Below are 72,089 nucleotides of genomic sequence, written 5' to 3' on the forward strand. Positions count from 1 at the left end.
CTTGTCTTCACAAAGTCTCTAGAATACGAATACTTAGATTTTGAAATTGCGGTTGCTTTATATCATTGAACAACGTTTATAGATTCAAGAATTTTGATAGTCAAGTTATTTTTAAAATTTTCACTAAGAGTTTTGAGATAGTTTATTTTATAGATAAACCATTTTGCAATGTTTCCTTCAAAAAAAATTTGGTAACTCAAACTCTTATTTAATATTTTCATTCTATCCCATTTGATGTAAGTGGTATCTTCATAAATGAATTTGAGAGTGTCTCACATATATTTAGTAGTGATTTGATTTGATTCATGAAAGTACACTCAACTACCTAAAGCACTTGTAATTAGGTACTTTTTTTCAAATTTTTTTGCAATTTTTCTTTTTTTTTATATGGTCTAAAAATATTTAGGTTTATTCACTAATTCATATTTTATAGAATGAATGAGAATAAATAGACCATTATTAATTGAATCCTACACATTGAAATTAAATGTTTTAAGAAAAAAATACATTCTCATTTTATAAAGATTGTACATTCCACCATTGAAAGGTGGATGTTTGATTATGGAAAGTCCTTTTTCAAAATATATGTTTGAAGACATCCTTCCTTTTAAGACGATTAGTCTTTAAATAAGTGTTAGACTCTGAAACTTGTTACTCATGTGATTTCAAACACAAGAGAGGGGGGTAAATTGTGATAAAAATATTTTTTTTATAAATTAAAGCCCTTTTAAGATTGATTTTAATAAAAGAGTGGAACAATAGAATGGAGAGGAAAATGAAGGAGCACACAAGATTTATACTAGTTCGGCCCAAAACCACGAGGTCCACTCCAATCCTCAAGAATCACACCTAGATATCTCCACCACCACAAAACTTTTAACACAATTTCATCCCTTAATCTTCTTACATAAAGCTTTTATCTCATGTTTATCTGGCAACATTTAAAATTTATCAGAGTTCAAGATTGCAATCCTTTATTCTTTTATAATTACATATCATAATATAATAGAAGAAGTTACATAAGAATAAATCTACTCAAGTAATTACATTCTCAACACTAAAATTATACTTTAAGTGTATATAAAAAATTTGAAGCAAGAAAAGAGTATACGAGAAGGTAATATTCATAATTCATGTGTATTTTTAAATGAATACAAGTCCTTCTTTTATAGTAAAACATTTAGCAAAAAAAAAGAAACTTTGGAAGGCCTAGATCCGCTCCATAATCGATTATGACCAAGTAAACTAGGAAAGATTTGATTGATCAAAAGCATAATTGATTACTTATGTCACCATAATCGATTACCAAGCGAGTTTGCCCCATAATCGATTGTGTGTGTGTGTGTGTGCGTGTGTGTGTGTGTGTGTGTGAGAGAGAGAGAGATTGGGAGAAAATCACAAATGCAACGGAATAATCCAACAACACAAACTCTCCCAAATATGAAATGCAACTTAGATACATTCAACAAAATAACACACCAAACAACACAATTTTAGCATGGAAAAACCTCCAATAACTAGGAGTAAAAAACCACGGGACCTGTAGGGCACTTAAAATCTCCAATATAATCAACAATGGATACAATTAAGGTTCTCTCTAACACTAGTTATAGGCATACATAAACATCATCAAGATCTACAATCAATCTTGGTATAGAACAAGAACAAATAGAGACAAAACAACCCAAAAACACCAAGAAATTCTGACCTCAAAGATCGACTTGGCAGACTGGCTTACAAAGCTTAGAATTCAATCTCCACCGTTCATATTTGATCATATGAGTCATGAACGTTGTGCCAAAATTTCACGACGATCGACCGTTGGATTTTGCTCAAGCTCCAATTTTTTGGAACTGATTTGTGCAAAAAAGGGGCTGCAGGAATAGTGTATTCTCTCTAGCTTTTCTTGTTGTTTCTCTCACGTAACAAATGAATGACCTAATTCTCTTTGTTGAGTAACAACAAAGTCTTACACACACATGAGTCACTAACCCACATCCATTTGGGCCACTCCAAATAGGAGAGAAAATCCCAACAAGAGAGAGAGAGAGAGAGAGAGAGAGAGAGAGAGAGAGAGAGAGAGAGAGAGAGAGAGAGTGTGTGTGTGTGTGTGTGTGTGTGTATGTTTGTGTGACCTTAGTAAATTGAGATCACTGCACTTAATACTAAAATTTTGTTACTAGGGAAAAATAAGACAACAAGGCATATGATCACAAGGCGGACCTTTAGCAAATGAAACTGTTTTTTATGATGTTCTTGAAATTTTGATTTTTTTAGTCGATCATCTGAACTTATATTTTACTTTGATCCCTTTGTTATCATTAAAAGCACCTATACCTATTAACGTAACCACAAGTAATCCTTTGTAGAATCACTTTAAGATCTCATTTGATGATTGTCCAAAGTTAAATACAAAAGTTGAGAGTATGTCAAAAGTTCATTATGTCATTGTCATTGGTTGTTTAATCTGTATTATGGTTTGCACTATACCAGATTTGGTACAAGATTTAAGTCAAGTTGCATGTTTGTTTCGAAACATAATAAGCGTCACTAGGAAGCAGCCAAATGGATCTTCAGGTCATTGAAAGGTACATTAATTTCGGAACACTTCATGCAAGTCTCTCGGTATGTAAATGAACAAACCGGAACTCATTCCCAACTCTTGCGGTTTACAAGAAAAAAAACCGGAAGTCTTTTTATAACTGTTCCGGAAAGGTGAAAACCAAACCGGAACACTTTTAGAAAGTGTTCCGGTACGCTTTTGTCAAACTGGAAGAGTTTCCCAATGTATTCCGGAATGCATTTTCGGAACTCTTTTCATATGTCTTCCAGAATGGTTTTTCCATTTTTTGATTTTTGTTTTTGTTTTTTTCAGGTATGGAAATTCCGCTCCAGATTTGTCAAAAAAACGAGACAGTTGTAGATACCACCTTTGCTTTCACAACTTCTCAAAGATTTGTCACACGGGAAGAGATTATCTGATGGGTTAAAGAGACTGAAATCAACAATAAAGTGAAATTTATCATCACTCATTCGAGCTTCGTTTCAAAAAAGTTTTTATGAGGTTGAGCACGCACACATTAGTCCATTTTATGGTCATTTGCGTGGTTCGGTATCGAGATCTGCTTTGAGACGCATTGCTGAAGAGTTATTGAGGCTTGATTATGTGTTAAATAGTAGGGAAAATATGGTTGTACTATGAGAACAAGTTACGGGTTACCTTGTGCTTGTGAGATGGGAAAATATGTTGTTAATGGACTCCCATTACCAATAGAACTGTTCATCTTCATTGGAGGATACTATCTATGGAAGGTGAGTTGCCTTTAGATGAGGAAGCCGGTTCAGAGGTGGATATGAGTAATGCAATTGATGAATTGTGGAGAAGGTTTAAATCACTAAATGTTGTTGGGAAAAGAGCATTGAAAAGTAGGGTTTGTGAACTTGCATATCCCATAATAACTTCATTGTGTCCACCACCTGAGAAAATAAAAACCAAAGGAGGAGTGAAGAGGAAAGGGAAGAAACCGGTTGGGTATGATGTTTATTGGGATCCTTCAGGTTATGAGTATGCTGACCGGGCGTCTCAATCTTCACAAATACAATCGCAAGCATCACAAACTTCCAGGAAGCAATCAATGTCAAAGAAGCAATCACAGTCAAAGAAGCAGGATTTCACTCTTCAGTTTCCATATCATATTAGGCCATATATTAACGAGGTTGTTAATATTGAATTAGATGGTAATTGAGGATTTAGAGCCATTGCATCATTGCATGGGTATAGTGAGGATGGTTGGACAATGGTTCATCGTGAGTTGGACATGGAAATGATAGATAAGTAGGATTTATATGAGAGATTGTTCAGAGCTCGATTATCTGAAGTGAGAAATGGATTGATGAAAGATAATGTTGGTTTTCAACCACCGGATAAATGGTTGTCACTACCAAACATGGGCTATTTGATAGCGAATCGGTATAATGTCATTCTTGTGCATCTAGGCAACCCGTGCTTGACTTTTTTTCCCATGACAATAACATATTCTCCAAGCGCCCCTACATACTGCATTGGCCTTGTCAACAGTAATCATTGGATTCATGTAACCTTTATTTAAATTATGTGTGTTAATTTATATATATATATATATATATATTATATATGACATAATTAAAATTACTATGTAATCAGGTTAATATGAAAGAAGGCTTCCCATTGCCACCCATCACATTAGATTGGAAAATGTTTCGTTATCAAGCTGCGACATCTTGGATGTTAGGATTTGCAGGACGTCTTCAACATTGAGTTTTTATTAAATGTAATATTAACCCTTATTTATAGGACATTTTGGCAATCTTATCCACGCATATGTGTTGGTGCAATCTTATCCATGCAAATGTGTCGGTGCAATCTTATCCATTCAAAAGTGTCGGCAAGATCGTATCCATTCAAATAAAATATAATACAAAATAAACCACAAAATAAATCATAATTTAGAAAATATCTAAGTGTATCAAAATAAAGGACAATCCATAAAGTGTATCAAATAAAAAACAAAAAACAACAACAATAATCAATGCTCGCGTGCTATACGTAAAACCTCGAATAAATCAGCATACACTGGATCATCCTCCTCTGCCTCCGCCTGTAGGAGATAACGGTGAAACCAATGTGGAAGCACAAGCCCAATCTGGATCATCGGGTCCTGCATCAAATACATGAACTAGAACCTCTCTACGCGAACAAGGTGGAGGCGACGCCAACTGAGGATGCGACACACGGTAATACCACTTCAAATATCCATCAACTATCTCAGAGGGGAATCTGATTGTTGCGGTGTCTCTAACCACATCCGCCATGCTCCAGTCATAACCAATCCACTTCACCATAATGTCATCATTGCTCATCGTATCAGCAGGAGGTGGCGGCGGAATATACTGACTAAGACCAAACTAGCGTAGACACCTGTCAGATAAGTATGGAACATGTAAGTCAGCCCAAACAAGAAAACCTCTGTACAGAGATAGCTCGTCAAAAGGACGGTGACGTCTGTGATCCTTGAATGAGCACCATACGACGTCTATAGGTGTCAGTTGGTCCAAAATCGGTCTAAGCTCATCCACCTTCATGGCTCCTTGCTTGTACGACCATCTCATCGCACGAGGAAGCCCATGATTTTCAGATGGACGCCAGTTCTCTCCTTTCCTTCCAAGTGTGGGAAAGTACTCATGAATCCAACACTGTTAACAAATAAATTATATCATATAAAGAATATAAATAAAAATATATGAATTAACATACAATTAATTAAAGGATAAAAATTAATTTACATGAATACCTGTAGAAGAGTAAGATATCCACCTAGCTGCTTGCAACTAAAGATAGATGCATCTCCAAGATGTCGATAGAGAGTGACTAATGCAGCAGATGCCCAACTGTAAGCACTAAGTCCATGTAAGTCTCTAAAAAGAAACAAATATCGGGCCTCGAAAAGAGTAAAAGTCTTGTCAGAAAAAATCGTACAACCCACCAACATCATAAGATATGCCCTGGTCACAAATGCCCAGCTACTAGCAACTTGATGCTCCACAAATTTATCATATAACCACTGCAATGAATAATAAGATCCCCTGCAGTCACGCACATGTTGAGTCATCTCACCCCTCTCCACTCCCAAGTACTGGATGCCAAGCTCAACTGCCATCTCCTCAGTGACATACTACTCTAGATACCAGAACAAACCCCCAATTGGCAAGTGCAGCAGACTGGCAATGTAACACCCTATTCCCCATCGCTATTTTAAATAATAAAATAAATCAGATTAAGTATTTGGATACTGTTATGGACATGATTATCAAAGGATAGAAAATGTTTTTAGCTTTCTACCGGTTCGAACGACGCCTCAAACGGACATCCGAGTCAAAAGTTATGGCTTTTTGAAGTTTTTAAGAAAAATTTCATTCCGACTAAGTAGAACCCGGTTCCCCCAAACTGCGAATCGGTTCCCATCCCCAAAATTCCAATTTTTCAAATACAGAGAGTTTGGGAACTCGGTTCCCCCAAACTAGGAACTGGTTCCCGCTGTAGCAGTTTCAAAAAAACTCATATTTTGCTGCTACGAAAATCCACATTTCAAAACTCCAAAACCCCAACATCCCCACACGAAAAATCATCAATTTTTATTGCTTTTTGAAACAATTATCAACATCAAACACCAAGTACATTCAAATAAACAACATAAACACATCGATTGCACACAAAATCAATCGAATATGAACAATCCTACAGTTTTGTCTACCCCCAAACCTAACGTGAGATCATCAAATTACCTACAGTTATATCCCTTATTAGATAATCGGAACCCCGCCCTTACCTTAGGTTTTTGGTTCTCCAGTTCAAGCAATCTTCTTCCTTCCCTTGATCTTCCTTCTTCTCTCTTTGCCTTTGCCTCTTTCCATGGTTTCTCTTTTTTTCACGATCGATAAAAAATAAACCTATTTTCCTCTATTCTTCTTTTATCAAATATACCCTAAACTCCATATTCCAACAACGCCCTTCTCTAAATTAAAATAAACTTAAATAATTATTTTATCTCCAATAAGATAATACTTATCCCATTATTTTACTAATAATAATTATTGTAAAATAACAACATCTAGCATTCTCACTACACCTCCCTTTTTCTACATTTTTAGTAATGCACCTCTAAGGACTTATTCTTCACAACCCTTAACTCTTATGAATCATAAGGTACTACCTTACACTAAGGCACCTAACATCACCAACATACATGACAAATAATCATTAAAATAATTTAAGTAAAATTGGGGTGTTACAGGCAACATCATCCAATGTAATCGTCATCTCACCAAATGGCATGTGAAATGACGATGTCTCTATATGCCACCGCTCCATAAATGCTGAAACAAGATTTATGTCTATCTTGGTCAGACTGGTTCTTCGGAGACAAGTCAGACCTGACCTAGACACCACATCTTCCATCTCTGGTGGGAGCAAATGAGGAATCCTCTCCTTCAGCTTCGTCCCGTGTCCTGCGACTTTAAGCTCCTTTTTGAGACCTCTTTCCTGAAAATAAATAAAAATTAACATTATAACATATAAGAATTAATTAATTTTAAAATAATAAAATTAGAATAAAATAGATAAATTAATTTTACTTACCTCTCTGAACCATAGACGTCGAGCAACATGGTGCTCGTATCGAACAAGTAATGATCTATCCGAAGGTCCTCCAGGATACCCAACTAGCTCAAGTGGTGGCTCTGGAACTGGTACAGACATACCAGCTTCATCTACAGTGCGACATCGTCCAGTAGGCCTCCCGTTTGATCCTAGAGTACGCATGTTGCTGATCTTAAAAAAAAATACAAAACAACATTAAAAAAAAAATCAGAAAAAAAAACATAACCGAAACAGTTGGAAAATGGGTTCCGGTGTGTAAATTATTAGAACCGGAACAATTTCAAAAAGGGTTTCGGTACGTAAGCCTTCAAACCAGAACAATTTCAAAAAGGGTTCTGGTACGCAAGCCTTCAAACCGGAACAATTGCCAAAAGTGTTCCGGTATGCAGGCCTCTAAACCGGAAGAGTTTTTGAAAGTGTTCCGGTGTGCATTGTCTCTGAACCGAAATAGTTTTCCAATGCATTTTGATGTGCATTTTGTGAACCGGATGACTTACCTAAAGCGTTCCGGTTTGTCGGAAATGTGAACCGGATCAGTTGTAAAATGTGTTCCGATTTGTGTAGTTTTGCATTTCTGAGAGCTTTTCGTTAACAGAGGGTGAAAAGGTGAAAATGAAAATAATTCAATCACCATAACATGGACTACACTCAATCTAATGGGAAGCCAGAAATTTAGACTTGTAGTAAGATTGCTGTTTGTTTCTTACATAGTTGATTAATTGTTTGGAAATTATGATTTTATATTGCTCTTCTCTTTTTGTTATTATTTCCTATATTATAGATAACTTAATATAACTTGTTTGATAAACTATTAAAATATAACTTTTAAAATTATTTTGGATTTACTTTTAGTGAATAAAATATAATATAAAAGAAATGTTTGCCAAATATCAACCATATATAGAGACATGTGGTATTCCAGAGGACAAATATGAAAACTCTATCATTGTTGGAGTCTAATTCTTTTCCTTTAATTTATGTATTTTTTTCTCAAACTTTTTGGTTACGAGGGTTTGTACTATGAATAACTACGTTTTTTTTTATATTAGATCTTTGTAGATAAATTTATCTTTAATTACTCGGTTTATATAATTTTTTAGTAGGGATTCATGCAATTGTCATATATCATGATGCAATAAAGTTACATGAGTAAATATTGTTTGACCTATAATAATTTTAGACATAAGTACTATTTGAGCTGTGATATATGGATTAATGTTTGTCAGAATCTTCTTAAATTAAAAAAACCACCTAAGATATGAGGGGTTTTGATTGAAGAAGAGGATTATGTGCCAAGAGATTTGGCATAATTATTTTATTAATTCATCGTGATAATGAGAATGCAACTGTAGTGCACAGATGAAATTACATAGCAAGGGTATATAAAGAAATCAAGATCTAATTGTTTTTTATCAATAGTTTTGTAAAGTTATATTATACATTTTTTTTAGTTTATGGTGTTTATGCCTTCATAACCTTCATAGGTTTTTAAGAGATTTAAGTAGGGGGTGGCAAAACAGGCCCGACCCATTGGGCATGCCCATTTTGTCCGCACTTTTGTGTGGGGAGGACCAAGGTTTTATGCCCTCACCCTCTAGTGTGACCGCCGCGCCCCGCCCTGTTTTTTATGCAGGCTTTTGCGGGCACGGACATTAACATAAATTTTGCAATTTTAGACTTAAAAAGTGCAGTGCCCGCGGGCTTAGCCCGCCCCGCCATCACTTTTCTGCGGGGCGGGTAAAAGTTTTAGGACCGCACCATCAGTCATGACCACCCCGCCCCATTTTCTTGCAGGCTTTTGTGGGGCGGGCTTAAATGGGACGGACATGCCCGTTCGCCACCCCTAGATTTAAGTAATTTTATCTAAAGAGAGAGGTTTAAAACTATTTTCATGTGTGTGAATTGTCTTAGTATCTTAGGAGTTACTCTTATACATTTGCAATACACTAATCACTCAGACACATGATCATGCGAGCTTTCACACTTTCTCTCTTTTAGAACCTTTAAGCTTCAAGATCCCTTGCTAAATTTAGCATTGATTCAACATTTCATCTGAGTCTTGACTTCTTTTTTCTGATGAGGCTTTATAAAGTTTCTTTGATAGAAACCGTCATCAAAGATTGCTTGACAAAAGATCCTCAAGGACTCCACCAAATGTCGTTTGACATTAGGTGTTTTCATCATCAAAACCATTAAGGATCACTTGCTACTAAAATCATCTGCAGATGACTGTACATGAAAGCACATAATTGAATAGGTTGTATCCTCATGGATAATTTTGAAAGTGTTTCATACATCTTTTTGCAGAATTACAATGTAAAACATGAAAAAAAAACTCATATATTCCTAAGGCAATAAAGATGATAGCTTTTGCTTTTCAATTGTACTATACTGATTTTCTCTATCTTCTTTCGTTTAGATTTCTTTAAATTTGTTTTCCACAACACGATCAACTAAATGTGTGAAAACAAATAAACCTTTTTTTACAACACTTAAGATATTGCAAATCGCAATCCATCCCCTTTTAAAAAATATCATCTTCTCTTTTCAATAAGCATACTCCATCATCATTGAAGAATAAGGGTCTGTTTAGTAAGTGGTTTGAAGTCATTCCTACCTCTTGTTAGCTGGAAATTTCAACGACTTGGAAATGCTGAGTTAAAATGAAGATTGTTGAAAGAAAGTTATTTCAAAAAGAAATTCAAATTGATCTCATGAAGGTTTTGACTAACAAGCTCATGAGTGATTGTATTTCGCTAAGTATTGGCGAAAGGTCTTATTTTTGTGAAACAGATGAAAGTTAAGATGTTTTGGAAGCTTCAAAAAGAAATGCTTCGACAATCACGTTGGTTGATTTTGGCGCTTCGAAGGGAAGGAGTTTTTCAAATTTAAAGTTTGGTCTTATCCAAAAGGACGCGTGAAAGTCCGAGGAATCGAAGGACATGCGAAATAGCGAACGTGACATTCTGTTAGGAAAAGACCGTTATGGTCGAATTAGTATAAATTAGAATCTTAGCGATAGGATTTAATGTGTTAAATTATATACAATACTCAATATCATTCAAAGTACCAACGTTTACCGAGAAACAAGTTTTCTAAGAATGTATGTATGATTCACCAAATTTTATTCAATTGTCATTTTATCTTTACCAAAGTTCTTTTAAATTTCAATAAAATTAGTATTATTTTTTAAATTTTCAATAATTATTTTATTTTAAATATTTCAATTTATTAGGTTTTAATTTTTTATATTATATAAAGTTAAAAAATTAGTTTTATGATAATATCATATTTAAAAAAAAATTATTTTTAATATCTTTTAATTTACTATCATATTAATTTTTATTTATTTTTTATTATATTATATTTTTTATTTTAAAATATATTTTATTGGGGAAAATTAATAGATTATTTTCTTATCCTATCTTGCCGGATTCTAACTCAGCTCATATTCAGGATAAAAATTTGAACTAGTGAGACATGATAGGATAAATTTCAAGATTAACTTATCATATCATGTTGTGTCATCAAACACTGAATTGAGATATGATAAGATACAAATATCCTATCCTGTCTCTTATCCTGCGCACCAAACGGTGCCTAGGTGTCATGTTTTCCACCACGAGTTAGTGGCCATTGTAAAAAAACAGAATAATGCGCCATATTTCACCATAGTTATTTTTTCCAAACATAGTGAAAAGTAGAATGGTCATGTGTTCGTTACCCAGCTATAACATTTTGGCATTTTGAAATGGTACATCACTATATTTCACCACAGTTGTGAACTTTAACCGGTGTGATATATACACTTGAGTTTATTATATCTTTTATGGAATACTTGTTTCACAAACTCTCACTGAACATATAACCATTCAAATTGATTTAGAAAATAATAATCTAATAAATTAAGTTATATTTATATAACAACTTACACTAATCAATGATTTTCAAGCTTCCTGCAACTCATTATCCATCTCATGCTTTTTAACAATTAGAATTTGGTTCGGTGTTTCTAGTTCTTTGATCATCACTTCCTCATGTACTAGTTTATTCTGCAAAGCATTTGTTGTTGATATTGGTATGAAGACCTGCAAAACAAAAAACTGATTAGATAGTCTGAGACGCTGAACGCATTGTCCTCAAAGATTTTCTGCATATTACTAATCCCTCATGATTTAACAGACTCTTCTCAAAAATCAAGGATACAGAACTCGCAAGAAATTTTTTATCTCTAATGTGATATTGTTACCAAAAAATATATCTTTTTGTATTGTTTTTTTAGCTCTGTATAAGATCTCAAATATATAATAATTTTAAAGAAACAAAACATTTTTTAACGTTGAATACGTTATGAATAACTGATATAAAATTATTGCATTATATCTTCCCAACAATTACTAACCAATAATTTATTTTCTATTCCAATGACTTTTTGATACTGTATCACAAAATTTGAATAAAACAAATTAGCATTAAAAGCTAATAAGACTAATTTATATCACTTGATTTTCCTCAAAATTATTCAACAAAAACTATCCAAAATTATTCAATATCAAATTTGAAACTTGTGTACGGTTAGAAGATTTAATCTCTCATTTAATATTATCATTAATTTAAAATATCACTTAAATGACAATAACAATTAAATAATGTTTATTTAATTATTAATAAAAAAATATTTTAACTATTATTTGTAAAAGAAGTTTAATTAAAAATAAATTCTAATTGATTTAGTAAACTATTTTAAAAATTAATTACTTCTTTTTATTTTATTTTTAATAATTACAACAACATTAAATTTATTGAGAAATTGTGATTCCTCCTCCTCCTCCTCCTCCTCCTCCTCCTCCTCCTCATCATCATCATCATCATCATCATTGTTATCATCATCATCAACATCATGATGATGATAATGATAATGATGATGGATCCGAATTTCTCAACAAATTTGATGCTTTATAGAATGAACTAGTAGTGAAGGAAGTGTTAATTGAAGAACTAGAAATATTAAACCAAATTTTAACTGTTACAGAGTGAGATATGGTTAATGAGTCACAAAAAGCTTGAAAAACATTGATTAGTGTAAGTTGTTAATCAAATATACAAATATAACTTGATTTTCCAGATTATTATTTTCTAAATAAATTTGAAAGGTTATATGTTTAGTGAGAGGTTGGTAAAACACACAACTCACATACGATATAATAAACTCAATTGTATCTTCAATCACTCTATTGTACTCTAGAAATGTTAGATTGAATGAAATGAAAATTGCAGATGAAGTCAATCAGAGAATTTTATAACCTGAGAGGGTTGGCCTAGTGGGAGGGTGCTTGGGTCTCAAGGGTTTGCTCCCCTTGAGGTCCTAAGTTCGAAGGAGCCTAGGACCAACTTTCGGAGGCTACGTGGGACAGTAATGCTCTCGGGTGGATTAGTCGGTACGGAAGGAAGAAGACCACTCTATAAAAAAAATCAGAGAATTTTATTTTACATCATATAGAGAACAAAAAAAAACATATATAACATTCTAAACAATAATAACAACATATAACATTCAAAACATTACTAAGTCACAACAACAACAACATATAAAATTCAAAACTTTGCTAAGTCATATATAAAAACGAGAATATATAACATTCTCACAAACACAAAAATACAAAAACAAAGAGTTTGAACAACAACAATAACATAACTCATTACATGAATGATTGAAAAGTTTCATGTATAAGAAATGTGAAGAAGAAGTCAAAGAAATGAATTTCGTGTTTTCTTCTTGCAAGTTTTGTGTCATTTTTCCTTGATATATACAAGTAGGAGAAGATATGATGGAGGTTTGTGAAGAAATTATGTGTGTATGTTTATGGAGATTGGGATAAGGCGTGAGAGGTTAGGGTTTCACTCGTGGAGCTAGGGAGGTGTTGTGTTCAGAAGTGAAAAATGCTTCGCTTATATATGTGATTTGTTTTAATATGAAAAAATAAAGGAAATTTTTTTACCACAATTGAAAGCTAACAATCATGGTGAAATGTCTCTCAATAACACACTTTTACATTTCACCATAATTGTTAGCTTTCAACTGTGATGAAAAGTTGTTTAATTTTAATTTTGAAGTAAAAAGAAAAGGAACACGACTCATTTATATTGAAGAAATCCCAAAATTGCGAGTGTTGGGATTCAAGGCGTTTCCCTCTTTTATCTTTCACCATGGTTCTTACCTTTGACCGAGGGAAAAAGTTATTTATAAATAAAAGAAAAAGAAATGCGCCTAATGAATAGATATTACCTCGTGCTACCTTAAAAGTATTTTAAGGTATTTGAGTGATGCAGTTTAGGAAAAGGGCCTATGAAGGGATTATACTCCAGAAAAATGCAATTTGCAAGGAGTTGAGGTCGACAATGAGCTGGAAAAGTCATAAGGTAGCGAAGGGAGAAGGTCGACATCGTAGACAAGCGAGATGGTTGAAGCATGTCCGTCGACCACGTTGAGGATTAAGACTTGTAAAAAGTTCTAAATATATTTTGGATGTTGGTGTCGAAACAGACACTCGAGCGGGACATTTAAAATTTGAAAGCACCAGCAGATACGCAAGAGTATTCCAAAAATGAGCGCCAAAGACGTGGGGAGCAGCTAACTTAAGACGTGTCAAACGTTTAACAAGTTTTAGGCTATAGGCGGTTAGGTTATAGTCATTATAAATAAAGGATCCAGCGAAGGATTTTGTGTGTTCATTTGTACTAAATCACTTAGAAAAACATTACATTCCGAGCGTAAGGAAGCAGAAAGTTTCAAGAGTGCTAATGTACGTGAATCACCACTTTAATTTCAATGCAATTTCCTTTCTTTTCAATTATTCCTTTTGATTACCTCGTTATAGTTTCTTTTACTTTTGAACAAATCTTTTACATCATCATTTATGTTTTCTACACTAATTCCATTATGATAATGGAATTCACTAAAGGTGCACTCGTTGTGTATTTCTTTTAAATGCTATAACTTCTTGTTGGTCACGAGTCACCCTCAGTCAAGTCATATTAATATCTTTTTGTGGAAAACCATACTTGTTCAACGCTTTGGAGAAAACCGTTTCTTACATAGTCTAGTATTTTGTCGAATTGAGCAAGTCATCCTTAGTTACATGTCTTAGGATCAGCTAGTCGATCCTGCAAGTGACCCTTAGTTTTTAGGCTTTAGGAAGATTAGCGGTTTTTTACCATTTTCCACAGTAAACACCTCGGTGGAATAAATGGTGGAGGTAAAAGTCTATTACAAAATGTACAATATGTAGTAGTGTATTATAGAAATAATTTTTACGGTGTGTTTTGAAATGAGGAGAAACCCTTTATTTATAGGAAAGAAATTTAGCTCAACGAGCCTTTAAATGATCTAATCGATTAAGTGACAGGGTTAACCGATTAGAAGCTTCAAACTAACGTCAACCCTAATTTCCAAAAAGGAAATCCAACAACAACTTTGTGTCTTAATTGATTATGAGTGTTCTTAATCGATTAAGACACTTTTTCCTTGCCTTAATTGACTATATTAAGTCCCTAATCAATTAAGTAATGTACAAATGCTTCCAAAATGATTATTAATACTCCTGGTCAATCCCACAAGCACCTTTATGGCTCCTTTATAGGTTTTAAGGTGTTTTAGAAAATTTAAAGACGTTCAAAACATTTTTAGGTAAGTGTATGTATTGCCTTAGTAATTTAAAAGTTACTCTACTATCTTTATAATACACTGATCACTTAGACATCAACCAAAAAAGCTTTCACACTTTCTCTCTTTCACAAACTTTGAAGCTTCAATAGAGCTTTTTGATAGACACTGTCATCAGATATTCCTTGACCAAAGATCATCAGGGACTCCACCAAATTCCGCTTTACATTAGGTGCTGTACTTATTGAGATTGGCTATGACATCTTTGGTCTTACAAACAAAAAATCTCGATCTTAACAAAACATCTTGATCATTACTTGACTGGTGAAAACTTCACGTTATAGTGTTGTCATCTTCAAAACTATATTGTGGATATTTGAAAACTATATTGTGGATATTTGACGGTTGCATACATTTGTAACTGTAAACACATAGATCCACACGTTCTTCCATACCTCGAAAAAAGAATGAATAAATATTTGGTCTTGAAGTACCAGATCCTAGTGCAATTTTAGGAGCATTAATGCATCTTTCTAATTATACGTGTATAAATATATCATTTTTGACAATACATTGTCATAATGTAGTTATGTATCTACACAAAAACATTACAACACAATTTAACATATACTTCATTACCTTAAAGGTACAATGAATATGAGTATTAATTGATTATGCATGTGTAGGTTGTTTATCAATCTTCATAATGATAAATCACAAACATCTTATTTGTTTATATGCGGTGGCACAACCATTTCATGAAGATATCTGAAATAAACCTTAATAATAACATCATCAAACCACGCAGAATATTTATCACTACCCGAGACAAGTAAGGAATATGTTTTGTTGAAATCTATAATTCAAAACATACAAGAGATATATGGTTTGCTGTTAGACAATAATATACACAATAACTATTTATGAAGATAGCATTGCAAGTATTACTTGGTTATTATATTAAAGTAGATCAAACAAAATGTATGTTTGCAAAAAAATTCCACTCTTCATGATCTTAAACAAAATTATGGTCTAAACATTTAATAAATTCATTTGTGCGATAATCTTCCAGTTCTTTTCACAAATTCATTTCTAAATAAATCTTTTAAGAAACTACTTTTAAAAAATAATATAAATGTTTATTCGTTAAAAATTTAATTTTTTTTTCTATTTTCAAAACAAATTATGATTTTTTTTTATAAAAATAGTATAAGTTATTTTAAACTCTTTTTTATGAATTAAAAGACTATGACATCAAGTAACATAAATATTTATATTATAAAAATAAAACTTAATCAAGATTACGTATTTTAAATATAATTTGTATGAAAGATTATTCAAAATAATTTAAACTTAAGTGATTTTTTAAATTTTGATATAACAAAATTATTTTTGCATATTGTTTTAAAGAAATAAAACCTAAATTGATTTTAGATTGTTACATATGGTTTTGGTAGTGGTATAAGACTAAGTTTTGATTTTTTTTTCTTAATGGTGTTTTTGGGTTGTTAAGTGGGCTAAACAATTCTCCTTCCTATCCACGTGAGGAGATTTTGCCCTGCCACCTCCCAAATGTACGTGACACCCCTCAAATTTTCATAACACCTAAAATATTTTGACAATTTTTCTGTTAAAAGTATCACACAAAAAATTTGATAGTGTAAGTGAAAAGAGTAGTATGAAAGTAAAAATCAGGGCTGAAGACTAACGAAGATTGTAAGTGAAAAAATTTGATGCCTGAAAAAATATACCAATTTTTTAAAAATCACCAAGAATTACCATTTTTTTTCTAAAGTATTGGAAAATGTGGTAGTGTAAAATCACCAATATTTTTGAAAAGCTCATGCATTTATCAAATATTTAGCAGGACTGTGAAATATTAGGTAGTTTAAATTTCAACCGTTCAAATTTTGCCGAAAATTTTGTACGATAGTGATTGAATCGACAGTTGTGCGTGATCCATAGTGAATCCAAACTTGTATAAATTGGGATCATGTTTTGTTAAAAAATCTTTTTAAAATGTATATGGCAGTTGTGTATTTCAACGACGTGAAATCGCCTGTTACTTTTCAGCTCTCGGAGGACACCACCAGTCTCGTTGTTCTAAGATCCAAATTAGATAATCTGTTACCCCACACCGAGAATAAAAAGATGGGTAAGATTGCGTTTCATACACTATCAATTGATATTGAAGGAAATGTGAACTACAACAACATTACGTTGAAGACTGGTGAAAATTTGAAAGTTATGTGGAGAACATATCATAGTAGGCCAACAAAGGGATCAATCGAGTTTGATGTAACAATTTCTAGATCAGTCAATGATATCATTAAGATGTTGTGAAAGCATCACCTTCTAGACTTCTGACAATTATCTCTTTTAGATGGCATCTTTAAGCCCATCTCCAACAAGCACTTCTTAATACTTCAAGCTCGGATACAGTCTAATGTACGACTCATTCTGACTTTCATATTATCAAAACCAGATGGCATCTTCAAGCCCATCTCTGGCAAAATTTCCTATCTCAACAAGGGCAAATTTCTAGGTATTCTAGTGTTCAATCCTCTTCCACCTTCAGATACCGATTGGCATACAAACCATTCTACATCCTCAGGTTTAAGAAGATTGAACAGGGGCAGCTATCATACCCCAAAATTTGCCCACCATATTTTTATGCAAGTCTCATCCAAGTATCAAAAGCTCAGACTTAACTGAGTGCACACTCTCTTAATCAAAGACTCTTAAATTAGGGTTTTGAATTCCTTGGTGAAAAAGGATAAATAAAGGTATCTAATGGACTTCATATGATTCCTTAGGTTTCAAACTATATCTATGACAAAATTCAAGTTTCAGTTCCCAAGATTGCTCAATCAATTGCCCAGATAGTCAACAGTCGACTAGTTTGACCTAAAAGTCAACTGTGGTCAAAATACAGTCAAAATTCCTGATTTTTGGTCAACATCCTTATTTTGAAGTAAAATTCATCATTTGATCAAGGTTTGATCATGATTCATCAAGGAAAGTTCAGAAATCAACAAAACTCAAAGTTTCTAAATTAGGTTTTTGACCTAAAAGTCAACTAAACTTTGACCAGCCATAACTTTCACATGGAACATTAGAAATTTCCCAACCAAAGCCTATTTTGAAGGAAATTGAATTCTCTACAACTTTGTCTCTATAATGCCAAGGCAAAAAATGCTTAATTTAAGAGATATGGTCCAAAAGATTATAGGTCTTTTTTAAAAGTCAACCAAAATTAGCAAATATTTGATTGGAGAGAGCATTCCAATCATATTCAATCATCAATTAGACAATATATTTGACTCAATTTCGTGGAAATAAGATTGGATTGAAATTGGCCTATTTTAGAAGTTTTTACAAATCAAATTTTCCAAAACTTCAATCTTTGATTCATCAAGATTTACTTCAAAATTGTTGACCTAAACCCTTCCACTATAAGTATACAACTTATTCGGATGCCAAGGACACATTTTCACTGCCTCAAGAACCCTAACCCGAGGTCACAAAATTCAAGAAAAAATTGAATTCGTTCTTGGTGATTGTGATTGATTCAAGGAGTTTTGAAGGTCCAAGCATATTCCTGGAACATCATTGATTGTTCCCCGATCACAAACGAAGTCGGAAGCCTCAAGAATCATCATCCCTAAGCCACAGTTTGCATCAAAATAAATTAACTTCAATTCCATATATACATGCATTCTTAACATGATTTGATATTGGATTTGTGTTTATATTGATGTTCTGGTGATTTATGGATTGTTTGATTTGAGCTTTGATGCATGTATGGTGTTTCACCATTGTTAGGGTTCGTCCTCTTCAAAAGAGGGATTCTAGGTTACACGCGATTTCAGGTCCAATTAACAGGTCCATTAGGTTCGTAATAGCGTATAGGTGTGATCTGGGCTTTTGTTTTTGGTTCTTGTTGCGTTTTAATACAGGTGCAAGAATCATGGATTTTGCTACGAATATATGGTGGCAAAACCGTAGCTAATTCGTAGCCAACGTTTCGTAGCCAATTCGGCCTAGAGGGAGGAGGAAAATGATGAGTTGGCGCGACGTAATTGGTCCGTTTCAAACAATTTTTGGCGCGCGCTCTGTTTAGTGGACGAATAGATCCGGTGCGCCCTTGTTCTGTACATGTACCATACTCCCTCAGTTCCAGCCGTCAGTTCCTTCTTCCAGCCAATCCAACGCGCGCAGAGATGCAGGTCCACCATGGACCTTCCGGATCTCACCATACCAGATCACGCGCCAAGTTTTTTTAATAATTTTTTTATCTATTTTTCTTATTTGATTTATTTTTGTTTCTTACTTTTTTCTAATAATTATTTTTTAATTAATTAATTACTTTTTAAATTCAATTTAACTTAACCTTAATTTTTTTCATAAAACTAAATTTTTTTAATTTAATTTAGATTAATGATTTTAATTAGTTAAATAATTAATTTAGATTTATTATTTTAATTAGTTAAATAATTAATTTAGGATTAATTAATTAATTTAAGTTAAATAAAATAGGTTAAATAATTTAGGGTTAATTTAATCAGGATTAGTCCATTTAAATTAATTAAGTTTATAGCCAATAATTAATTTTAGGATCGCCTAGCCTCGATTTTAAACAAAACCCTAGGTAAACCTAGAAGTCCTAGGTAGATGTTGTCCGTTAACTTGATTATATTTTACTAACCTTTTTCATTATAAAATGTTTTAAAATCAGGGTTCACCCTTTTGTTTTCAAAAACTTTTTGTCTCTTTAATTTTAATTTGGTTTTATTTGCCATTTATTTTTTGCCTTATTTTCATTTGCCTTTTGCTTTGTCTTGCTGGTATATTCTATTAACTGTGGTTAACTTGTTCCCCCATTTGGGGTTTGCCTTCTATTATGTTTCTATCGTTTGCCTAATTTTTTGTATCTTCCCCAAAGCCATGTAATAGTAATCAGGGTTTATTTTTTGCCTTTTAAATTTCTGCCTTTTATTTTTTGCATTCACGAGTTTTTGGCTATGTAATCCCCCACCCGAAGCCTTGTAATAGCGTAGGAACTTTTAATTCTGCCTTTATTTAACTGCGTGGTTAGTAACCCTAGGGAGTGATAAACCATGAATTGAACATAAAATCACTAATTTTACAAGATAAAATACCCGAACTGAATCACTTGATTGTGGCACACACACACACCTTTAATGGTAACCTTCCTCTTATGCTGCCTTTTCGATTAAATAGTCAAGCCCCTCGGATATAGGGATACCTTAGCCTGCTGCCTACGAACAAAATTATCACAAAAAGATCTCGTCCCTTCGATGTTGCCTACGATAAATGATCTTGATGATAGTCCCTTCGAATACTAAGGTATCCTTATTGTTGCCTTAAAATGACTATTATATCCTTCCCTAAAGACTACTTACCCTCTCTATAGTAGGGACAGTTTTATGGCGAACGATAAGCCTCGATGATCCTTTTCAAATCCAATGAAAGGACTACCTGCCCTCTTTATGGTATGGATAGACCTTTCCAACTAAAGTCTTAGAGAACAAAAAATTTAACTTAGGATAATTGCTCTTAAATGCTTGCTCTATTCAAAATTTAAATTTCAAAATTACTTTCCACTCATTTTCAAATCAATTCAAAAAGGCTACGTTTATTTACAAGCTAAAGTCCTTATTCAAATCTTTTCAAATCACACACGACACTCTTTCAAACAATTCAAACAAACAAGTGAGCTAAGCAATTAAGAGCCCATGGATAACCATGGATACAAAGGGTGCTCATACCTTCCCTTTGTATAACTTACCCCCCGAACTCAAAGTATTTTTAAAAGGTCTTTTTCTGTTCTTTTAGCCTTTTCAATTGGATAAAATAAAAGTCGGTGGCGACTCTTGCTATCCGCACATTTTCTAAAAGTCAGTTCTCCCATCGTATTACAGACATCTAAGAACTTTTCCAGCTTTGCCTCATAGGTGGGCACCTTCAGCGACGAACGTCCTTGCAACAAATAAAGTAAACAAACATAAGTTATTTTCAACATTTCAATAAAACATAAAAGGATAAAATATGTCTGAGGTCTTCCTAAATATATCATAATTCAATTTTTGTTCCTCTAAAATTTTCTTTGAATAATGGTCATTCTAAAGTTTTTCATCCATAATTTTGGTCCATGCCATATACTTCCTTTAATAGAAGTTGACATGGCATGCCACGTGGAAGATTTTTGGTGTCTAGACATATACTTAGCAATGACATAGTGGAAAACAATACTAACATGGCATGCACCATCACTTAAGGCCAACATTATACTTCTATACAAAAAATATGTAAGATTGAGGGGGTTATAAACCTCTTTAAAATAATTGAACATAGTAGTAAAAGGTGAAGATTCACGACATAAGCCCAAAATCCGTCTATAAAATTCAAAATCCGTCAATAAAAAAAAAAGTAGAAAATGAAGATCTATGAAAATCAATGCATTTATCATTTGATGTGTGAGTAATTGAAATATCTCCCCAACTCAATGATATGTCACCCTGAATGCATGATTTGTGTTGAACTAACCATTTTGTAAATGCAAAAATAAAGACATAAATGAGAGAAAAACTTTCCGATAATCAACTCCTGCATTAAAAATAAAGGCATAAATCTTCATCTTTTATTGACACATTCTTAGTTTTATCGACGAATTCGATTTTTATCATGAATCTTCATCATTTAATTAAGCGACCAAAGAGAAATAATAAATTAAGTTAAAGAAAGAAATCAGTGTTTTAAAAACTGAACCGAACCGGCCAGTCGGATTGAAAATCGGAAAGGTCACCGATCTGGTCTGATTGCTGGATTAGGTATGCTATTGAACCGTTGAGAATCGATTAAAACTAGTCAAAACCGGAAAAAACCGGTGAACCATCAATTTTAGAAAACCGGTGATTCAAATGCATACTCTTTTTTTCCGCACAAACCGACGCTGTTTTCATATATTTTTATAAAAAATATTATTAAAATATAATTAGACTTTATTCAAACCTTATTTGGAACAATTTTTCTCTACTTGCAATTAGACTGATTTAAAATTTATTTAAATTTATATTTTGTATTATTTTGTTGTGATTGATGATTATATTTAGAATTTGAATGTAAAAAATAAACAAGGGAAATTATGATATTTTAAAATTGTTAAATTTTGTAGGTGTTATGATACTTTTTAGAGACTAAGTCATTTGGTTCAACCGATTTAATAAATATATAGTATTGCAATAGAGACCAATTTATTCAACCGAGTTATCCGGTTTAATCCAATTTAATCATGCGGTTTGACCAGTAACCCAGTGGTTCAACTAATGAATCAGGGAATCAGTACGCTCACCGATTTGATGATTTGTCCATTTTTTAAAACGAAATGATGAATTAAACCACAATAATTTAATTCACTCACATTTATACAAATTATTTTATGCCATAAAAATACAAAAGTTAAATCTTTTATATTTACCGACAAAATATACTTTTTACCAAAATAATAGTAAATCGGGGTAACCGTGTAGTCTCACAAAGGTCAAGTCTAGCCAGCCAAACTCGGTGCAGAACACGTAAAAGAAAAGAAAAAAGTCTCCTAAATATCTTTAATTAATTAGTGTAATAAAAATCCACTGTATCGCATTCGTACACCACTTAACCCAATTAGTCATATCACAATAATCGAAGTTCTTATTTCAACTCAAAGCGAGTCAAAAGCTGTGCTGTACCTCGCCCTCCCCTTTATTCTACGCACCCTCTCTGCTTATCCTGCACTCCCTCACCGTTTCGTCGACTCAAATACTCAACACTACGCATCTTCTCCTTCACATACATCACTCTCCACCGCTTCAACACTCTCATCTCAACAGTTTCACTCTCTCGTTTCGTTGTTTCAGGTAACGTTTTCATCGATCTATCACAATCTTCATTCTCACCTACTTTACTATTTACTTTCGCAATTGAAAATCTACATGTTGTGTTCATTATCGTGATCGAATTTCATCGAGTTTCTTGTTTCAATGATTTGATTCATGGATGAGCATTTTTTTGAATTTTGATTTTGCTTTTGACCGATCTGTTATTACTGGCTTGAATTTTGATTGTAGTTTGTCTGATTAGCGTAAATTGATTCGATCTGGTTTCGTTAGCTTCACTCGGTTTGAGTTATGTAACTGGAGCGTTGAGTTTTTTTCAAATTGTAACGGAACATTACGTTAATATCACGGTGTGTAATTGTTGTTAAAGGATGATGATGATGATGATGATATTATGCAAATAATTTAGAATTAACACTTGATTTTTTTTATTTTTCATGGCATTGATTTCTGAGAGGTAGGTAATTATTGTGAATTTTAGCTTATATATGAATCAATTGAGTGGAAGCATTTTGTATGATCAATTTTTCATACTATGCGAATGAAGTGAAGCTATGTTGACTTGAAACTTGATAATAGAACTCAATATAATCCGATTGTACAGAAAATTCACAGAAATGCAATATTTGCTTCTTTATTTCTTTTTATTTGAAGTGTTGAATTTGTAAGATCAATAGGATGTATCTACTTTCTTGAAGCTTAGAAATGAACTATTATTTGTATCATCTGACAGGCTTATGACTTAATTTTGTTAGGAAAGAATCATGAGTTGTTTCAGCTGTTGCCAAGAGGATGATATCCACAAGGTTGCTGAGAGTGGTGGACCATATATTGTAAAAAATCCAGCAGGTAATTTGACTCATAAGCTTAATTTGTTTGATTATATTACTTGATGTGAATTTGTTGAAACTATGCTGATAAATTTCACTATTCAGGGAATGATGGAAATTACCATGCTTCCGAGTCTACAAAACCGGGAGCTCAGACTGTTAAAGTGCAGCCCATTGAAGTTCCAGAGATACAGGCCGATGAACTTAAAGAAGTTACTGATAACTTTGGACAAGATTCTCTGATTGGAGAGGGATCATATGGAAGAGTTTATTATGGAGTTCTTAAGAATGGCCAGGCTGCAGCAATCAAGAAGTTAGATGCCAGTAAACAGCCTGATGAGGAATTCTTGGCCCAGGTATATTTGTGTTACAACCTTGGCTCAGTATTTTTTGTTAGGTCATTGAAGTTCTTCCCTTACAGATGACACCTTGTGGTTTTCTGGCTTTCAGGTTTCTATGGTATCAAGGCTGAAACATGATAATTTTGTCCAATTGCTTGGATACTGCGTTGATGGAAACAACCGTATTCTTGCTTATGAGTTTGCATCTAATGGTTCTCTTCACGACATTTTACATGGTATATGATTTTTTCTTTCAATTGGGCAAGTTTGAAAAGTATCAATGTCGACAATCAGTGGTTGAATTTTTTTCTACATTAGAGGAACTGAGAAGATTATGGATTTTAACATTAGTTATTTTTTTGATGCCTTGACAAGCAATGTTTCTTCTCCTTGAGATATCTGTTAGTTTAGTTTGTATTGTATGTAAATGTTTTCATCATTGTTTTTTTACATGTAGGCAGAAAAGGGGTTAAAGGAGCACAACCCGGTCCAGTTTTGACATGGGCACAAAGAGTGAAAATTGCTGTAGGGGCTGCAAGAGGGCTTGAATACTTGCATGAGAAGGCTGATCCCCATATTATTCATCGGGACATCAAGTCAAGCAATGTGCTAATCTTTGAAGATGATGTTGCAAAAATTGCAGATTTTGATTTGTCAAATCAGGCTCCAGACATGGCCGCACGTCTTCATTCCACTCGTGTCCTTGGAACCTTTGGTTATCATGCACCTGAGTAAGATTTCAAGTTACATATAAGATCACATGTTTTTTTATCCTTATTGGATGTGATGGACCACTTTTTTTAGTATGAATGCTGAAGAATTATTGGAAAAGCCATATAAAATGTCCTTTATGCCACAGTTGACTGGATATGCATGACCAATTCCTATGCTGTGTTTCTATATCATAGTATCTATTTGAGTAAACTGTCTTTTATAAGTGTCCAAGCTTCAACTTCTAAACATTATGCTTAATCTTGTGGATGCAGATATGCAATGACTGGACAATTAAATGCTAAGAGTGATGTGTACAGTTTTGGTGTTGTCCTTTTGGAACTTTTGACCGGAAGAAAACCTGTTGATCATACACTACCACGTGGACAGCAGAGTCTGGTTACTTGGGTATGAATTTATGCTATACCTTTACACCCTCCTTTCCTTTCCCAACAAAAGAATAAAGAAACAGAACCCAAGCTTCTCTATTATTATTTACTGTCCACTCTAAATCCTTTCTAATCTCAATTGATGTGTGTTTCAGGCTACACCAAAACTCAGTGAGGATAAAGTCAGACAGTGTGTTGATACAAGACTAGGAGGAGAATACCCACCAAAAGCTGTTGCTAAGGTGTTTACTGTCTTTTAGTATTTTTTGTGGGAACGTTTATAGGAACCACACCTAGCTATTGACTTAATTAAGAATAATGTTATGTTATAACCACCTTGATGCCTGTTTGATTACAGATGGCTGCTGTTGCTGCATTGTGTGTGCAATATGAAGCTGATTTCAGACCTAACATGAGCATTGTAGTCAAAGCTCTTCAACCTTTGTTGACTGCCCGAGCTGGACCTGCTGGCGAAACAGCAAATTAACCTCTCTTTATCTTTTTCTATATCTGTGAGTATGTTTACAAGTGTGCATGCAAAATATAAGAGACTGCTTCAGAAGCTGGTATTAAATTGGTCGAACAAGGCTTTTTGTCCCAAAGGTTACACTGCATTCATTTTGTTCATAATCCATGAGGCTGTTTGGGGTTTCTTTGTTTCCTCTATTCTTTTTAATGTTATTTCTCGTCTCTATTTTTTAATTCTTTCTATCTTGTACTACTGGTATGATTGCCATCTTGGGAAAAATTGCAACAAGGAAATGAGCATGCCCAGAACAGAGTGAGTCATTGGACTACTTCTTTGGAAGTTATCAGATGACTGCTGTTCTTACCAGATTAAGTATTTAATTTTAGGCTAAACTACGCCTTAATATAAGTTTGACCATTTTTTTGAATAGGTCTTTAAATCTTTTTTCTATTTAAATTGATCACTTATGTTGCATTATACTTGCAGTCATTATGTGTGACGTTTAATATTGTTTTTTTTTGTTTGTTTTGAAAAACAACATTCATCATTTGTGTTCATTATATTTGCACGGTCAGAATATGGGGCATTTAATATTGTTTTTTGGTTTGTTTTTAAAAAATATTTTTATATTGAGATAACTCGAATACCTATTTTCGCATAATTACTTCACTAGTATGGTTTGAATTCACGAATCCAAACCCGTGATTTGTTTATGTAGAATAAAAATTATGGTCCACATTATTATAAAATGTAAAATAAATGACAATAGAGCTAGAGGAGGATAATTTAAAGGTTAATGTGCAAATATAAAAAACATAAAAAAATCAATCAAAAAGAAAAAAAAACTTAGGACCTAACTGAAAAAATAACAAACTAAAAATTTAGGATTAAATTTGTCTTTGTTTTATAACTCTATATGTAAAATTTATTTTTTATATTTATAGTTTTTCAATATAATATATATTTTTTAAACATTCAAACAATCTTTCAATTAAATTTTTGATCAAGAAGTTTTCACAAAAATAAAATAAAAACATGTTTATATTAGGAAATACAAACATGTATTTTTCATTCAATAAAAAACACAGTCCCCACGTTTTCACTCACATTTTTGAGCCATGGATCATGCTATAAATATCTCAACTTTTAGGGAGGATCATTCAGTTTTTACATGCATCCATACACGCGAGTAGACTTTACATTATTGTATTTATCAAGTACATAATTGACAAACTTAGTTGTCCAACATATTTATTTAAAAAGATTTTAAATTAAATAGTATTACTTTTAAAAATATATAAAATAAAATTTTGGAATTTTTTAAATGCATCCATACACGCGAGTAGACTTTACATCATTGTATTTATCAAGTACATAATTGACAAACTTAGTTGTCCAACAATTTTTTTTAAAAGATTTTAAATTAAATATTACTTTTAAAAATATATAAAACAAAATTTTGGCTTAAAGTTAAAGAGTTTGAGATTTAGAATTCAAGTTTACAAATAATTTGCCATAATTTTTTTTTACAAATGTATTGAGTTGGCTGGACCCTTATCCGTGGTGCCTATAATTATGATACGTTTGTGTGTAAAAAGTTTGTGTCTCCGATTGAACTTGCATAAAAAGTTTGTTTATGTGGGGGGAGTTTTTCACTATGGAGAATTGATACATAGTGTAGGATTAGACAACTTTCTGAGAGATACACCACTTATTCACTAGAAACTTTAAGGTGATAGGTGAGCGGGTTCTGCCACTTATTAATGTTCAAGTCACCATATTTCTATCAAATGTTGGACTATTTCTCCACTTACTCACACTTGCATTATTATTTTAACACTCTCTCTCAAGTGTAAGTCCACAATACTCCCTCTCACACTTGTAACGCCGTTGACACCTTGCAACGGGACACCACTTCCCGAGCCTTGCATTTCGATACAAGTAACCCTACCGCCGTTGACACCTTGCAACGAGATGATACCATTTTGTTGGAGAAGTTTTTCACTAGGGAGCATTAACTTGCATTATTATTCTAACACTCCCTCTCTCTCAAGTGCGAATCCACAATGTTCCCTTTCACACTTGTATCGCCATTGACACCTTGCAACGAGACACCACTTTTTAGACATTTCGATACAAGTAAGTCGATCCCTGACTGTCATATTTGCATAAAACATGACCTATAATATATGTTTGTAACCTGATCTTACCTAATCAGAGTGGATCATCAAGGTCAGCTTGCGGTGGACTTGAAGAATTGGAGGGGGTGTACCTGCAAGGTACTCCGATGACAAAGTAAGAAAGCAACCAGAGAGCAAGTACGGGATTTAGTGAGAGAATGAATGAATACCTGATCCTCTATTGAAAGAGGGTATTTATAGTCCCCATCGCTGGACCAAAGTTCCCTAATTGGGCCAAATCTAATGGAGGCCCACGTGCTATGAAACTGCCAGAACTCCCTTTGTTAGGGCTGCGTCAGCCAGTGGCTTGTGTTTTGGGTGAGCATGACGTAGGGTTCAGAGGAAATTGTCCGAATCCTTCGCAGTTGGTTTGACCACATAATCTTACGTGGAGCTGACTTTGTAACGGCTACTAGAGACATTATTGGAGCTTGAGTGATTGGGCCTGCTCGACCTGAGTGCAGGAATTAGGCTAGTTCGGCCTCAATATGAATATGAACGTTGGGCCTGCTCGGCCCAGAGCAGAACATAACCATATCTAGAACCAAAATAAAATAAAGTTGAGTTACTATATGTTTTGTTTCCAAGATCCCGTAATGGTTAGTTTATCTCTTGCACTATAAAGAGAAACTAAGCTATATTAACAAACTAACATACAAAATAACTAAAAAAAAAAAATCTAATTTTGAGTGCATCTTAGATAATAAAGTGCAAAATTATTTTATTTACAAACATAATATGATATAATAGTGTAACGTTACCATCTCAATCAACGGTAACAAATCATACAAGTTAACCAACCACGATTTATCCCACGGTTTTGCATGCATATCTATAGACTGAAAAATGCATAGAAAAATGCTCCATGCCTCAACTATTTTTAGCTATCACAATACAAGCTAACCTTTTCCACCACCAATTCAACGCTAAATTGTACCCTGAAAATTCCAATATTTGCTTATTATAGAAAGAAATAACAGTGTTATATTTATCAACTACAATTCTGAACACTCATTGATCTTAAGGTTGTTGTCTTTCTCATCTATTCTAAGACTCATGAAAAAAGTTGAATTACCTATAAGAACCCATTATCCTTATGCCAATAATACTATATTCAATAACTTTCTTTCACACAAGAAAACCAAATAAGGGAATGAATTAAAAAGAAAAAAAAAAGACTAGAATAAAAAACAATGAACGGAAAAGTACTAGTCTCTGGTGTATCCATCATTCTTGTGGTGGGTGTTGCCATCGGTGTTGTTGTCGTCGTTAACAAAAAGGGCAGTGATCCTCAATTAGCAGCACACGAGAAAAATGTGCAATCCATGTGTCAAGCAACTGAAGATCAAAAACTTTGTCATGACACTCTTATCACCGCGAAACCTGCCAATGCCTCTGATCCAACAGCTTATTTAGCAGCTGTAGTTCAAGCGAGCGCGCAAAGCGTTATTGCTGCGTTGAATATGAGTGATAGGCTATCGCTTGAACACGGTGACAAAGATCCCGGTATCAAAATGGCACTTGATGATTGCAAAGACTTGATGCAATTTGCTCTCGACAGTCTTGAAGCCTCGGCTAGTTTGGTTCGCGATAACAACATTCAAGCGATTCATGAACAGACGCCTGATTTTAGAAACTGGTTGAGCGCTGTTATATCGTACCAACAGTCGTGTATGGAAGGGTTTAATAACGAGACGAACGGCGAGGATAAGATCAAACAACAGTTGCAGACAGATAGTTTGGACCAAATGGAGAAACTAACTGGCATCACACTTGACATTGTAGCTAGCATGGCTAACATTCTTCAGGCTTTCGATTTGAAGCTGGAATTGAATCCAGCTTCTCGTCGTCTTCTGGACGCTAACGAGATTGACGATGAAGGACTGCCCACATGGTTCTCGGCTACGGATCGCAAGCTACTAGCTAAACACCCAGGTGGAGGAGGTCCTCCACCTAATGCAGTGGTTGCTAAAGACGGTAGCGGTAAATTTAAGTCAGTTAAAGAGGCTATTGATTCCTACCCAAAGGGATTCAAAGGGAGATACATTATCTATGTTAAGGCCGGAGTCTACGACGAGTACATCACCGTTCCGAAAAAGTCTATTAATATTCTTATGTACGGTGATGGCCCGACAAAGACCATTATCACCGGTCACAAGAACTTCGCCGATGGCGTGAAGACAATGCAGACAGCCACATTCGGTAAGTATTGAAATCGGCGTCAATTAAGCCAATATCTTTAATTTATCAATCAATTTAACTTGAATTAATTATGCATGCGTGCAGCAAATACTGCGCCAGGATTCATCGCAAAATCAATAGCATTCGAGAACACAGCTGGTCCAGCAAAACATCAAGCAGTGGCATTTAGAAACCAAGGAGACATGTCAGCATTCTTCGACTGCGCCATGCATGGTTTCCAAGACACATTATACGTCCAAACAAATCGTCAATTCTACCGCAACTGTGAAATCTCTGGCACAGTAGACTTCATATTCGGCGCATCTCCAACCGTAATCCAAAACTCAAGAATCATCGTCAGAAAACCAGGACCTGGTCAGTTCAACACAGTAACCGCAGACGGAACAAAACAACGTAACATGGCCACAGGAATCGTGATCCAGAACTGCGAAATCGTTCCAGAGAAAGCTTTGTTCCCGGTCAGGATGCAGTTCAAATCATATCTAGGCAGGCCATGGAAAGACTACTCTAGGACAGTTGTTATGGAATCAAATATCGGCGATCTTATCGTACCAGAAGGGTGGAGTCCTTGGGCTGGAACTCAATTTCTGAATACATTGTATTATGCTGAGTATGCTAATACTGGACCTGGTGCTAATCTTAATGGAAGGGTTAAGTGGAAAGGTTATCATCCAAATATTAATAGGAATGAAGCTGCTCAATTCACTGCAGGACAATTCCTTAGAGCTGGACCTGCTGGAAGAGCTGAGGATTGGTTGAGGGCTACTGGTGTTCCTTATGTACTTGGATTTGGAAAGTAGAAGATTTTAATACATTGGTAGCTACAATTGTGTGCTTTTATTATGTACACATGTTTGTTTGATTAGTTATATACTTAGGAAAAACTTACTAGCTTACATGCCATGCATGTTGATTCTATTTTGAAGCTGGTTTCAATTTCAAGCTAGCTCATGTAGAATCTTTTCATGAGAAATTTTTGTACTTGTACAACTATTATGTAATTTGAATTTTTTTATATGTGAATTCGTTTATTTAAAAAATGACGTTGTAATTAATTAACTACAATATCCTGTATAACTCGTGTAATTTTATATATAAATTGATTAAAACTTTAGAGATTAATTTTAATAGATTGTCGGTTTAAACTTTTCTATACTCCCATTAAATCATATCAAACACTCTTTCTACTTAAATATGTACAAGTTGGATATCGAATCTCCTAGCTCAAAAATGTTATGGAGGAGTTCATACTTTTTAGAAATCCTCGAACATCTTCTATAACTTTCATGTTTGGTATTTTCTCAAATTCTCAAAGGATCTTGATGAAAGGTGGCCTCAAAGTTGGACATTTTTAAGGAACTATGTTGTCTTGTAAAATTTTCTAAGTGTTGGAGAAAAAGTAGTCAACTTCATGGCTCCATAACTTAAAATTCATTCATTTGTGGAAAACTCCTCACATTGACGAAATTGTAGATCTTGACTTTCTCTTCAAATTGAGCTTTGGAACACAAAAAATGATTGCTTAATGAAGAAGTTATGACCATTCAAAGTGGAGCAAAAAACATGCATTTCTTCATGAAAAAGTCAAAACCCTAGTTTTTAACTTTTGATTCCTTAATTGATTATCTTGCATGCACTTTAGTACCGTTTTTTCGTTTATTTATGTTTTGTTATGCCGATATTTCTATTTCATTTCAGGTAATTTCTAACACAAAGCTTCCATGTATAAAAAGAACGAGAAGTGGCGAAGAAAAAGAGAAGATTATTAGAATGGAAGAAAAGAGTAGAAAATGCAGTTTCTAAAGCTGTGGCCCTAGCCGCGGATCTGTGGCCCTCACCACAGGTTCAGCCACGTCAAAGCACCTTTAAGCCTGTGGCCCTCGCCATAACTCAGCAACAGGCCACACACTTTGTTTTCGTGGTTTACTCCACGTAACCAAACGAACCCAATCCTCTGATATGTCTCTAACAAACAAAGTCTTCCGGATATTTGCCATGAAGTCACGAGTTCCTGAATGGTCTCCACGTACTTTACAAGAATTTAGCAGAGAGTTATAAAAGGGAGTTCTGGACAGTTTCAGGGAGGTCGACCATTTTTCGTTGCAAGCAGTGCATTGTTCTTAGTTTTTAAGTAGAGAATTACATGTAAAAGTGATAGCTCTTCCGGTGTGGAAGAGCTATCACAAATCTAACTTTAGGAGTTTGCTATTTTTAATTTTGTACCGGATTCTTCAAGCATGCCGGCATATTTTCAATTGGTTTCAAGTTATTGTATGCAAAGATAATTTCAGCAGTAATTCCAGTTTCGTTTATTTCCGCTTTTACAGGTTTCTTTTTTATCTCATTTCTCATTTCTATTGTTTCGTTTGTTTAAATTTAATTGACATGCTGATCTTAACTGCGATCTTTATGTTTAGTTTGTTTACGCTTAACTTCATGTTTGGCTAAACTGTCTTGAGTCTGGTATGTGAGGGCCGTCGTCTCCAACAGGATTCGGTAACGAAGTCAGTTAAATCTTTATTTGAAAATTTTGTTTTGGTCTTCGTTTTCAAACTTAATTTAAATAGCTTTGTCACGAGAGTGAGAGGTTACTTAACATGATCTTGCCACGAGAATGGGAAATTAACTAAGGTTCGAGCCGACCCTGCGAGAGCGTGAGGTCGAACCGAATAGTAGAAACTAAGCTTTAATCTTAAACACAGCGAGAGCGCTTTAGGATTAATTAGAACTTGTTCAATTTTCAAAACGCGTTCCTCGATTAGAATGGGGAGCGAGAGCAAAATCCCATGGTTAAGGAACACGACTTTATTAAAACCACGAGAATGCAAGGTTTAGTCTTTAAACTAATATTTTCTACTAGATATTTTTTTAACCTTATTATAAGCCAACGAGTTACATAGTCCCTGAGATACACGGAATACACATTCCGGTCTCTCTTTTCTTATATTTATCTTAATCTTTATTTTATTTCAGTTTTAGTTCTTAGTTTCCCCTAAATCAATTATTCATTAGCCTTAGCTTTACAAAGCGACAATATAGAATACAATAGTTTGATATTGGTCTATGTGGGTTCGACAATCTTTTATATTACTTCGATACTTCCATGCACTTGCAGACGCATCATTGAGTTTGAACAAATTTCTTTAGCTTGATACGGGAGGATTTTATCAACCATGTCATCATGAATTCACGTGCATATTTGTTCTCTTGGATTAACTTCAACAGTTGCTTGACTTCAGGTGTTATCATCATAAAAATCATGTCATCATCTTAGCAATTATTATGATTGACTTGTTATTCATAAATTTTATTATGTTGGATCACTTCTTAATTATACCTTCAAGCACATGGATCCACAATTTTCCGAGCAATGTATGAATACCATATTAATAAACTTGTAAATTACATAATTAGACTTAACTATCTATTACTTGATTATCTTAGGCTTGAAGACACACGCACAAATGTGAGTTTACTCGGCCAAGACTAGAGGAGCATGATCATGATAATAACAAAAGAGATGGGAAGTTAGCTGTAGAATAAGACCAACCACAATCCCATGATGAATGGTGAAAAAGAAATCTAATCTCTCTGTATATAAGGAAACCGATGAAAGAACACACTCACTATTTTACCTTATACACTAAATACTTAATAACTTGATCATGATTTATCCCGGACAAAGTCTACCTCACTATATTTTGCAATATATATGCCACCACATGTATATGTTCCGTATTTCTTCCAGAAGATTCATCTATATTGCAGCCGATCCAACCAAGGCCTAATCTAATTTATTAGAAGAATTTTTGGTGCCACTGAATGCTTCTATTTTATGTCATTATAACTTATTTATTTTACTTGTCAAAATAAAAAACTTATGTTCTTTTATTTGATTTTGTTCTTTCATATTGATACTTGAATCTTTAATAATTTGATAGGGTTCAATCTGTGACATGTATTTATGTAAAAACATATTTTGAGATATATGAACCCTTAAATAAATTTCACCTACCATACTAACTTATGCACTATCTATAGAGATACTTTAATTTGACAACAGCAAAAAAAAACAAACAAACATGCATTTTTCCATATATAGTGTCTGGTTCATGTTTAAAACTATATGACCAAAGGTTTAGATTAATGAAAAACAATAAACCCTTCAAAATCGCCTCATAAAACACCACTAAAAATAATTGAGCGGATGAAAATGTGACCAAAGTGATGGATAACAAAGTCTCGGTTTCAAGAAATGGTCAACGTGTCCTTAAATATCAATATCTCACAACTTCATCCAAAAATAGTAGGGAAGAAAAACCATTGACGAGAAGATATATAAAACCACATTGAATGTTAAAAAATACAAACAGGTTACAACAACAATGGAAAGTAAAATAATTGTCTCAGCAGTTTCTCTCATTCTTGTAGTTGGTGTTGCATTAGGTGTTGTTGCTCTTGTTCGAACCAACCAGCCAGGTGACAGTGGAGGCGGCGGCGATTTGAATGCGCATACTAAAGCGGTTCAGGCCGTGTGTCAAAACAGCGATGACAATAAATTCTGTGTTGATACTCTAACTCCGGTTAACACATCGGACCCAAATGATTACATAAAAGCCGTTGTTAAAAGCTCCTTGGAAACTGTCTTCAAAGCTTTAAACATGAGCGATAAGCTCATAATTGAGAATGACAAAAAAGAAAACACCACAAAGATGGCACTTGAGGATTGTAAAGACCTGTTACAATTCGCAATCGATGAGTTACAGGCTTCTAATATTTTAGTTAATGACGCCCACGGTCAGAATGCGAACGAGCGCGCTGCTGATCTTAAGAACTGGTTGGGTGCTGTCATTGCGTACCAACAATCATGTCTTGATGGTTTTGAAACAGACGGCGAAAAGAAGGTTCAAACCGAGTTACAAACTGGTAGTTTGGATCAGGTGGAGAAACTTACCGGGTTGGCGCTTGATATTGTGACTGCAGTTTCGAAAGTACTATCTACGTTGAATTTGGATTTGAATGTGCAACCTTCGCATCGTCGTCTTTTTGAGGTGGATAGTGATGGTTACCCTGAATGGATGACTGGCCCGGATCGTAAGTTGTTGGCTGATATGAGTACAGGAGCTGCCGTTACGCCTAATGTGGTTGTTGCCAAAGATGGTAGTGGCAAATTTAAGACTGTTCTTGAGGCGATTAATTCGTACCCCAAAAATCATGTTGGTAGATATGTTATATACGTTAAGGCCGGTGTCTATGACGAATATATTACGATTGACAAGAAGAAGAAGAAAATTTTAATGTACGGTGATGGCCCTACTAAGACTATTATCACCGGAAAGAAAAATGTTGTTGATGGTTGGAAGACCATGAGATCTGCTACATTCTGTAAGTTCTTCTTAATTATAGTCGCATTTCCTACTCGTAATTGTATTTGTTGCAGACTGCAATTTAAAACTGTGATCTAAGCGCCTCGAAATTAATATATTAAAATTTTTGTGATGTGTATGCAGCAAATGTTGCTGAAGATTTCATTTGCAAGGCAATAGCATTTGAGAATACAGCAGGACCAGACAAGCACCAAGCAGTGGCATTACGAGTGCAAGGCGACCGATCGGCTTTCTACGACTGTGCCATGCGGGGTTACCAAGACACATTATACGCGCACGCCCATCGTCAGTTTTACAGAAACTGCGAAATTTCTGGAACAGTGGATTTCATTTTCGGCTACGGATCAACACTGATACAAAACTCGAAGATAATAGTCCGAAAACCCAGTGCAAATCAGCAAAACATTGTTGTAGCCGACGGAACAATTCAAAAGAACATGCCTACAGGAGTTGTCATGCAAAACTGTGAGATCATGCCGGAACCAGCACTACAGGCAGATAGATTGAAGGTGAAATCATATTTGGCAAGACCATGGAAAGCATATTCTAGGGCAATATTCATGGAGAATATCATCGGTGATTTGATTCAACCAGTGGGATTTCTTCCTTGGAACGGGAATCTATTTCTCGACACATGTTACTTTGCCGAGTATGCTAATACTGGACCTGGTGCCGATGTTAAGGCAAGAGTTAAGTGGAGCAAAGGTGTTCTTAGCAAAGCTGATGCAACTAAATACACTGCTGATCAATGGATTCAAGGTGGAATTTGGTTGCCTGCTACTGGTATACCATTTGAGCTTGGGTTCTCTAAACCTGGAAGCTAAATTGCATGAATCATTGCCACAAAGGAGTATATATATAGGAGAAACTCCTATAGGAGATGTTATATAGATTAAGAAAATAATAATGATATAGTAGAAATAAATTTGGATTAGTATATATGTATCACTGCTCTTTGTATAGTATTGATAAAAGAGAAATATAATATTATTTTGAGAATGAATCACTCTAATTTGTAAGTAGTGTTAAGAATTTTGCAATTTCGATTTTTATATAATGGTCGATTTGAAGGTAGCATTAAGGATTTTGTGATTTCGATTTTGCGGTGTGAATTAACCTCAATAATTCACAAATTTTATTAAAATTATTTGTATTATCATATTATGTATAGTCTGCGATCGCAAAAATGACCATCGACAAAACAGTTTTGACAAATGTTGATACTGACACCGGTATCACTATTTTGTGTATTGAAAAATAAATTGTGATTAATTCACAGCGCAATGATCATAATTATTATCGTGACACCTATACAGACCGAAATTGCGAAAGCATTTCCGCACTAGCAATGCGACCGTCACCATTTTTTAAAATCTGTGTATAATAAGTTTAATTACCTTTTTCTATTAATATAAGATGTTTAAAGTGAATAAACAGAAATGAAACTTGCAGAGTGAACCAAAGTTGAAATTGTGAGAAAAAGTTAAAATAAGACAAATTCAAATTATGTTTAGCTATGTACTAAAAACAAACTCTTTACCTATTTTTATGAACTCCATCGTGTCACACGTTTGTAACTGTGTTTCGTCTTGAGTGTAACGGAGAAAAAAGATAACAATTTAACATTGCTCTCATTTACCGGAGATGGGTGATTTTTGGGCCATTTCCCCCTAGAATCATCAATTTGCATTGTCTTTTATTTAAATTAGTTGTTTACATATAGATTTAAATATTCTTTCTTGTTTTTATGTGGTTTGTTGTGTTAGTGCAACATTGTTAGACTTTTTTGCCATGTTCATTTTATTCAAATCTTCCGATCAGGTTTGATCCTTTACAAACTAAATTAATTATTTGACATCAATGTTACAAATACAAAGGTATGAGGATTCCATTCACTTTAATGTTATCATATTTATATTTGTAGGTGTATTTGCTGTGAGTAGAAAACATATTATTCTGATTGTGTTTTGGGGCCGCAAGAGAGCTTTAGGTACTGATATATAAAAAGTAAATGAATATTAATTAGCTATCTTTAGGTGTTTATAGGCGCAATCGTCTGATAGAGAAGTCGATCGAGAGACTGATTCTAATACATTTTAACTTGATTGTACATCTTTGGGTTTTGGTTCAATAGTGAAGTGGATGGGGCGAGTCATCCTTTTAATGTAGGATATGCGGTTAACCTCTAAAACTATGAATGCTTGTTCAACTTGTTAACTCGAGGCACCAAGTAAAGAAAACCCGCAACCAATACTAGAATCATCCAGGCAACTCCGATTTTGACCGTGTAGCTAGAAACATTTGGCAACCTCAGATCTACTCCTATAACAAAATCATATGACTAACAAGAAAAAAGCCCATGTTAACTTGGAGGCGGACGCCTCAATTAATTTAGAGATTGAGAAGCCTCCTAAATAGTGAAGTGGTCGCTTCTCATCAGAGATTGTCTTTTTCAGTTCCTTATGAAAATGAGGAGACGCCATCTATTTAGGCTAAGGATTTTGATTATGTTGGTTTATTGGTCATTTCGTTTGAACAAACAACTCCAAACACAGGAGATGAAGGTGAACTGTGATATTTTATTTCTAAAAATCTTTAGAAAACAATTTATTTTAGGTTGATAAATTTTAAAAAGAGGTTAGAAGCAGAGATTAAGCAATATATGATAATAGACATAAAATAAAGAGATAGAGTTTAAAGATATCACACTGAAAAATTATTATGGTTTAACCTTAAACCATGCGATATACTATAGTCTCAAAGAGTTTCCTCTTGATATTGTCACTATCAGCAACTTGAAGTTTTACACATGTTCAACCCAATAATCTAACACCAAGCTTTCTATAGTTTTAGCTTTCATACAAAAAGCACAAGAGTTTAGATTGTTCTAATAAAATATTAAGAAAATTTCATGAAATGCATGTTGTAGACTTAAACGCTTTTAAGAAAATTTCCTCCAAAAAGAAAAAGATTTTAAAACTTGAGGAAGAAATCTTAAGACTTAAAAGTGATTTAGAATCCTTAAAAGAGGAACATACATCTCTTATTAATGAGCATTTGCATATCTTAACACTTTAGAATAAAATGTAGATGAAGTTAAGTGAGATTCTTATACTAAACCTTGAAATAGATAATTTTAAAGGACAATACCTCTTTAAATCACCCTATATTACTTATATTAGTTAAAGTGATCAAGGCTAAAGTTTTAGAATACATTAGAAGAAAAATGTCCAACTCACTAGTAGGAAGTATAGAAAGAATAATTCTCTTAAAGTGATTCGTCATTACTGCGATGAAATGGTGAAATTAGGCCTCTATGTCAAATTAGGAACGTAAAATTTCCTAGTGGTATGATGACAGAAATACCTAAAAGTCCTAGCACTAATCCAAAAAGGTCCAACACAAGTTGGGTACCTAAATTACCTTGTTGATCTTCATCCAGGAATGTCTTACAGTTGTAAATAAGATGTGGTTCAAGGCATGTGATGGGAGACACATCAATGCTTATCGACTTTTTTCATAAAGAGTACGTCTACGTCATTTATGGAGACAATGATCAAGGTAAAGTATTAGGTAAATGTTCTCCGGTAAGTCCCTTCATAATCACCATATATGGTGTTCTTTTAGTTAAAGGGCTTAAACACAACCTCCTAAACATTAATCAATTATGCAACAAAGAGTATAATATCACTTTTGATGCCTTATGCTTTCTAATTGAACATAAGTTTGATAAGGAAAGAGTGTTTTAGGTTTATATAATTTCTAATGTTTATAAGTTGAACTCAAATGATGTATCAATTAGTGGTACTAAATATTTAATCACCTGAAGAGAAGACTCCTGGTATAACAAAGACGTTTAGGCTATGTTTATTTTTATTTGATTAATAAGATAGCATCCGAGAATGTAGTTATTGGTCTACCTAAAATAAATTTTCAAAAGTGAAGTTATGTGATGCATACCAGATGGAAAAGCAAACAAGAGTGTATTTTAAACCAAAAAATAGTGTTTCTACAACTAAACCTCACGAGTTTCTCCATATATATAGATCTCTTTAGCCCCTCAATGACTAAGAGTCTTGGAAGAAATTACTATGGCTTCGAGATAATGGACGATGACAGTAAATTTACTTAGACTATATTCTTAGCCCAAAAGGAAGAATTTTTTGAAGCTTTTGTTATATTTACCAAACCTGTCCAAGACTAATTCAATTTCAAAATACTGTTTTTATGATATGATCATGGTGATGAATTTCTCAATTATCACTTTAGATATTTTTGGGAGAAAAATGATATAACCCATAACTTCTCATGTCCGCACACTCCATAGTAGAATGGTGTTGTAAAGCGAAAATAATTGTGTTTTAGAAGAATAAGAATGTACTATGATAAGTGGAATAGGTCTACCTAAGTACTTTTGGGTGTATGCCATTAACACCGCATGCCACATGTCATTAGACTTATCCTATAGAAAACCCCACATGAGTTAACTAAAGGTAGAAATCCAAATATTTCTTACTTATGCATTTTTGACTATAAATTCTTTATTTTAAACATAGGTAAAAACTAGGTAAGTTTGATGCGAAAGCTGATGAGGAAATCTTTCTTGGGTTTTCCTTGTATAGTAAATCCTATAGGGTTTTCAATAGTAGAATCTATATTGTTAAAGAATATGTACATGTAGGTTTTGATGAAACCAAACCTAAGAGACGAGAACAAATACTTCTTCAAGTTATGATGTTTCATGTATAATCACGGAAGATTTAGTCTAAGATGACAATCCAAAGTGGATCTTCCTAAAAGTGAGGACACTAAAGTTGATGAAGAGGAAAGCGGACACGAGGATGTCAAAAAAGATACCTCAACAAAGTTGCCTCAAGAATATGAATTGTTGTGAAAGACCAATTGTTGGATCATATTCCAGAAAACATCAAAAAAGTGTAAACACACGTTCCTAAGTTAATAATTTTGTAATTATTCAACCTTCATTTTACAAATTGAACCAAAACTTTTCACAGATCCGAAACGAAAATTGACTGCTTTTTATGTAAGAAAAACTCAATCAATTTAAAAGAAACGACGTATACGATCTTATCTCACATCCTTAAACATAAAGGTCATAGACACAACATGAGTTTTTTTAAACAAACTTGATGAAAGTGGAATAATTCTAAGAAATAAGCTTTATCTTACCATTTCTTACAATTTATAAAATCATATTTATTCAATCAACTGATGTGTGTCTCACAATTTTCCAAATAAGCTATATCAAAAGTCCAACATAGATTATTTACAAATGGAAGATCGATGTTACCAACTCCCCTTTCCTTCAACATAATAAACAATCAGTTAAAGTCAAAATTGTTTCCCTATCCATATTGGTGAACTTATAAATTTTCCAAACAAAGTAAATTTTCATTCTAATCTCCCTAATGTTCTTGTGTATAAGTTTCCTCTACTTTCCACATCTTAGCCTTTCACCAGACCCTACACTACACCATCGAAAGTGACCTATCTCTGGTTGGTGAAGCATCGAATCATTTCAAATCTTCCACAAAGATCAAACACATTGTTCAATCTTAACCACAAATTCACCTACTATCCGTGCAAGCTATAAAATTGAAAATTTTGAAATGAAAAAAAAATTATGGATAAACAATTTCTGGCCTTACTTGTTTCATGTCCGAAAATATCATGAAGCCGGCTCAAAAAATCAAGGACCACATGACATCAATCATAGCTTAAATAGGAAATAAATATTGAGATACTAATGAGGTATATTGTCCATTATATTATATTATCAGTATACTGTTTTAGGGCCAAAATAATCAATCTATCATTATCATAAGTTGAGTTTTATTTAATCTCAATATATCTCATTCATGTGGCCCTTCTAATGACATCAAAGATAAGATGATTGTAATTTTTTCAGGTACATGACTCCACCAAAGGGTGAAGACTGAAGAAAACACAATCATCAAGATTCTACAAAATTAGTAAATTATTTTATCATAATGCAATGCTATACTAAATTTTCCATCAATCATCTTGAGGAGTTAGAATCCTATGGATGATGATATTCTAAAGGGGTTATGTGGTTGGAGTTGGAAAGAGAACAAATTGTTTGAGCTAGCTTTGGCTTTAGTTGATGAGAGGCATCCGGAAAGATGGGAGATGGTTGCTGCTATGGTTGGAGGAGAAAAGAGTGCTGGTGAAGTTGAAGAACATTATGTGGTATTGTTGGAGGATTTGGAGCTTATAGAATCTGGAAAATTTGATCATAAATTGGGTGAAGATCATCATACAAGTGTTCTTGTTGATCTTACTGAATCGTTACGCTTGTCTGATAATATTGATTGATAAATATAATACAATACAACCATGTAAGTCCCATCTTTTTATGTGTATTCTCTCATTCATGGCTTTGGCTCTGTTGAATTAAGAGGCCATACAGCATATCATTACTCTGATTTATAGCTTGCTTTTATGCTCTTCATCATGGTTTTAAACTGTGGTTGCGGTTGCAGGTGATACACACTGCAGCCGTTGCAACGTGAATTAAGTTTTGCAATTTTGAAATTGAGTTTTGATAAAAAAAAGTTTTAATTACACCGCAATTAGTGTCTGATGGTTGTAGAAATTACTACATCAGCAATATTGCAGTTGCGGTTGCGAACTGCAATTTAAAATTTACAATCACCCTTTTAATTCAGTATTTTTATCATATATTATAAGTTATAAATTTTATTTAACATAATATATTTCTTATTCCATTATTTTGTCAGAATTTCTGTGTTTTATATTCCAATGGAGTATGATAAATTGACTTAGCCATCGTTTAGTCTTGCGTTAGCTTTGATAGCAAAAGCTTAGTTTTGGAGCTTCAGGATTTTGAAGTAACTTGCATTAAGATGTGATATTTGGTGGTCAAAAGCGGATCCAAACACACACTTAAGCATAAAAATAGGTATGTACTATGTAGTACAAGAAGTTACAGAATAAGCCTACTGTAAAAATGTAGAGGCATTTGAAACTAGAATGAGATAAATGATAATTGACATATTTGTTGAATCGCGATCAGCCCCGTGAGTCCTATCAATACTTTTGCTCAGTATTTAATTATCCTCTACAACCCTAATTACATCTGCAATATAGAATTTTTAGAAGTCTCTGCAACCGTGTCACAATTGAAATTGCTTCTGCATCAAGTAATTTTCCACATTTGACTGCAAAATAAAGGTCTGAAATCACGATTTAGAATCATTTGCTCCATGATTATATAGGATTTATAGCTTTCTAAAGAATTAAAAATAGGATAAGATCATATCAGTATCGATCATAAAAAAGAATAATAGAAAAGGAAATGGACTACGGAAAAATGTCAACAGAGCCAGGGAAGAGGCAGTGCATGAGTGGAACCACAACAGTTATCTAATCTGTTGATAGTTTCATCCATGCTCAGCCTGTTCCCTGCCTCTAACTATTAATCCAAGCCCCCAACCTTCTCTACATCTAAATTACATCACCTTACCTCTCTTCCTTAAGCAGCTTCTCTTACTCATGTAAAAATCGCTGAGATTGCGTTTCCATTGAAACTTTGGTTTGTCAAATTATATATAAAATGGATTCCTTGTGAATCTATATGTAATCGCATAAAGGGGAATGTTTGTACTTTGCAAACTTGCAGTACATGCATGTAGTAGTACTAGGAAATTTGAGGTGTACTACTTTTTCTATTATTATGGTACTACTGCCGTTGGTTATTTCCAAGACTGGATTCTATGAGACCTCAAGTGTACTACTATTTTAAACCTAGTACTACATCATCAATAATTCTTCTCTTAAATACACCTAATGCTTCCTATATTTTATTAATTCAATTTTAATCCATCTATTATTTATTTGAGATTTTTTTCTAAAATAATCCATTTTTTCTCTAATATCCCAAAAGACCCCTTTTTGCCTAATATATTTCAAAATTACCATACTTTCAAACAATTTTTATTTAAAAAAGTCCACCAATCCAATTGGTGACCCATTATAATGCACAACACCAATTAAATTTATGGCTTCACACCCTCTATTTTTCTTGGTTATATATTATTAATCTGGGTAATATTAACGTGTGTCCTAAATCCTTAGGGCACACGTTAAGAGTTAAATGTAAAAAAAAATTATTGAAAATTGTGTAATATTTTTATTAAAAATATATAATTAATATTTTAATAATTTCTTTCAAGATAAACTTTCTATTATTGTGTTTTTTAACACGTGTCTTTGGGGCACATGTTAGCTTTACCCTATTAATATTTTTATTATTTAAATTATTTAAAATAATAATTATTAAATAATTTTTAATAAATTAATTATTTGAAATGGTTGTATTGGAATCAATTGGAAATTGTTGTTAGAATGTTTGAAAGCTCCAGTTGGTTTGGGGCCTTGGTTGCAAAATATGAGTATTGACTACATGGGTTGGTGTATGGTGATTATTGCATCTTGATGTGTGGTAAAACTTATTGATTTTTTTAAAAACACCATGTTGTACATGATTTTTTTGCAAAACCTTGAAAAATCCGATAATTTAAAATCACTAGTTTTTTTTATAAAAAACCTCATGTATTTACCAGATTTATAGAGGATCTGTAAAAAATTCGGTAGTTTAATTTCAAGGGTTGAGATTTTGTTAACTGTTTTGTACAATTGTGACTGCACCGACAATTGTGTATGGTCCATAATGAATTCAAACTTGAATAAATAGGGATCATGTGTTATTAAAAATAACATCTTAAAATGTCTCACAATGCGTTTTTGGCATGTGTGAACTTCAACAGGGTGAACATCTTGTTAATTTTAGGCTCACGCAGGGCACCAAATGTCTCGCTTTCTGAGATTCAAATTGAATATGTTGTTCGACACTGGGAACAAAAATGTGAGTAAAACCGAGTTTCTTGCACCATGGATTAATACTGATGGAATGGTGAAATACGACCGTATTGAATTGAAAAGTGACGAGGATTTGAAGATTATGTGGTGAACATAACACCATAGGCTAACAAATGGACTGATCGGGATTGATGCGATAATTTCTAGATCTTTCGACGACATAATCAGGATGTTAAAGCGTTCAGAATCATTTAGAAGTGTTTAGGTTTTGTTATTTATTATTGTTTTCTTAAATTATGTAAACGTCTGTCTTAAGTTATGTTAATCGTCATGTGTTATGCTATTCGTCAAATGTTAAGTTATGTTCATCATGCAACTATGGAAGTGACAAAATATTATCTAATAAACTATATGGTGCAAATGTGTGAATAATAATACACATAATATACAAATGATACAAAAATAAGAATAATATCTACATAGGTCCCTAACGGGATAAGTGTGTTGCAAGTGATGCCAAAGTATAAACCTCACCGTTTGAGTTTACCAAACCCATTAGGTTATCCATAATGATTTATATCATCTACAGCCGCTGCTGGTCATCTAAAACATGTGGAGGCAGTGAAGGCGGCGACACGTCATTAGAAGGTCCCCCAACATGAGAAGGTCTATCATTATCTCCATTCTCAACAAGTGGGATGAAGCGAGAAAGTGATAAAATAAAGTACCACTTCAAGTACCCATCCACACACTGCATAGGGACTTGAATCTCCAATGCATGATCTCTAATGGCACGGATAGAGCTGATAATGTTACCAACAAACCATCTATCAATTCCCTCAGATGGAATAGTAGGGATTGGTCGTGGGATATCATATACATACACAAACTGGTGCATAAACCTCTCAGGTAAGTTTCTATCCACTAAGGTCTCCCATCGCGGATAACTAGAAAAACGTGAAGGGTCATTGAACCCTTGACAGTCGGTGCAACACACCCTCATGCCCAACTGACTTGGGCATGGCTATTAAACAGCCACATGTACTTCACATCAGTATATGCATGAGACTTATCCGTTAAGATAGTACATCCTACAAGATGTAGCATATATACCCTAGAAGTTGCCTCATGCATAGATTGATGCACTAGATCGACATACCTATCTTGGACCCAAGATAAGCAAAAGTGAGCTCTCTTGTTAACCCTAAACTCCTATATGACCACTCCTCAATAACAAGTGTTGTATATAGTAATACATGCTAATTGCTGGCTAATGAGAAGAGCGGTGAAGAAACTACCTGCCAGGGGAAGATGGAACAAAGAGGAGACATCATCCAAGGAAATTGTCATCTCACTAAACAGAAGGTGGATGGAAGATTTATCTAGGTGCCATCCCTCAACAAAGGCTGTCAATAGCTGACCGTTAAACATCGTCAACAAACATTATACCAATGAAAGAAAACCGCAATCTTTGACAATTATCCGGACCTCCCATGGCATCGGAGCATCTAAAAACTTCTTCACCTTCCCCCGTGGGTGGCCACCTTCAACTAAAGTCGGTCTTGTAACAAACAAAGTAAAAAGCAGCAACTATTTTCAACGTATCAATAATAAATAAAGTCAAGTTCAACAGAACATACACATAACTCTCCTTGCCAAAATCTGAATGCCACATGATCGACATATCTAGTGAGCACGGAACGGTCATTGGGCCCTTTAGGAAACCCTTCATCTGTGTGTACAAACGACTCTATCTAAGTCGGAGCAATAACCTCTTATCAACTGGAGAAGTAACCTCTATATCACTCGTAGCAAAAAGAGTAACCTCCATATCGCCCGTATCAGACGCCTCAGTATTTGGATGAGGAGTAACCTCTGTATTAGTCGGAGCATACGTCTTAGAATGATGGGACACCTCTGTCTCAGCCACCATCTGCATGTCATCCTCAATTGCTTCCAGAGCATCCTCAACAATTAGCTCATCATCAGGATATATAGTTCATCCAGTATTGTGTCTAGATGCTCTATGTCGGATACTGTGGGGTGCGCGAAACTTCTTGGCCGTCATCCACCTCCCGTGAGAACCGGTCGGGGATACCTTTTCTACCTGGATATGTGAGTCCTCGATGTCATTTCCCCTCGCATGAGTCTTCGGTGCAGCACCTGCAACTCTAATATTCTTCCTAGAAGCAACTGTGTCGTTTGATCCTTTAGTTCTCATTGCAAATACAAAAACAATGCAATTCAAATTACCAGATTTTAAAAAAAATCCTGAAAACTTCAGGACTTTCTCGAATTTTTTGAAATTTTCAGATAACCTAAGCAACATTTTTTCACTATAGGTTTTTTCAAAATCATTGGTATAATAGTTGCATTTTTACAAGTTTTTCCAAAAATACGTAGGAACATGCATTTTTACCAGTTTTTTTCAAAAATACGTAGGAACATGCATTTTTACCAGTTTTTTACAAAATATTTGGGAGGAACCATGCATTTTTACCAGATTTTTCAAAATATTCAATAGAAAATATGCATTTTAACTGAAATTTTTAGAATATCTGGTAAAAATACATGAGAAACGTGAGTTTTTACTAAACATTTCTAAAAAATCGATAAAAACATAAAAATTCAATAAAATTGAATACTCACTAGTGATAAGTTCGATCGTTTAAATGAAAAATCCAGTATAAATTAGATCTTTTAAAAAAAACTAAAAATGTTACTCCCTCCGTTTTTTATTATAAGTCGTTTTAGACTTTTCACACAGTTTAAGAAAAATAATAATTGTTGTATGAAAATAAGAAATTATGAAGGTTTTTACAAAATTATCCTTCATTAATGACATATGGAAGATAAATTTATATAATTGAAAGGAGAGAGAATAATAAATATTTAAGGATATAATAGGAAAAGTAGCATTAATTATTCATTGGAATTGTAAAGCGACTTATATTTAAATACAAATTTTTTTTCCAAAATGACTTATAATAAAAAACGGAGGGAGTACAATAGTATAGTAAAATAAATTTTTATATTTCACAAAGTTAATATTTAGGGCATCGGATTAAATTTGTGTTGACACGATATATTCTCCTTTTGTATTATAAGCTGTAAACATCTGCGCTTACTTCTACCCTAGTTAGGTGCCAGACACACATGCCGCTCAAAAATTGTCCAAAAACCAAACAAGTATTATTTGCTGTCGTTGTACTAAAAGTCTCAAAACACTGATGAATTGGTGACTCTATTTCTTTATTTGATGACAAATTTGCTTTTAGAAAACGTGTCTATGTAGTACCCTGACCTAGCACCAATGGTTGGTGCATAACGTGATAGGATTTCGTAAGCCAGTGGTACTGATTTTGAATTTTAATAAAAAGTAACAAAATTTCATCAAAAGAAATAAAAAGTGGAAGAAATTTCTTTATCATACTTTATTCCTCAGGATCCTACGATCCAATTTCAATAATGAGCAATTCCTTTTGACAATGAACATAAAGAAGCCTTAACTTTGGGGACTATCTAATCCCAAAAGTTTACTTTACTTTCAATCCTATTTTCTTTCACACAACCTAATAAACATGAGCCACCAAACTATTTCTTGGTTCTGTTACAATAATATCAAAATCACTTATACTCCACTCCGCCACTTCATCTTTGTCACTCACAAATATCTCTGTACCAGTATCAATAGATGTCCATATTCTTTTCGCAGGAGAACTGCCCGGATCCTGCACAGCAAATGGTATGTTTAGATTCCCAGTGAGTTAGACAGAATCACACTATATAGTCATCGGATGAAACATGGACACATATCAAAACTGACACGTTGAATGTAATTACAAATGTCGGTGTCTGTGTCTGATGTAATATGATGAGTCATGAGTTTCTAAAAATAGAGTGGTAATTAAATTATTGACCTGATAGAAGTAAAGTCTACTTGATAGGCCACCAACATCAAGTTCCCAAGTCCTTGCATCACCAACCCAACCATCACCTTTTTTGATAGGATAACCATACTCACCCCAAATAGGATGAGGCAACAACTGAACAATCTCTTGTGCTTGAGGATTACTATAAGGATCACAAGTACTTACAGGTTGCTCTAAATGTTGAGCATTGCCTGGAGCACAGTAATAGTGATAAGCTGAATAAGGGAAATTGGCAGTGTCATTTCTGAATATCTTTTTGTTATCTGGTGTGATATGAAATGGTGGACAGTTTCCTAAACCTGTAGGGCTGCACCAAGCTGGAGTTTCTGGATTGATGATCATTTCACTGTATCTAGTGACATCAGTTAGTACATCTCCATCACATGGTGCACCATTGTTCTTCCAACAACTTCCCATATCTAGAAGGTAGAATTGGCTCTTGGATCCTCCTCCCTTTTTGATATCTAAGGTTAATTTCACCTTGAAATTTGGTGATTCTAGAAGCTGAATTATAAATCCAAATTGTTAGTTTTGTCTAACCAAACCAGATACATTATAAGAAATTAAAATGCTTATAAATAAACAATCATTTTGTCTCATTAAACCAGCTCAGTTGGTAACTATACAGAAACATTATACTACAGAGGCGCGAGTTTCAACATGCGATATCCCATTAGAATTTGAAAGAAAGGTTGGACTTACAGTTTTAATCATTCCTCTTGTGTCATAATGGTAACCTCCAGAGAATCCTCTAGTTGCATCAGCTCTTAGATAAAGCATCAACCAAGGGTATTTCTTAGATGTCTTCAGCTTATGTTTAAACAACCAGCTACCAACATTAACTTTCTTCTCCCAAACTACCTCATAATAAGAGAGCTTATTATTATCATTACCAAGTCCACTATTTCCACAACTAGAATCCAAATCATAAGTACCATTAAATCCTCCTCTGATTACACCATCTTTCACCTGTGTCCATTGATGACACAAGATGGGTTGGTTCATGCAACCTGTTCCAAAACAAGGAAACCTTCCTGGACTAAAAGGTGGCACCTTTTTACCATCTTTAGGACATAAACCTGACCTAGTGTCATAGTTTCCATTTTTCAACATTATCATCCAAAATTGCCATGGCCTTGGTGTGTCTTGAACTTCACATAAAGAGCCTAAATAAATCTCCTTTTGAACAGCATAGAGGTCTATGTTGTTTATGTCTTCTGGTCTAAAACCAGGTAATGGATCCCCCACACCAAGTTTGTTATCTTTTTCTGCCACCTTATGAATAACAGAACCTGACCATACAACAACAACAACAAAAATGAAAGTTCGAGGACTAATATGAAATATAAGAGACTTTTATGTGATTAAGGTTACCTTGTGAGAGATCAAAACATTGTGCAGCTCTTGGGCTACCCATGTGAGGAGCTTCTTGACCAACTTCATTACAAAAGTTCCAAGCTTCAAAGGCTACCCTTAGGCTATCTCTTTGCATTCCAGGGTCTCCTATAGCTGAGACATTGCTCTGAGACTCAGCTATGGACACAAGAAAGGCACTGAAAAGAAGTACATTGGTGAACACAGACAACATGGGAAATTGTTTCTTCATTGCCTTGTTCTCCTCAAAGGCAAAGGAGCATGGTGAAGGGTCTGATTCTAATGTTAGGAGCACCTTCCAATGGCTTTTTCCCTATATTTATTATACTTTTTGTTAAAAGAAATTGAATCAATTAGTTTCATTTATTTATTGATTATTATAGGAATATTATTGATTGATAATAAAAGTTAGAACCGCGGATGAATCACTATCATAAGGTGAATGATGTTTTGTTCCTTTCCCTTTAGTCCCCACTCCCTTTTCCTTTTTGTTTGTTTTATTTATTGTGTAGAAAAGAAGTCTTTGTCAATGTTAACAAATTTTGAACGAGTATGACTCATAGACACAAATGAGGACTATGAGGTGGTGTAAGATTCAAGAAGTATTTTTGAGAAAATAAGTAAAAAATTTTAGACGCAAAGATTTTAATGTTTGGAACAAAGAATAATGAGAATCAATCAAATACTGTCAAACAATTAAAATAATACTAATAGGTAAGAACATAAAGAAATTGTTTATCCAATCGATCAAATCGATCTATGTCCGAAAAAAACAACTCTTTGATATTCACTGTACTTTAAAATTTGTTATAAGATATTATAATATGAGTTAGAAGAAAATAATTTTGAAATTCTCAAAACCTACCTTTATTTTATACCGCTTCAACTCTCAATATCTATACTTATTTATACTTATCTATACTTATATATTTATATTTATCTATACTTATCTATACTTCTATATAAAGAGGATACATAGTTTTGGACTTACCTATTTTTTTCTCCAAATACCCTTTAATTTCATTTTAATTACATTTAAATAAAAACCACAGTATAATTAAAAAATGGTGTGGTTGTAACTTCCATTCTCTACAAGTTAGAACTTCATGGCAGTTTCATACCTTGCTATATAAAATTAACTGCATACACAGCAGTTTCATACTTTCTTCATTAATATATAAAACCATCACATTTTTAGTGTACTACCATAAATTAATCAAATTAATGCAGTTTTTATTACCCTCTTTCTAACAATTTGTGACCAAATAAAATAAGGGAAAGTGATTGAGAGTTAACACAAAAGGAACAAAGGGGAGAAGAAAAGTAATAACAGAGTGAAATAAGAAAGCCTAGGTTTTTTTTAATCAAATATATCTTTTTTTTTTAGAACGGTCAAAATAGACTATCCGATCTTAAATGGGCCGGCTCATGCGGGTCTCGGATTTTTCAGGGCCGAGTCTAAAAAATCCATTTTTAAATGGACTCTATTTTTACTACCCAGGCTCAGTCCTGTCTGGGTTGCGGGTTACCTGACCCTAAATGGGCCTCAGCCCTAAACGGGCCTATTTCTAAAAAAAAAAAAAATTTTCTCTATATTTTTCTAATAACCATGCAATTGCATGGAATAATATATATATATATATATATATATATATATATATATATATATATATATATATATATTAATTTACATATTTAAAATTACAATTTCTAAATAATCTTTATAAATTACAATTAAAATATAAAACAACATATTAACTTAATTTCAACTATTTAAAATATATTAGAAATTATCCAATGTAACACACAAAATTAAATAATTTGTTCCAACAAATTTTAAGATATAAATATTCATGACAATTATAATTTTATAATAATCATAACAACAAATTGTTATAAAATTTTATAAAAATTATAATTAGATTGATGGGATATTATTTTATAGCAAATTGTTATATATATGATTTATACTAACTCTATCCTACCATAAAAAATTGCATCATAACTTTTTAAATCTCATTTCAACCTTACTTTTAATTAGAATACATCATGGTGTCTTTTCTATACTATCTACTTAATTATATTAGGATGAAATCTTTTAGTTTGAAATTAACTCAAACCATCAACTTTTATTTTATATTTATACCTTTATAATACCAAAAAAATTAAAACACATAATACGCAAATTATTTATAGCATACCTTTATGAATTAGGAAATGATAATTTCTAGTTATATTAAAAAATTTAATTTTTTTTCGGGCTGGCAGGCTACCCATAGCCTATACAGACCGGCCCATATTTTTTAGAGTTTCTTAAAGCCGGGCTTAAAAAGACCCAAATGTAAATGGGTTCGAAAAATTAAGTCCAAACCCTAACTATTTTCAGGCCTGATGGGCCGGTCCATAGACTTCGGCCCACTTTGACACCTCTACCATTTTCAATGTTTGAATACGGAGAGGGGATGCAGTGCAATGAAAACTGAAGTGTAAAGTAGAGAAAAATCTGAAGTGTAAAGACTGGAGAAATGAAGGTGACATTATTTGGTTCTGTATGCAAACTGATTAGCAAAAAACATTTTTTCATGGTGGAAACTTCTAACCAAATGCATGCAGCAGTTTGTATTAGGATTGAAAAGTATCTATTCTCACATGCCATGCCTTTTGATAATTGAAGTCTATAAAATATTTTTGGGTCTCTTTGAGAAGGAAATGACTAAAGGATTTATTTTACAGGTACTACTTAGAAGTAAAGATGCTCTATGTATACCTGCTTCCAAAGTTATAATTTATTGGCCTTAAACTTAAGTTGTCATTGGATTATATGTAAATATTCAGGCAATGTATTAATTTGTAGCTATATTGCCACTGTTGTAATAAAGTTTTTAAACAAATGAACTTATCATTTCATGTGATTAACATATTTATTGAAATGTTATATAAAAGTATTATAAGATTGAATCTTGAGAAAATTCTTAGTTCTATCTTAAGCTATTAAATTAAAATAAAGGGGTTGAAAATACTAATATATTAAAAATAATAGAGTTAAATTAATGTTCAATTTGCTACATATACATCAATCTTTGAGTTTGTGTTTGATATAATAAAAAAGAACGCTCATATAACAAGAAAGTTTGTTAACAAACTTAAAAGAATATAGGTATAGCCATTAAAGCCTTTTGAATTTATCCAATTCCATTCTACGTAATAATAATAATAGTAGGACATATTTGATATTCTCTTAATAAAATGGCAGACAATATTAACAAAACTTTATAAAACTTATTCTAATAAAAGGCTTTGTGAAATTTATTTAAATTGGAAATCCATTTTTATTGAGATTAGGAAATACATAATCTCACTAAATTTTGGAATGAAGTTTATGAAAGAGAAGTTTGGAAATCAAATTGTTACATATCACTAGATGACATTCGCTTAAATAATCAAATAATGTTTATCTTTTTTTCATTTCCATATCATATTACGGTATGGCAAAAGACATTCATTTTTCAAACATTAATAATTAAATCACAATTAAATATTACATATATTTATTTTATCTCTTGATTAAAATTTCAAATATCTCTCACATTTGTTTTTTTCAACACTTTCAAATTGTCATTTTAATTTTTTTTCTATTTATTTATTATCACTAAAATACTAATAATCTATTTTTTTATTTTTAATAAAACTAAAAAATATATTCATCTCACGGGTCACTATCAACACAATATATATTTTATTACTCTTTAACCTATAGTGACTCATATCTTTTTCTTTTAATTTATTTTTATGTTAACCTGAGTCATCTATTGCTATAATATTGAATTATATAATAGGTCGTGTTATCCTCTATTGTTGTTGGGCCGTCTATTATTTAATTTAATACTTGACCTTATTTTGCTATTGTGTTCTTGACCTATCTTAAACCTTTTTTGTGGATCATTATTTTAACTTATAACTTAATTTTCATACTACTAATATCTTATTAGTAAAAAAAATTCAAATGGTTAATTTTCATTTTATACATACAGTTTGGTCAAACTTCTTTACTTTACATTTTTCATATCGTTTATAAAATACTACACCACAAATAATGTACCCGGGCGACAGCACAGGTCTCTGACTAGTTCTATGTTAAATTATCATGCTTAACTATGCCAAAGTATTCTTTTGTTTTATCCATAACTCCATGTTATATGTGATGTTTTAATATTTCAACAAATCTCACTATTACAAGATAATCTTGCATCTTGGAGAAGATGAAAGTAGAAAGGAAAGTTTGAATGAATAGTTTCTCGGGTTTCTCATTGAATCAAATTGCAAGGAAGTACATGTTATATAAACCTAGTGGGCCAATACTAGCAAAGACCTAAGCCCAAATAAGAAAAAGATTAAATTTGAAAAGAGAAACATCTAGTGGTTTTGTAAACATGTCTGCAAGTTGTTGATTTGATGAAACAGGTAAAAGTTGAAATAGCTGTTGTTAAAGCTTTTCGCGGACAATATGAGAATCTATTTCGATGTGTTTTGTGCGTTCGTGGAATGAGGAGTTGCTGGCAATGTGAATGGCATAGGCATTGTCACGGTAAAGTAATGCTGGTTGCTTGAAGTCTATGAGGAGTTCCCGCAAGAGGTTTGCCATCCATTGCAATTCGCAAACAGTAGAAGCCATAGAGCAATACTCGGCCTCAGTAGAACTTCGTGATACCATCAGTTGTTTCTTAGATTTCCAAGAGAAGAGAGAGTTGCCTAAATATATGTAGAATCCTGTGATTGACTTGCTCCCAATCAGAATTAGAGAAAGCTTTTAGTTGGAGAGGAGAATTGTTAGGGAAGAAAAGACCGTGTGCTGGGTTGATTTGAGGTAACGTAACACACGTAGAGCAGCATTGTAATGTGAGTCAGTAGGCTTGCACATATGTTGGCTAAGTTGCTGGACAACGTAGGATACATCGGGACGTGTGTTTAAGAGGTAGATCAATTGGCCAATGAGTCTGCGATATTTAGTAGGATCTGTTAGCGGAGTGGCTTTAGTTGTGGTGAGTCTTGTGTCATGAGTCATTGGTGTTGAAGTAGATTTACAACCAAGGAGGCCAATTTGAGAAATTAGATCAAGAGTGTATTTGTGCTGGTTGAGATGGATGCCTGACTCGCTGCGTGTGACCTCCAATCCTGGGAAGTATCTGAGAAATCCAAGGTCTTTGATGTGAAAATGTCTATGAAGAAGATCTTTTGTGTTGTTAATGATGTTGATGTTTGTGCCTGCAATGAGGAGATCATCAACATAAATAAGAACAAAATTAAGATGAGTATTAGACTGATTAATGAATAGAGAATGGTCTAAGGAACACTGTTGAAATTTGTTAGCCAAAAGAACTTTAGACAGTTTTTCAAACCATAATCAGCTTGATTGTTTTAAACCATATATGGATTTTAAGAGTTTGCAAACTTGATTAGGATAAGATGGTGTAATGCCTTTGGGAAGAGACATATACACTTCTGTTAGCTGGAGATTTCGATTGGAAAATATGTTTCTCGAAGAATTAGAGTTCGAAGAAAAATGGCTTTCAATGGCCGTTCCCGAGAATGTTATTTATGGTGAAGATGCCTAAAATTGAAGCTGAGTCGAGATAGGTTGTCTTCAAGACTTAAGTGTTTTTCTGAAATACGAAAGAACTGAAACTTGTAGTATTTCGTTGCATTCTCACTAAAGAACACCTTGCCACGTATCGAAAGAGGATTCAGGCGGGAGGATTTGAAATTCGAAAGATTCTGTATAACCCAACGAGGACAGATGGCACCCCAGGGATTCGAAACGCATGCATGTGAACAACGTGGCATTTCGTTAGCGTAGGATCGTTAGGGTCGAATTAGTATAAGGGTTTTAGTATCAGGATCCAGTGTGTTCATTTTGTACAAATCACTCAAGTATCAAGTGTTAAGAGAAAGAGTTCGCTGAGAAATGTACGTATGACACCACACTTTAAATATGTTTGTATTTCTATTTACGGAATCAAAGTGTCTTTAAATTTCCTTTACTTTTTCGTCTAGTCTTTCTTTCGATTCAAGATTCTTTATTTTCTTCGAAAAGTCTTTACATTCTTGCACTTTACATTTCTGAAATTTACATTTCCTTTACATTTTTGTCAAAGTTACCTTTACATTTATCACCAGTTTATTTTCGGTTGTTTATTTTGTTAGTTTATTTTGCAAGTTATTTATATGTTCATACCATAACCAAGTTTTCGAAACAAAACAAAAGACCAACGAACATGAACCAAATTATCTCGAAAGACGACTCTTTGACTATGTCCTAGGATCAATCTAGTCGATCCTGCGAGTAACCAAAGTATATTTATAGTTTGGAGGACTAGCGGTTGTTTACCGAAAATCACCGTAAACAACTTCCTCAGTCAAATCTCCATGTAAGAAAGCATTGTGGACACCTAGTTGATAAAGATGCATGAAATCTTATCAAAAAGGAAATATATTGAAATCAAGAATCAAGATTTGATCAGTTTTGGGAATTAAAGGATTGAATCATGAAGATTGAGGTACCAAAGGAAATTCATTTGTGTATATATGTTAGGTGCTCGAAAACTTTCATCTAAATCCTTCTAAGATTGTCATAGCATTCATACATGATTTCCATGCATAGCTCATGTTTAAATTTCCAAAATTTCACATTTTTGTTTGGAACAATCGATTCTCACATTGTACCAATTGATTGTCATGAAGTCGCTGCCAAAGCAAAATTTGAATATTAAAAATCGATTGTCATGTGTAAATTTTGAATATTTTTAAAAGTTTAACTTGTCACATTCAATTGTAGTGGTATGACAATCGATTGTCACCTGTAGCTTTTTAAAATATCTAAATCTTTGCAATACATATTCATTACACATATCATGAAACCTTTTCACATATCTTTGTAATTAATAATGAATATTTTTTAAACATTACTACTCATTCAAGAGGCATCTTGTGATGTATTTAAAGCAAGAATTTTTCAGATTTTAAATCACCTATTACTAGTTTATTTTTCAAACAATTAATCTATTGTTTCTATGTGTTCATATATATATATATATATATATATATATATATATATATATATATATATATATATATATATATATATATATATATATATATATATATATATGGGGACGACTCAAGTGAGAACACTTGGTTATTATGAGAAATGAGAACAATGAATGACGACCATTAAATTTTGATTTGTTGATTTTAATGGACTGAATTGGTTTATCTTTCTATGATCCTTAATATTTATTTTAAATCAACATAGAAAGAGAAACCAATCCAGTTCATTAAGATCAACAAATCCAAATTTAATGGTCGTGATTCATTGTTCTCATTTCTCATAATAACCAATTGTTCTCACTTGAGTCGTCCCCTATATATATATATATATATATATATATATATATATATATATATATATATATATATATATATATTTGAATTGTATTCAAGTTGAAAATATTATTCAAACTTGTATTCATGATTTATTAATCACTAAGTTTATGGTGACATTTGTTTGTAATAAAAAGTGGTGTGATTTTATAAGTATTGTAAATAGAAAGTGGTGTGATTTCTAGTTTATGTGATCATCATCATGGTGTTGGTGATTATTGAAAAAGTCCTTTGTATCAATGATTCATAGTCCACCATTGTTGTTGGTGTTTTATGAAATCAAGAAAGTTGTGTGATTATTTGTTGTTGTAAGAATATTGTAGGAGAAGTATTGGTATTAGGATTGTACAAATATCTAACAATAGTGAAAATCTCATATGAGTTGAGAGAGGACTAGATGTATTGATTGGTTGATAAGGGAAACTAGTATACATTTTCTGCATTTAAATTTGCACTTTACTTTACATATTTCTAGAAAAATAAGAGCATAAGAACATTTATAAAATAATAGAAAAAATCTTAAAATCTAATTCACCCCCTCTTAGATTGCACTCTATAAATAACATTTGGCAGTCAGAGCAGGTTAAGGTAACTTGCTCCTTGATATGAAAATGGTGGCTTCCGCTAACCTGGTTTTAGAGACGGCGGCGGTAACAACAAACCTCCATGCTTCGTTGGTGAACACTATGATTTTTGGAAGATACAAATGCAAGCGTATTTGGAAGCACAAGGATAAGATATATGGGATGTTGTTGAAAATAGTCCATAAGTTCCTAAGACGATCATCAATAATTTAGAATAAGAAAAACTAAAAGGCTTTTCGAATGATGATGATGATGATGAGAAGAAAGTGCTATTTGACAAAAAGGCAAAGAACATGATTCAATCATCCTATGGATGAGTTTTTTCATATATCTCATTGTAAAACAACAAAAGAGATACCCTAGAAATAACACATGAAGGCACGATAGAGGTAAAAAAATTAAACTAAATACTTTATCACAAGAATATGAAATGTTTAGAATGCAGCCACATGAATCAATTATTGATTAGCAAAGGAGATTCACTCACTTAAGAAATCACGTGATGGCTCTTGCAAAAACTTTTACAAATGATGAATTGAGTCTTAAGGTTCTTAGATCTTTGACCAAAGCATGGGAACTAAAGGTGACAGCAATATCAGAAAAGAAAAGTCTCTCTAAAATGTCTTCTACAACATTGTTCGGTAATTTACAAGAACATGAGATATAACATAAAAGATTGGAAAAGCGTTCAGATCAAGAAAAGAATTTTAAAAATATTTCCTTGAAAACTAGAGTCAAAGACCATGATAGTAATCAAGGGGATGAATCTGAATCCACTAATAATGACGATGATGATCTAATCAAGAAATTAGAAAACTTCTAAAGAAAGGAAAGAACAAAGGAAATAAATAAAAAAGAAGCACCAAGAAGGAAGGTTACCGACTTTGAATGTGGAAAAAGAGGACATGTCAAGAGTGAATGACCTATACTTTAAAAGAAGAATAAATCCAACAGAAAGAAGGAAAAAATGCTAAAAAAGCAAATGTAGCATGGAATGACAACGAAATTAGTTCATCTTCAGATGAAGATCATGCAAACAAGACATTTATGGCACCACATCAATCAAGTGATGAAGAAGATGAGGTTAAATATTTTGAAATTGATTATAGTCCTTCATATAATTAATTACAATTTTTTTTAATGAATTACATGAAGAATTTTTGAAACTTTCTAGACAGTGTTCAAATCAAAAGAAAACTATTTTTAAAACTAGAAAGTATGGCCAATGACACAAAAGTGGAATTAGAAGATGTCAAGAATTCTACATCCAATAAATGTCAAGATCATGAATCTAAAACTGTTGAACTAAATCAAGTGATCATGAATTATGAAAAAGATCAAATTAGTTTAGAAAATGTGTTAAGTAGTCAAATATATTCAAGTAATAAATGTGGACTTGAATTTTTTAAATTTGATAAACCTAGTACAAGTTAAACTATCTTTGTATAGACTACTAGCGAATTCAACAATAAGAAATCATCTTACAAGTACTGTTCTGGACTGGGCCGGCCATGGCCCAATAGGACTAAGAGGCCCAAATCTTTCTTGGCCCAAGGGAGATTCCTCGTCGTCAATACGTGTCCGTCAAGCGGGCGTCACTGAAGTTTCCCTCAACCGACCGACTACACTAGCCTTCGGCCAGATAAGATGGACGCCGAAGCAATTCTACCCGCCTGATCCCGAGCGGATGCCTCCTACGAGCACCACTGCATAATTCTACCGCCGAGGACCTTCCTTCTCGTAGGGTTTCCTTCCACAACCCACTGAAAAAGCGGAGTCCACGCGTCCCTAAAAGACCGCGTCTCCCCTCAAACTTCGGAGTGGTTGACCCAGGATGGAGACCACGTGCTGGTCTCCACTACACACGTAGGATCCTAGCAGTCTCCGAATTGGGCCTGGGTATCCAGTCCAATAGCGAGATCTTGGCTCAGCGCTGGGGGCTATAAATACTCTCTTTCACTAGAGGGTCAGGTATTCATTCATTCTCACTAAATCTCGTACTTGCTCTCTCTCTGATCACTTCTCACTTTTGTATCGGAGTATCTTGCAGGTACACCCCCTCCAATCATTCAAGTCCACCGTGAGCTGATCTTGACGATCCACTCTGATAAGGTAAAATCAAGTACCATCCCAAGTTCATGGTTCACATTCTCTATTTTGCAGTTGTGGATACACCTTCTTACAAGTACCATCTTTGTCATTAAGCTCATCGGGCTCTTTAGTTCCTCCGAGTGATAAGAGTCGTCACATTGTTCATTTTTATTTTGGAAATCTTCTAAATTTATCATGTATTTCTATATCCAAAAACAACATAACTACCATACGTAAAACTACTCTCATCTTCTATAAGGGTCTCTTATTATTTTAACTTAAATTTATTTTTTATTTTTTTTTATTTTTTATAATTTAATATAAATAAACATCTTTTAAATGTATAAATAAAAAAATATAAATTTGTTAGTACAATTTTTCTCCATTCTTTTCTTCTATTGTTTTCATTTCACCTTCTTTCATTCTCATTTTCCACTAATTCTAATCTCTCTCTATTAGTGCTCTCTCATGCTCTATCTTCTGTAGACCGCCAGTAATATATATATATATATATATATATATATATATATATATATATATATATATATATATATATATATATATATATATATATATATATATATATATATATATGAAGTGAATACATTTTAATATTATATACATATATATATTTAAAATTGTTTATTATTAGATTTAATTTTAAATAGGAATTAATTTTATAATAATACACGAAAGATTATATAATTACAAAGTTATTAGAATATCCTTTATATCATTTTATATTTATCAAGTATTTGAACGGTCATTTTATCAAACACTTCAATCTAGTTATTCACTATCATTCATCTGTTATCAATTATCAATCATCAACTATAAACTATCAAATATTAATCATTTGTTATAAGTTACTCCACCTGTTTTAAAATAAATGACATATTTTAAGAAATTATTTGTCCCAAAACAATTATCCTTTTAATTACCAATGTAATTTTTATTTTTTTCTTCCAATTGTATTATTCAATTAATACTACTTTAGTTTCAATTTACTATTTTCTTACTTAGCATTTATGATCATTAAAATACATTAATAGTTATTTTATTAAATCAACTCTATTGATAGCTATGCAAAGACATTTGAGAGAAACAAGTTCAAACCCGCACCATTATCTCTATTACATTCTCTTAGCATGTATTTGGTGTTTTAAAATATCGGGCATGTTATGATGAAACTAACATTTGAAGCTTCATGACTAACATTTACGATCATTAAAATACATTATAGTTATTCTATTAAGTCAACTCAATTGATACTTATGCAGAGACATCTGATGCAAGAAGGCAAGTTCGAACATATTATCTCTATTACATTTTCTTAGCATGTATTTGGTGTTTAAAATATCGTACATGTTATGATGAAGCTAACATTTGAAGCTTCATGATTTTTAAGTGTCCAATTTTTACTCTTTTGATTTTTCTTTTTGTTCTCTTTGGTATGAAAGTCATTCAATATATTTTCAGAATCAATATCATATTGATGGACCTATCTATCCATTGTCAGATATAATTCAAATTCAACATTTACATTTAAGTTTAATTTCGTTTGCCTTTTAATTTAAATGTGAGTATATAAACTGAAGTTGCATTCAGTTAGTTGCAGAATTTTCTCTCTTTCTTTCTTGCAATTTTTTTCATCTTCATCTTCTTCCTTCCTTTTGTGCATCATGGAGGGGTAAACTCCAACATCATTCATTTAGATTCATAAACCTTCTATGAAAAATCATCAAAAAAAAATCTAGGTTATTTAATTGCACTAACAATGAGCCCAAATATTAAGAAGTAAGAACAAACGAAAAAACTTTAGGTGTCTAATCAGAATCAAATCTTTTTCACCAGGATCAAATACAAAGATCAGATTTAAGCTTCCGTCAATCTTCGCGGTGACGTTGAAGCTCAAAATGTGCGATATGTTTGTAGCTTCTTCATTCTTCTATGCAGTCTCCAGAAATTCCACTCATTGTTTGTAGCTTGAGAGCTTGAACTAATAGAGAGAAAGACTCATTAGAGTTCATATAGATTAGTCCATAACTAACTTCCAACTGATTAGTCCCTCACTAACTTCCAATTGAATTACTCTAACCATGTGTTCAAATCGGATATATATGCGTTCAATATTAACTTTTTGAAACTACATTGTTAATAGCCATCTTTTGGAGAGTTTGGGAAGAGCCAAAAGTGTAAATGGCCTGAACTATCAGATCTAAGATGTTGGTGATTTTAGTATCATCAATGCATTTTGATAGTAATGTGATTTACTATAGGCCAAAGCAATTATGCGTTAAGTTTGAAACGAGTTAGGGTAGTGCGGAGTGCACGCTCGTCGAGCCAAACGCGTAATTGAATATGAATAATAGAAACGGGCATAACGTTTCGTTTGAATAGTTACACCCGTTCCCAACGGACATAACGATTCGTTTGAATAGTTGCACCCGTTCCAACAGACATAACTGTTTTCCGAAAATGTGTGTCTGTTCGTTTCTATTATTGGTCTCCTATATAAGGAGTCTTTTGGTCTCGATTTGATAGACGAAATTACACACTTCCTCTCTACATTCTGATCTGTTCTCCATTGTCAGAAACAGATCGTTCTTCAAGAATTATCCCCGCAAAGATTTCGTGAACCCAGACAAAGAATAGGGTCGAAATACTTTGTTCGGAAAGTGAACAAACACGATTCTTGAAGATATCCAGGATTATCATACCAAATCTCTAACAAACGAACAAAGTATTCTTTCTGATAATCATGGCTGGAGGAGGAAGCACCGTGAAGGAGATGACTAAAAGTTTCGGAAAATTGGACAAGTTTCAAGGACAAGACTTTAGGCGTTGGCAGAAGAAGATGCATTTCATGTTAACAACGTTGAAGGTGGTGCACGTCTTGTCTACACCAATTCCAGAACTTGAGGAAGATGACACGGTTGAAAATCTGAGACGCCGATCAAAGTGGGAGAACGACGACTACATATGCAGAGGGTACATTCTTAACGGTATGTCTGATCCCTTATTTGATATTTACCAAAACGTGGAATCTGCAAAGGAATTGTGGGATTGTCTCGAAGCCAAGTACATGGCAGAGGACTCATCCAGTAAAAAGTTCCTGGTGACCGATTTCAATAATTACAAAATGGTTGAATCGAGGTCCGTCATGGAACAATTCAATGAACTCCTCCGAATCCTTGGACAGTTCACACTTCATGGATTGAAGATGGATGAAAAAATATCTGTCTCAAGCATCATAGACAAGTTGCCTCCTTCATGGAAGGATTTCAAACACAATCTGAAACATGGAAAAGACGAACTGTCTTTGATCCAACTTGGAAGTCACTTGCGCATAGAGGAATCTCTACGAGCGCATGAGGATAACAAAGGAAAAGGCAAAGAAATTGCTGGGCCCTCGGTTAATATGATCGAAGAGGGTGGTAAGAACGATTACAACAAAAACAAAGGAAAGAAACGTGCTTTCAATAACAAAAAAGGCAATTTCGGTGTTAACAAGAAACCGAAACTAGAATGCTGGAAGTGTGGCAGAACAGGCCACTTCAAGAAGGATTGTCGTTTAGATAAAAAGCACAACAACGCGAACGCAAGTGGTTCAGGAAAGGGGTCTAAGGACCAATCCGAAAACCAAGGATGATGCTATCGCGTGGTGGATTGATTCTGGCGCCACAACACATGTTTGCAAGGATCGTTTCTGGTTCAAGAATCTTGTTCCAGTGGAAGATGGTTCTGTTCTATACATGGGAGATGATCATTTCGCTCCCGTTGAAGGCAAAGGAAACGTGGTGCTAGAATTCAGTTCTGGAAAGACTATTACTTTGTTTAATGTATTGTATGTTCCTAAGTTACGTAAGAATTTAATTTCTGGTCCTGTATTGAATAAGCTTGGATACAAGCAAGTGTGTGAATCCGATAAATATATTTTATCGAAGTCTGGTGTGTTTGTAGGATTTGGTTATTATAATAATGGAATGTTTATGATGAATTTGAATGGAGTTCTTAAAGATTCTGATTCTATATTTATGTCTTCTTCGAATGTTATCAATTTTTCGTTATGGCATGCTCGTTTAGGACATGTACATCATAAAAGAATGCATGAAATGTCTAAAGACGATTTAATTCCTGTTTTTAATGAAAATACGAAAAAGTGTAAAACTTGCTTGTTAACAAAGATCACTAGGCAACCTTTTAAAAGTATAACAAGGAAATCTGTCATTCTTGAGTTAATACATAGTGATTTATGTGATTTGCATTCTACTCCATCATTAGGGAATAAAAAATATTTTGTCACTTTCATTGATGATGCATCGAGATTCTGCTATGTTTATTTGTTGCACGCTAAGGACGAAGCCTTAGATAAATTCAAAATTTATAAAACTGAAGTTGAAGTGCAACGGAATGTAATGATTAAAACATTACGCACCGATAGAGGTGGTGAATATTATGATCATGTATTTTTCCAATCCGTAGGAATCATTCATGAGACTACGGCACCTTATACACCTCAACAAAATGGTGTGGCTGAAAGGAAAAATAGAATTCTTAAAGAAATGGTAAATGCCTTGTTATCTTACTCTGGTTTGAGTGAAGGGTTTTGGGGAGAAGCTATGTTAACGGCTTGCTATTTGTTAAATAGGGTTCCTAATAAAAGGAACAAGACTACCCCATATGAACTTTGGTATAAGAAACGACCCAACTTAACATTTCTACGTGTTTGGCGTTGTAGGGCCGTGGTTAGACTCCCGGATCCAAAAAGGAAAACTTTGGGCGAAAAGGGTGTAGCTTGCATCTTTGTTGGATATGCTGAACACTCCAAGGCTCATAGGTTTTATGTTATAGAACCTAATGACTCGATTTCTATTAACACAATTATAGAATCAAGAGATGCCATATTTGATGAGAATTGTTTCTCTTCTATACCTAGACCAAAGTTATCTATACCTAATTCGGACGAATCTCTAAGGGATGATCATTCATATGATGTGCCAAGTGAGACACTTGAACCCCGTAGAAGCAAAAGAGCAAGAAAAACTACATCTTATGGATCTGATTTTCAACTATATTTAGTTGAGGGATCAAAGGATCAGATTGAAACTCAATACTACTATTGCTATAGTATAGAGGAGGATCCAAGAACGTATGATGAAGCTGTGAAATCTCGAGATTCTAATTTTTGGAAAGAAGCAATTGATGAAGAGATTGGTTCTATCATGGAAAATAATACTTGGGTATTATCTGATTTACCACCAGGCTGTAAACCATTGGGTTGCAAATGGATCTTCAAAAAGAAGATGAAAGTCGATGGTACAATTGACAAGTTTAAAGCTAGATTAGTTATCCAAGGCTTCAGACAAAAAGAAGGGATTGATTATTTCGATACCTATGCTCCGGTTGCCCGTATCACTACTATTAGATTGTTGATTGCCTTGGCGGCTATTCATAATCTAGTGATTCATCAAATGGATGTCAAAACAGCATTTCTGAATGGTGATTTGGAAGAAGAAGTGTACATGAAGCAACCTGAAGGTTTTGTAATGCCTGGTAATGAGCATTAAGTTTGTAGGCTAGTTAAGTCATTGTATGGGCTGAAACAAGCTCCGAAGCAGTGGCATCAAAAGTTTGATGAGGTTGTTTTGTCTAATGGTTTCATTCTAAACCAAGCTGACAAATGTGTATATAGCAAATTTGATACATCCGGTAAAGGAGTTTTCATTTGTCTATATGTTGATGACATGTTGATCTTTGGCACCGACCAAAGTCAAGTTGATAAAACAAAGGTTTTCTTGTCATCAAAGTTCTCCATGAAAGATATGGAAGAAGCAGACGTTATTCTTGGTATTAAGATTAAACGGGAGAATAAGGGGATTGTAGTTATGCAATCTCATTACATTGAGAAAATACTCAAGAAGTTCAATTATGAAAATTGTTCTCCAGTAAGTACTCCCATGGATCCAGGAGAAAAGCTTATGCCAAATACAGGTAAACCTATGGATCAACTCGAATACTCAAGAGCCATAGGCTCTTTGATGTATGCTATGATTAGCACTAGACCGGATATTGCTTATGCGGTTGGAAAGTTGAGCAGATTTACTAGTAATCCTAGTAGACATTATTGGCATGCGATAACTAGGGTATTCAAGTACTTGAAGGGTACTATGAATTATGGATTGTCATATATGGAATTTCCTTCGGTTTTATAGGGTTATTCGGATGCTAGTTGGATAAATAATGTTGAAGATTCATCCTCTACAAGTGGATGGGTGTTCTTGCTTGGGGGAGGTGCCATCTCATGGGCTTCCAAGAAGTAAACATGTATAACTAGTTCCACAATGGAATCTGAGTTTGTAGCATTAGCTGCTGCTGGTAAAGAAGCAGAATGACTAAGGAACTTGGTATATGAGATTCCGAAATGGCCTAAACCGATATCACCAATTTCTATCCGTTGTGATAGTAGTGCCACACTGGCTAAAGCATATAGTCAAATATACAATGGAAAGTCTAGACATTTGGATATTAGACATAGTATGATTAGGGAATTAATCATGAATGGGGTGATATCTATTGAGTTTGTTCGGTCAAAACAAAACTTAGCTGACCACTTGACGAAGGGGTTAGCAAGAGACTTAGTGAAGAAGTCGGTAATTGGGATGGGATTAAAGTCCATTTAAATCTATTAGTTATGGTATACCCAATTCCCTTCTAATACAACGTTAGAAGCAAAATTCAATGTGGAAAGATCATAGTTAAAGATTGGAGCAATTGTGTTTATCTTCCCAAGGTATGTGCTCATACCTGCAAGTGATGGCTAGGTTGAAGTATATCTTCTTAATGGTTCTTTTGAAAAATTGCTAATGCAGGTGCAAGATTAAAAGGATCACCTATGTGAGCATGAAGTTTTGCCGCTTCAAGAAGCTTGGACTTGGCTTCCTATATGCTTATTAATGGATAAGGACACATGGCTTGTAAAGTGTCAAGTATGAATAGTAGAGTATTGTAAGAAACATATGTGTACTATATCTTTAGATATTCAAATGGATTGACGGGTTCAATCATTATGACACCCCGATTTTCGAATATTTGGAATGTGTATTTGTACTAAGATGAAAATTCAATCGTAAGACATTTTCTTCTATGCATTTGTTTGATCGTTATACCTGTAAAGTAAATCAAGGATTATACTAAAATGGGGGGAGTTTGTTGGTGATTTTAGTATCATCAATGCATTTTGGTAGTAATGTGATTTACTATAGGCCAATGCAATTATGCGTTAAGTTTGAAACGAGTTAGGGTAGTGCGGAGTGCACGCTCGTCGAGCCAAACGTGTAATTGAATATGAATAATAGAAACGGGCATAACGTTTCGTTTGAATAGTTGCACCCGTTCCCAACGGACATAACGATTCGTTTGAATAGTTGCACCCGTTCCAACAGACATAACTGTTTTCCGAAAAGGTGTGTCTGTTCGTTTCTATTATTGGTCTCCTATATAAGGAGTCTTTTGGTCTCGATTTGATAGACGAAATTACACACTTCCTCTCTACATTCTGATATGTTCTCCATTGTCAGAAACAGATCGTTCTTTAAGAATTATCCCCGCAAAGATTTCGTGAACCCAGACAAAGAATAGGGTCGAAATACTTTGTTCGGAAAGTGAACAAACACGATTCTTGAAGATATCCAGGATTATCATACCAAATCTCTAACATAAGAGACCTTGATGTTATATATCTATCCAAAATCTTAAAGCAATGGGGGTATGAGTCATTTCTTTCATGAATCCAACATTTTTAAAACCTTAACACAATGACAGAATGAGTCCTTTCCATATGTGTCTTGTCTTTGCAGTAGAAAATCATATGGGTTGTTAATATGTGTACAGATTTTATGTTTACAAATGTACCTTATGAAATGGTCAAAATTTATTAACTTTTGAACAACTCTTCCCATTTCTCCTTTTGGATTCAGATTTAGTTTTATCCAATAAAAGAATAAATACTTGGAATTCTTTGCATTGGACTGTTAACCTTTGATTCTACCTGAGCATGATTTTGGAATAATGTAATATACAGTATTTTGCTAATTCTAAGCAATCAAGCTTGTAATCCTTTAAGCCTTCAATGTTTTTATCTTCACATTTTCTTAGTTGCTAATTTTCTATTGATAGTGTTTTTCGATAGTTGGAGGCTTGGAGTGTAGAAGATAAGGCACTGATCAGAGATGGATGTGGAGAATGATGTTGATGAGAAACGGAATAACCATGAAGATGAAGCAACAACATCCGAGACGAATCCTGTAAAAACAAGTACAAACTACTTATAGAGGTCAAACTGCTTATGCAAAAGCTACACATGTTGTTGAACAGACATCGCTTGAGCACAGTGAGAAATGCTGGCATGATTACAGTAATCCATAGAGGGAAAATGTGTTGGTGATTTTAGTATCATCAATGTATTTTGGTAGTAATGTGATTTACTTTAGGCCAAAGCAATTATACGTTAAGTTTGAAACGAGTTAGGGTAGTGCGGAGTGCACGCTCGTCGAGCCAAACGTGTAATTGAATGTGAATAATAGAAACCGGGTTCCAAGGGGCGTAACAATTCGTTTAAATAGTTGCACCCTTTCCCAACGGACATAACAATTCGTTTGAATAGTTGCACCCGTTCCAACATACATAACTGTTTTCCGAAAAGGTGTGTCTGTTCGTTTCTATCATTGGTCTCCTATATAAGGAGTCTTTTGGTCTCGATTTGGAATACGAAAAAGATACTTCCTCTACATTCTGATCTGTTCTCCATTGTCAGAAACAGATTGATTCTTCAAGAATTATCCCCGCAAAGATTTCGTGAACCCAGACAAGAATAGGGTCGAAATACTTTGTTCGGAAAGTGAACGAACACGATTCTTGAAGATATCCAGGATTATCATACCAAATTTCTAACAAACGAACAAAGTATTTATTCTGATAATCATGGCTGGAGGAGGAAGCACCGTGAAGGAGATGACTAAAAGTTTCGGAAAATTGGACAAGTTTCAAGGACAATTTACATATGGTGAACACACGATTTACATTATCAATCCGGGTACGATTTTTTTTTCATTAAAATAAAAAATAATAATTAGAGTACTATATAAAAAAAAATTATTATTAAGATCTTAATTGGAATTTTCAGTAATAATTGAAACAAGAGATTTAATAATGGATTACTAATTCATTGTTGATATTAATCTTCAACAAGAGACAAATAAGATACAATAGTAAACCTTTGTTATTACGGGGTGTTCTTCGAAAGTAGGTAATTGTCTAACATAATTTACGGTATTCATTTCAATATGAATAGAAAACTAGATTAATGTGCTTGCGGTATAGTAATGTCATCATCATTCTATGTTGAATATAATTGTGTAAAAAATATATTCTTGAGAAAATCTGGAACGAATAAAATGTTGCATTTAAATTTTGAATAAAATTTAGTTTTGTAACGGTGTGCATGAACAGGAACATTGCCAGTGAAACAATATGATGTTTGGTAATGGTACTACAATATATAGCAAAATAAAATTCTTATTTTATTTTTAAAATTATTATTTACAAGTGGACATTACCATGAAAAATTTTCGTGAGATATAATAGTGGTAATATTGGTTAATTAAATTATTGTGCTGGTTTAAACAATTCTTAATTTATAGTGGTATGGTTTAAACAATTTCGAGCCTTCATTAATTTTCTTGGTAAATGAAAGTCTTACCATATCAGTATAAAATGGTTCTTTCATTACTTATAATATTAGTGTAAGTATTTTTAAGGTCGAAGAATAAATTTGAAATATTGTGTAACTTGATGTTTACACCATGGACTTTGCTGACCATTTTATGTGCACTATTGTTCAAATAAGTTATATTTTGAAATTATTATCAAAACACGGAGTTTATTAATCTCTAAAGTGGTCAAACTCATAAAAAATTTATAATTTCAAATTATAATTGAACAGTGATTCAGATGTTGTTGGAATTATTTGAATTCGGTGAAAATTATTATTATAAGACATATAAAGAGCATTTAAGGATGAATCATGACTTATATAGACCTCTGAATTTGGAATCTAATTTAATTATTAAATTCAGAGATGTGAAATTTTGAGAACCTTATCGTGGAGGATAAGGAATTCAAGTTTTTGGCAAATGAAGAACCTTGTGAGGAAAGTTCTCCGCGGATTGTTGAAACACAAACCGAAAGTAAGTCAATGATTGTTGAAAAACAAATCGAACATAGAATAAAAGAAAGCCTAAAAGGCTAAGGATCTAGGACCGAACAAAATCAATTTCCGACATATTTCTTGTATTTAGTAGAAGAAAATAGTGAAAAATTTGTTCTTAAGATTCTAATTATTCTTCAAGTCGAAGATGGTCCTAAGATTTAAAATGAAGAGGTAACTTCAAGGGACTTCTTTTAGAAGGATGTTATCCAAGACAAAATGGATTCAACAATCTCAAACCATACTTGGTTGGAAACAAGTGAGTGTTTAGAAGGAAGTATCATAAAGATGGTATACTAAACACCTACAAGTCTAGATTAATAGCCAAGTGTTTAGACAAGGAATGTGTTAATTATTTAAACGCATATGCACTAGTAGCATAGACGGCAACAATTAGAGTATTGTTTGCATTAGTTTTTGCATGAACTTATAGTTCATCAAAAGGATGTCAACATGACATTCCTAAAATGGAGATCTCGATGAGGAGATTTACATGGAGATATTAGAAGGTTATATACTTCTTGTTAATGAACAAATAGTGTACAAGCTTGTTAAATCCTTGCATGAATTAAAACAAGCACCGAAACAATGACATTAAAAGTTTGACTTTGTCATTGTAAGATTCTCCGATTAAGGAGGAGACACACAAACTAAAGGGCTAAGGAACTTGGTATATGAGATTCCGATATGGCCTAAACCGATATCACCAATTTTAATGCATTGTGATAGTAGTGCCACACGGGATAAAGCATACAGTCAAATATACAATGGAAAGTCTAGACATTTGGGTATTAGACATAGTATGATTAGGGAATTAATCATGAATGGGGTGATATCTATTGAGTTTGTTCGGTCGCAACAAAACTTAGCTGACCACTTGACGAAGGGGTTAGCAAGAGACTTAGTGAAGAAGTCGGTAATTGGGATGGGATTAAAGTCCATTTAAATCTATTAGTTATGGTATACCCAATTCCCTTCTAATACAACGTTAGAAGCAGAATTCAATGTGGAGAGATCATAGTTAAAGATTGGAGCAATTGTGTTTATCTTCCCAAGGTATGTGCTCAGACCTGCAAGTGATGGCTAGGTTGAAGTATATCTTCTTAATGGTTCTTTTGAAAAATTGCAAATGCAGGTGCAAGATTAAAAGGATCACCTATGTGAGCATGAAATTTTGCCGCTTCAAGAAGCTTGGACTTAGCTTCCTATATGCTTATTAATGGATAAGGACACATGGCTTGTAAAGTGTCAAGTATGAATAGTAGAGTATTGTAAGAAACATATGTGTACTATATCTTTAGATATTCAAATGGATTGACGGGTTCAATCATTATGACACCCCGATTTTCGAATATTTGGAATGTGTATTTGTACTAAGATGAAAATTCAATCGTAAGACATTTTCTTCTATGCATTTGTTTGATCGTTATACCTGAAAGTAAATCAAGGATTATACTAAAATGGGGGGAGTTTGTTGGTGATTTTAGTATCATCAATGTATTTTGGTAGTAATGTGATTTACTTTAGGCCAAAGCAATTATACGTTAAGTTTGAAACGAGTTAGGGTAGTGCGGAGTGCACGCTCGTCGAGCCAAACGTGTAATTGAATATGAATAATAGAAATCGGGTTCCAAGGGGCGTAACAATTCGTTTAAATAGTTGCACCCTTTCCCAACGGACATAACAATTCGTTTGAATAGTTGCACCCGTTCCAACATACATAACTGTTTTCCGAAATGGTGTGTCTGTTCGTTTCTATCATTGGTCTCCTATATAAGGAGTTTTTTGGTCTCGATTTGGAATACGAAAAAGATACTTCCTCTACATTCTGATCTGTTCTCCATTGTCAGAAACAGATTGATTCTTCAAGAATTATCCCCGCAAAGATTTCGTGAACCCAGACAAGAATAGGGTCGAAATACTTTGTTCGGAAAGTGAACGAACACGATTCTTGAAGATATCCAGGATTATCATACCAAATTTCTAACAAAATGGTTGAGAAAGGTATCATGCAATTTCAGTGAAAACACGACTTCTTGACTCATACACTTACAAGTAGTCAACAAGGAATCAGACGAAACTATAGACAATCACAACAAGAGAGAACTTTCTGCGGAATCCTATAGACAATCAAGTCAAAGGAAGACGCTTCAAAGATCTATTAGTAGGGGATCATCTATAGAGAATAATAGTCTCCATTCATTTTCGGTTTCGTTCGGTGTACCAACAAGAGTCGACGTCAGTGATTTTGAA

General features: G+C 33.6%; 6 protein-coding genes and 1 long non-coding RNA gene across 8 annotated transcripts; 4 read left to right on the forward strand and 3 right to left on the reverse strand.

The window, feature by feature from the left end:
* Positions 1–4,944: 4,944 nt before the first annotated feature.
* Positions 4,945–7,659, reverse strand: LOC131652533 (protein MAIN-LIKE 2-like). Its single transcript, XM_058922417.1, has 6 exons — positions 7,552–7,659; positions 7,175–7,366; positions 6,829–7,078; positions 5,725–5,786; positions 5,331–5,600; positions 4,945–5,232 (listed from the first exon to the last, which is right to left on the reverse strand). The coding sequence occupies exons 1-6, from the start codon at positions 7,657–7,659 to the stop codon at positions 4,945–4,947; spliced, it is 1,170 nt and encodes a 389-aa protein (XP_058778400.1).
* A 14,873-nt stretch (positions 7,660–22,532) lies between these two features.
* Positions 22,533–25,681, forward strand: LOC131643974 (pto-interacting protein 1-like). 2 transcript variants are annotated; one of them, XM_058914351.1, is made up of 8 exons: positions 22,533–22,780; positions 23,520–23,608; positions 23,695–23,945; positions 24,040–24,166; positions 24,388–24,661; positions 24,917–25,049; positions 25,186–25,272; positions 25,389–25,681. In XM_058914351.1, exons 2-8 carry the CDS (start codon positions 23,524–23,526, stop codon positions 25,515–25,517), a joined length of 1,086 nt encoding a protein of 361 aa, XP_058770334.1. In that variant the 5' UTR covers positions 22,533–22,780; positions 23,520–23,523; the 3' UTR covers positions 25,518–25,681. The 2 variants fall into 2 exon arrangements, with proteins under 2 accessions (XP_058770334.1, XP_058770333.1); XM_058914350.1 differs by having other exon boundaries at positions 22,534–22,780; positions 23,515–23,608.
* A 3,100-nt stretch (positions 25,682–28,781) lies between these two features.
* LOC131643972 (pectinesterase-like) lies at positions 28,782–30,906 on the forward strand. The gene is made up of 2 exons (XM_058914348.1): positions 28,782–29,881; positions 29,966–30,906. The coding sequence occupies exons 1-2, from the start codon at positions 28,873–28,875 to the stop codon at positions 30,679–30,681; spliced, it is 1,725 nt and encodes a 574-aa protein (XP_058770331.1). The 5' UTR covers positions 28,782–28,872; the 3' UTR covers positions 30,682–30,906.
* A 3,320-nt stretch (positions 30,907–34,226) lies between these two features.
* Positions 34,227–36,267, forward strand: LOC131643973 (pectinesterase-like). Its single transcript, XM_058914349.1, has 2 exons — positions 34,227–35,266; positions 35,392–36,267. The coding sequence occupies exons 1-2, from the start codon at positions 34,267–34,269 to the stop codon at positions 36,090–36,092; spliced, it is 1,701 nt and encodes a 566-aa protein (XP_058770332.1). The 5' UTR covers positions 34,227–34,266; the 3' UTR covers positions 36,093–36,267.
* A 4,666-nt stretch (positions 36,268–40,933) lies between these two features.
* LOC131643975 (protein RADIALIS-like 3) lies at positions 40,934–41,761 on the forward strand. The gene has a single exon (XM_058914352.1). The coding sequence runs from the start codon at positions 41,332–41,334 to the stop codon at positions 41,623–41,625; it is 294 nt and encodes a 97-aa protein (XP_058770335.1). The 5' UTR covers positions 40,934–41,331; the 3' UTR covers positions 41,626–41,761.
* Positions 41,762–42,154: 393 nt separating this feature from the next.
* Positions 42,155–43,053, reverse strand: LOC131643976 (uncharacterized). The gene is made up of 2 exons (XR_009296333.1): positions 42,797–43,053; positions 42,155–42,506 (listed from the first exon to the last, which is right to left on the reverse strand). It is a non-coding gene; the product is annotated as an uncharacterized LOC131643976 (long non-coding RNA).
* A 4,508-nt stretch (positions 43,054–47,561) lies between these two features.
* On the reverse strand, positions 47,562–49,804 carry LOC131615428 (uncharacterized). The gene is made up of 4 exons (XM_058886739.1): positions 49,458–49,804; positions 48,786–49,375; positions 48,072–48,587; positions 47,562–47,882 (listed from the first exon to the last, which is right to left on the reverse strand). Exons 1-4 carry the CDS (start codon positions 49,687–49,689, stop codon positions 47,724–47,726), a joined length of 1,497 nt encoding a protein of 498 aa, XP_058742722.1. The 5' UTR covers positions 49,690–49,804; the 3' UTR covers positions 47,562–47,723.
* Positions 49,805–72,089: the final 22,285 nt, after the last annotated feature.

Source organism: Vicia villosa, linkage group LG1, assembly GCF_029867415.1.
Source record: "Vicia villosa cultivar HV-30 ecotype Madison, WI linkage group LG1, Vvil1.0, whole genome shotgun sequence".
In the NCBI taxonomy this organism is placed as follows: Eukaryota; Viridiplantae; Streptophyta; class Magnoliopsida; order Fabales; family Fabaceae; genus Vicia; species Vicia villosa.

Excerpts from the sequence above, each read along its gene's own strand:
- LOC131652533 (XM_058922417.1), bottom strand. The coding sequence starts at position 7,659 with ATGCATTGGAAAACTATTTCGGTTCAGAGACAATGCACACCGGAACAC. Across the intron at positions 7,079-7,174 it reads GACGTCTATGGTTCAGAGAG|GAAAGAGGTCTCAAAAAGGA; the intron begins GTAAGTAAAATT and ends ATTTATTTTCAG. Across the intron at positions 5,601-5,724 it reads CCAATTGGGGGTTTGTTCTG|TGGTTATATGATAAATTTGT; the intron begins GTATCTAGAGTA and ends TATTCATTGCAG.
- LOC131643975 (XM_058914352.1), top strand. The coding sequence starts at position 41,332 with ATGGATGATGATATTCTAAAGGGGTTATGTGGTTGGAGTTGGAAAGAG.
- LOC131643973 (XM_058914349.1), top strand. The coding sequence starts at position 34,267 with ATGGAAAGTAAAATAATTGTCTCAGCAGTTTCTCTCATTCTTGTAGTT. Across the intron at positions 35,267-35,391 it reads CATGAGATCTGCTACATTCT|CAAATGTTGCTGAAGATTTC; the intron begins GTAAGTTCTTCT and ends ATGTGTATGCAG.
- LOC131643972 (XM_058914348.1), top strand. The coding sequence starts at position 28,873 with ATGAACGGAAAAGTACTAGTCTCTGGTGTATCCATCATTCTTGTGGTG. Across the intron at positions 29,882-29,965 it reads AATGCAGACAGCCACATTCG|CAAATACTGCGCCAGGATTC; the intron begins GTAAGTATTGAA and ends GCATGCGTGCAG.
- LOC131643974 (XM_058914351.1), top strand. The coding sequence starts at position 23,524 with ATGAGTTGTTTCAGCTGTTGCCAAGAGGATGATATCCACAAGGTTGCT. Across the intron at positions 23,946-24,039 it reads ATGAGGAATTCTTGGCCCAG|GTTTCTATGGTATCAAGGCT; the intron begins GTATATTTGTGT and ends TCTGGCTTTCAG. Across the intron at positions 25,273-25,388 it reads CACCAAAAGCTGTTGCTAAG|ATGGCTGCTGTTGCTGCATT; the intron begins GTGTTTACTGTC and ends GTTTGATTACAG.
- LOC131615428 (XM_058886739.1), bottom strand. The coding sequence starts at position 49,689 with ATGAAGAAACAATTTCCCATGTTGTCTGTGTTCACCAATGTACTTCTT. Across the intron at positions 48,588-48,785 it reads CAAGAGGAATGATTAAAACT|CTTCTAGAATCACCAAATTT; the intron begins GTAAGTCCAACC and ends TTTATAATTCAG. Across the intron at positions 47,883-48,071 it reads GTAGACTTTACTTCTATCAG|GATCCGGGCAGTTCTCCTGC; the intron begins GTCAATAATTTA and ends TTTGCTGTGCAG.